Below are 72089 nucleotides of genomic sequence, written 5' to 3'. Positions count from 1 at the left end.
CCACCAAGAATCATCTAATAGCCACTATGTATGCCTATAAAAAGCATGTACTTACCTGGAAGACTGAGAACTGTCCTTCTGCATTTTGGCCATAAGCACTGTGTTACTAATTCACAATTGCCAAATGCTAAATATGTCACATCACAATTTAATAGAAGATATTTTGTGTATAGCCTGGTTGATATATGAACAAATGAAATTATTAATTATACCTTTTTCTTCTCTTTATATCCCCAACATCTTCTTTCAAACCCCAGCAAAGTAAGTTTGTTCTTAGAAGTGACAATCATTTTGAGGCTAACCTGAAAAGATCCTTATTTTAGAATATGTATCACCATAAACCAGAAGTATCTTAATAATACCTCATCATTTCTGATCCACCTTCTTTCCTTTCATTGCTTTCTGATTATTCAAATTCCACTGCATTTTATTTTAACTGGAAATACCCATATCTATGCATATATATTATACGTATTATACTAGAATGACTGGGATTGCCTATATAATTAAGCTAAGGCTTTTCCTTGGGGAAATCCAGTAAAATTATCTTTCATTACATTTCTAAAATACTATTCATTAAAATCAGAAATAAACTTTTATACTCATGGCTAACAATGCAGAAAAGAGTCTTCACCCTGAAGCTTATCTCAATTTCAGAAAAGAGGGGGGATTTTCCAGATGAGTTGCTATTTGATTTGATTTTCACCACAATTATTGTCAAGATCTTTCCCCCAGCAGCTTTTTTTTTTTTTTTCCTGATGGTTTTAAGCTTTGTTCCTTTACCCCATTTTCTGAATCAACGTGTTTTCTAAAAACACTGCTCAATTACTGCTTATTTGAAGTTTGGAACTATCTGCAATGTCATTTCTGATGAACTTGTCTATTTTTAGTCATGGATGCCAAAAGAGAGGAAAGAGGAAAAAAAACTCCCCCTTTTCCCTGGTGCTGTGTCCTTCTTTCCTGCTGCTGAATTCATTGTTTTGATTCCTTCATGTGCTGGCAAACTTTCAAGCATGCCATATGAGAATTTAAAAAATGAAGCTCTCATTTAGGAGTCACACAGTGGGGATATACACACAGAGCTTCAATTTAAACCATTATTGCATACCATCTTTTTCCTTTTATAATAATCCATTAAATGCTTTCAAGTATGGAGAAGGAATAGCAACCTGTAGATCCAAATGGAACCCAGATGACCCATAAAATACATACTGCCTCCCTGCCTGAGTTGTTAGAGCTCTCATCTCTAATGGATGGCATTGTTATTTTACCATCCAGACAACCACACACATCAATTATACATTCTCCAATGTCATGAATCACTTTTTGAAGGCAACCTGTCTTTTGGTTGTTATATATGTCACTTTATCTTAACCTCTCAACAAAATTCAGTTTGTGTGTGTGTGATAAATGATGATGTCCTTGTTTTAAATATATTAGTTGACAATTAGAAAATATTTTGAGAGAAGGTTTAATGTTTATTCTTCCGAGCACAGATTGTACAAATATTTATTCAGTAATTTTCTGACAGCAACACTCAAGAGTACAAGGTATGGCAATTTTTTTTTAGAAAAACACATTAACATTGCTTTGAATTTGTGAGTTAAAGCTCAATTTCTCATTTACACACGTATGCACACACGTATATATCTATCTTCTTCTTCAAATATGTTTTATGCTAAGATTGATAATCAAAATATGTAGTCTTTTATAAATAGCACACAATTAAAGATAAAAAAATTATGGAAGAGCCAACCCTTATTTTTAAAACCATCTCTCCAAACAATCTTGGGTGGTATTGATAGATGCATGAGGTAGATAAGGGGGATCCCCAGAGAATCTCAGACCCGCCGTACAAGTGATTACATCAGATGCTTTCGTGGAGATGAGGGAACCTGCCCAGGGTCTTGTCTGTGCGTGCCCACAGCAGACCGGGGAAGACCCACCTGCACACTGGGAAAATGGGTGGAGCCACAGGAAGTTCACGCCTTGTGCAGGGGGAGGAGCCTGGCCTCTTCAGCTTCTGTGTGGTGGTCTGTGGTATTCAATCTGTGAGTTGGGAGCCTGTTGGCAGGACTCCCTTTTGCTTTGCTGTTTTTTTGTTTGTTTGTTTTTCCTTTTCACCCAATACATTCTGCTTTCGTCACACTTCAATGTGTCTGCGTGCCTAATTTCTCCTGGTCGTGATACAAGAACCCAGATTTAGCTGAACTAAGGGGCAAAAATTCTGCATCAGTATTTTGTAGCAGAACGTTTGACCTTCATTTACAGTATGATCACCCAAACATCCCAAATTGTTTCGTTACTCTTAAAGTCAACAGGTTTTTATAATAGCCACAAAAAGTAAATTTCTAAAAACACAAAGCTATTTGAAACCCCCATAAAGATTAAGTCATAATAAGCAATTGGTTATCAATGCTATCCCTTAAAAATACTTAGAAAGGAAATTGTGCAGTAGCTCTTGTTAATGAGTCATATTATTTTCAACAAAAACCTCCCGTTGATTTGAAGCCTATTGTTTTGTTTTGTTTGGAATGTTTTTCCTCTTTGCCTTATCTTAAGAACATCCTAGTAAGTTTAAGACATTTTCTTTCCAGGCTCATAGGGAATCAAGGACATTTGCTTACTATCTTACAAAACATGAGAGTTAAACTCCTGCTATGCTGCAGGCAATATGCTAAATTTTTTACAACCATTATCTCATTTAATCTTACTAAAAATCCCAGGTATTAGCACTTCATAGGACAGATGAAAACCCAGGCTCACAAGCTCAGTACCTTTACAACTTGAGAACAACTGAACCAAAGCCTTTTTAACTTTTCCCACTAGGCTATATCAAATAACAGCTTTAATGTAGATCAGCTAACAATCAGTTAAAATAAATGACTGAAAACGTAACATGTATATACTTTGTGAACAGTCATAAAAAACACTTGTTTTATGTTACAGGAAGCTTCGGAATTAGGAAAAATCAAGAATGGTAAACATTGTCTAATGGTTGATAAAGCAGTTATGAAGTGCTTTTAAGATCTTTTTTCTTCTCTCTATGCTTGCCTCTGGAAACCTCATCTATTTTCTTTACAAAGCGTACTGTTTCTCCAAAATTCTAGTGCCACATTTCCATCAATTTGTTATATCTCTCCATTTTGATGTCCTACCAGCTCTTCTAGGCCTCCAGACGCCCAGTTTCTCTAGACTTCCTTGTTCCCACAAATGGAGTTATCATTTATTCAGTACACGTGTCTCACAGCCCTTCTCTGCTTTTCCTTCTCCTGGGCATGACAATCTACATCCATTTGTTTGCCAAACTCACCTTAGAAATGTTTTTCATAGGTAGCCTGGCTCCTCCCTCGCATCCTCACAACCACAACCCTGTATGGCTTCTCCTTTATTTCTCACTTACAACTCTGTTATTAACTCCTACTTGGTCTTCCAGCTTCTATCACATGCTATACATCTCTTCTAATTCTGATATATCATACATCCTAGGGCCAAAATAATTTTCTTAAGATGCACTCTCTTCACATTACTTCTAGAAAACCTGTGGTTTTCTATTGTCTACCAAAATATCTACTGACTTCTTATCACAGCTTTCAAGTTTCTGAAATGTGGCATTTTTCTGGTCTCATCTCCATCACTTCTTCATATAAAACCTATGCCCCACTTACATGTACCATACTTGGAATGTTCTCCCCTTTTCTTTGCCTATCAAAATTGCCCATTCTGCAAAGCCGATAAAAGTCTTCTCCTCTATAAAGCCTTTTTAGATTTTTTTCTAAGCAGTTTTAGTGTCTCCCTCTTCTGAACTCCCTTTCAAATACTGTTTTTCTTAACAGATTCACCTTTACTTGTAGCATAACCAGTCATGTACTTGTTTAAGTCATCCTGCTAAATTATCAGTGCTTTATGGAAAGGAAATACATTTTAATTACCCTCGTATCCCCTGCAGCACTTAGCACATGTCTGTTACCAAAAGAGAACTCAAGAATGTTTATAAAATTGGATCATAAAAATTGTTAAACCTGAACAGGGACTTGGAAAAAAACATATTATTTCTAAGAGGAAAAAAAAAATCAGCAAAGTATAATACGTCTTGTCATTTAAGAATTAAGGTCCATGTGAAATGATACTATTACTTATGCAAAAGGCTAAAGAACCAAATTAAATTTTTGAATTGTTAGCCTAGTTTTGGGAGTCATTAAAACTGGGAGAATTTCTTACTCTCTTAGTTATGACAAGAAGGAGGGAAACAGATTTGAATCTTGGAAAGGGCTGAGGATGTGCCACGGACTCGAGTTCCTTTGCCCTGGAAGGATTTTTCTCTTTTTCTTTATTTAATTTTTACTCATTTCTCCAAATTGTTTAAATGTTATTTCCTCCAGGGACCTTTCCCTAACCTCCTCTCTTCCCAAGGTCTAGATTAGATATCTATCCTCCGTGAACACATTAGCATCTTATATTGTTTTGAAAATTTCCCTGAAAAGATTTGAATTATGTAAGGGTAGAAGTCATTTTCTTAATCTTTATGTATTTAATTTGACCCAGGGCCTGGTACAGACTAGATGCTTATTAGTAAATATCTATAGATTGAGTTAATTGATCAATTATACTGTTTCAAGTATTTGCTATCTTGTGACTCTGGGTCAGTCACTTACCTTTTAACATCACTTTTCACATCTGCAAAATAAAGATCAAGATTGCAATGAGGCTAAGGTTGTAATGAGGGTCAGCCAGGATAATGCTTATAAAATATATGGTATTATCACTATGCATACATTTTAAACTATTATTAACATAATATAAATAATTAATTTTAAAATTAATTATGGTGCTCTGATTTCATTCCTTCCCAGAATGCTGTTGGGATACTCTCTACAAATCATTCAAGATTCAGCATTACAATCAGAAAGTAAATGGAATGTCTTTGCATATTTCTTGGTATATGCTTATTTTATAGAAATACTATTCGTATTGTCTAACTCATTTCCTCACAACTATATCATAGTTAATTAAAAGCTGATGCATAGACTTACACTTCTGCCCTAAAAGAGTAACTGTCAGAGAAATTCTGTTCTCACCATAAACGGCAACATTGGCCATCAGGAAGCATAAGACTGTGATCTTGAGAAAAAGTAAATAAAGTGAGCAATTACACCAGTTTACTGCCCGAAGGCAGTTTCCAGGCCACACAACAAGGTGAGGGGACCTGAACACAACCCAGCAGTCTCTGTGAGTTTAGGATACAGAGATCAGAGTTTATGAAGGCAGAGTCATTTAAATTGGCAGATCCAAACATGAGAGTGTCAGGAGCTGCACACAGAGACTGCTCTGGAGAGATGCGGGGAGGTCAACTGTTTGCTGAATAAGGATCTGTACACATAGGAGGAAACATCCACAAGGTTGAGAGGAGAGCCACTGGAAAGCAGGATGACAAAACATATCTAGAGTTCACACAGGGCTGGGACAGGTTCTAATTCTATCAGCCAAAAGAGAGTGAGCTCAACACTTGAGGGCATCAGGTCGAGTCTTCAGCAATGTATCGGTCATAAAGCACTGTTTGAGAGTATCAAAATACCCCAAGGAACTTTGCTAGGTATTTTACCAAAGAGAAATAAACATATACATCCACACAAAAACACATACACAAATTGTCACCGCAGCTTTACCAAATTATGTAAACAACCAACCCAATGGCCATCAGTGGGGGAATAGATGCAATAATCATGTTATGTTCATAAAATGAAATACCATTCAGCAAGTAAAAGATAAATGAACTACAGGTACACGCAACATCCGTGAATCTCAAAAGCATAATGCTAATGGTAAGGAGTTCGACCAAAAACAACATGCTACGTGATTCCATTTATATGAATTTCTAGAAAACAACTACAGGAAGGTAGAGCAGATCAATGTTTGACAGAGGTGAGGCGTGAAGAAAGAAGTTTGTCTGCAGAGGGCATGAGGAAATTTTGGGGGGATGATTAAATTTTCTACATCTGTGTTGTGGTGGTAGCCACCTAACTGCACATTTTTCAAAACTAATCAAATTATGCACCTAAATTAATAAAATTTATTGTCCATTATTCACATCCCAATAAAGCTTTGTTTAAAATAAAAACTGACTCTTGGTCTAAAAACATATTTTGTAGGCTACTGTTAATATATCTTTAGTCCTCCACAAAAATTTTTAAGCCTCACGCTTATGTCTCACTGTTTAATACGTGCTCTGCTACTATCATTAGTTTCAAAAAAAGTTAGGAAAGCAAATAGGAAAAGGGGAATTTTTTTTTTTTTTCACTTTCTGTGACAGAAAGGGGCAAAGATGAAGAGAATTGGGGATGGCTACTGAGTTATCCAAACAAAAGGGTCTGCTACGGCCTCATGCTAAATTTTAAATATAAAGCAGAATGATTACTGGTTTAATAAGAGTATCAAGTTTGCTCAGTACAACCTGTTACTCAAAGTAATTAAAGGATGCTTTTTCTAGTTAACTGTATTTTCCAGTTAACTAGAAGTCTTTTGTTTAAAGTTTTATCAAACATTTTTCTTAGATACCTAAGAGTCTTTCCGTTCCTTATTAAATACATTATAGGCAATGCATTTTAAATACGTTTACAAGTTTGCATTTCTCAGATTAATCACTTTGAATATAAAGTTTAGTTTGCAAAAGCAGGTAGAAGTGGATGTAGTGACATTTCAATGAAATGCTGGTCCAGCAAAGTCCCTTTCCCTGCAACCCTCCAAGTAAGTGCTCCATAATTAATTACATTTAGGTAATGTTGCCTAGTACGGCCGCCTTTTATAATGTCATAAAGCATATTATTGAAATTTTTGAAGTGTCCTACCAAACAGAAAAACCACAGACTACTCATAGATTTTATTCAAACTAATTTATCTGAGTAGATGTTTTTCTTGTAATTTACATCAACTTCTTCAGAACTCCAGTTCTAATGAGGCATGCTGCTGCTGTTGTGAAAAACGTTAGATGGAGCTGGGTTTGAACCCCCACTTGGTAACTTACCAATGACATAAATAAGTTGTAACCTTTTTGAATCAGCATTGCACTGTAAAAGTCTTCCTGTGAGAATTATGGCTAATGTCTATAAAGCATCTGAAACAGCCTCACGGAGAGTAGAGTTCCCAGAATTCTAATTTACCATCAGTTGATATTATCAAGCAGCTTTCTTTTCAGGTTCTCTAGAACTTGAATTTGTTTGCTTATTCACTTCATTTTTTGGAAACTCTTCCTTTTGCTTTTTAAAAAATAATTTATTTTTGCTCTAAATGGGGTTGGTAGAGTCTACTTAACTGAGGTTTCAATTTTAGTTATTTTCTAGTTAACCAAAGTCTTATTGTGCCTTGGAAAACAGCATCGCATTGCTCTATCAGTAGGGTTACTGGAGCCTAACCAAGCCACCCAATGTGTCTTAGGCTGAAATCCAACTCATAACTTGCATTTAGTTGTTTTTTATTCTTTTGTGGATAAGAAAATGTTTAGATATTATTCCCGCATCTATCATATGCACCTTTACAGATTTCAGGATGGTTGGGCTAATGGGAGGACCATAATAATGTATTATGGCTCAGCCGTTCATTATACTTTTGAAAATCCCATAACGTCCGCAATTGTGGATCTTCCTTCACATTTATAGCAGTAAGAATAATAATAACAATTGATGATAGCAAAAGTAATAAAAGTAGTCTTAATATTTTATACTGTAAAACACTGGTTGTTTAAGGTCGTCAAGGCATTTTCTAAATAAATGTTTTCATAAAGCAATACACAAGCTCTCTGAACCATTATGTAATGCCAGGGAGAGGGTCATATAACTTTCCCATAAAACTCCTTTTTTTGCATCGGGTAAAATGTTTCACAATAATTGTATTGGCTGTCCATCACAACACCTCAGGGAAGCATGCTGTTAACAGGGTCGTTTCTCCTTCACAGCTGAGAATACTGAAGCATAGACACATTAGTGGTAACTTGTCCAAATGAACGCCGTGAACTAGTGAACCAAATCACTGTGTGACAATGACACCACTCAAAGGCAGGCACCACACAGGAAATGGCACCATGAAGGTTAATTTTAGATTAAACTGGGGCAGCATGAACGTTGGGTCATCTTGGGAAGATGTGCTAAAATGCACGGAGACAAGGTTAGTCATGGTTCATAAACCTTACCTGTGAGTGTTCTCTGTTATATGTTTAGGCATTCAACTTTATTTTCACAAAACAGTTGTAGCAGGAAGACTTCCTTTTATCATCAAAGTAGAGATAGAAAGCAATGCTTTTTCTTTTTCCTGATAAGCACCAAGAGCTTCATCCATTTTGGGCTGCCAGAGTTAAGTCTACTCTGTTCATAAGGAATGATTTTCAACATTTTTTGATGAAAATCATATGAAATAATAAAGTAATATCTGCTTGTGCACACGCAAAACTGTTTCCAGTAACAGAGGTTTGAAACAGCTGGACAGACTTAGCCGAATAAGTTAACTGCCAAGAGCAATCAGAGCCTCTTTTAGTAGACCTATCGAAAAAATACCAAGATGGTAGCAGGCCCTACTAAGATACTGGCTCATAAACTCTTTTGAGCACACACTCCTTCCTCATTCACATACAAATTCTGATATACTATACAAACGAAATTTAGTATAGTATTTCAGAATGATCACAGACTTTATTTTGCCCTGCACAGACTACCTAGAGTTCCACAGATCCCAGATTAATCTCTCTCTCTCTCTTCCCACAACCCTCTCTTTAATATCATTTCTAGTTTCAAAAAGGAAAACTAGAATCCAAGAATAATAAATTATTTCACAATTCCAGGAGATTTTTATCACTTAGATTTCCACATCTCCAGACTTCTTGCAAGATCTAAGAAATTAAGTGCAACAAATATTAGATTATGGTAAGCTTTTCCAGGCTCTATATTAACTCCAAATACATTTATAGTTTAGCATGTTAAAACATCTGGTATTCATGTTAGCAGGCTAATATCAATTCATGATATTTTATTGAGGTAATAGAAAAATATACACTGGCTTATCAAAAGAAGTTAATGATGAATGCCAATGAAATCATTTCACTGTATGATGAATACTAAGTTTGTAGGGCATGCTTCTAATTTACATCATGTAATAATGCTTTTTCTTCTACTAGCATAATGTGAACATTGTGCATAATTTTAAACTGCCAGTTATTTCTGTCTCAAATTGTGTATAACGTAAAGTGTATAGTTTTAACTGAGAACACCAAGTGTTGATGAGGTTGTGAAGCAATCTGAACTCTCCTAATGTTGTTGTTGAGGTTATAAAATGGTGAACTCACTTTGAGAAATAGTTTGGCAGCTTCTTATAAAGCTAAATGTGTACTCGTCCAGCAATTCTGCTCTTAGGTGTTTATCCAAAAGAAGTTTAAAAAAATATGTCCACATGAAGATTTTTCTATGAATGTTCATAAAGTGTTATTCATAATACAAAAAATGGAAATGATTCAATAATTCATCAACTGGAGAAACAGTAAACAGATTGAGCTATATATATATATATATATATATACACACACATACACACACACACACACACAATAGGATGCTTTCTTAGAATACAAAGGAATGAATTATTGATACTTGCAAGAGCAAGGATGAATCTGAAAAACAGTATGAATGAAAGAAGTGGGACATGACAGTAGATAATGTATGTCTCTATTGATATTAAGTTCAAAAGCAGAAAAGTAATCTATGATAATAGAACGTAAAACATTGATTGCCTATGGTAGGAGGTGATTTTGTTTGGAAAGAGGTACAGAAAACTTCTTAGGATGATAAAAATCTGGATCTTGTCAGAGGTATGAATTTGATGGATATGTGTTTGTCAACATATATTGAACTATACCTTTAAGACTTCTGACTTTCACTATGTATACATTACACTCCCCTTTCCCCAAAATCTATCTTTAGCTCTGCTTCTGCATTTTCTTTATCACTGACGTTTCCTCGATAGCCTTTCTCACCTCCTCATGACCTCTGGGGCCCTTCCCTGGATTTCCATAAGCTCAGCCTCATGGCAACTCATTCTATAGCTGTTTATTGCCCAAGTACCCTTTTCCCATCTTACTACACCTAGCTACATTATAACTTACATGTTCCCTTTCTAGGATTCTGATTTTTTATCATCATAAATAAATCAATAATATAACCTTTTTCTTCTTCTTTTTAACTTGGGCTTATGGCCCTGACATCTGTAACAAATCTACCTCCAGGAAGAGCTAATCTCAACTTGGTGGTTAACACCTCACCAATTCCCTGACAAACTTTACATAGAAAGGATCATTATATAGTACAGATTAATGATGTTATTATGAAAGTAACACTAAGGTGGGTGGGTGACAATTACCCATGTCACTTTCACACAAAAGAATTTGTCATTCAGTAGACCAGGACACCTTCTTCCAGGGCAGGAGGTGGGACAACAGCCCGGATTCCACACTTCGCTGTTTCAACACCGGGGACCTCACCTGTAGCCAACTTTGGAACTTTCTAGGTGACCACAGTGAGTGTGGGGAGTTCTCATGGTGAAGGTCACACTTAATTGGTCTATGTTGATCTCTCAACTGGCATTACTTGGTTTGAGAACACAGTGATAATTTTTCTAGGATCTTGAGTTTGTCAAAATGGAAGCAATGTAAATAAAAGAAAAATTGCCAGGTGCTTTACGAATGCTAAACTTTATGGTGCCTTATAGTATTGTCTGGCAATTACTATACGGCTGTGGCGCATGACGTGGCTTCTAACGTGAGCCTTGATCTCCACAGAACAATTTCCCTGAGTCTAGAGATGTGGAGTAGCAAACTCCATCCCACACTTCATAAATTTGGGGCTACTATCACTTTAGTGTGGCTTCTTTATATTCCACTTTATTATGACTATATCTATATAAATGCAAACACTGTTTCTGTGGATATAATTTCATAAAGCAAAACTATCTTCTATCTTTAGCAGTGAAATTCAAGTGGCAAATATGACAAGCAAAGAAAAATGAATGCAGTTAACTTCAACCATCCCTGCTCATCTGAAAGCTTATGTCAGTTTCTAAATAAGCTTTTCATTTTTCTATTCAGTCTGCTGATCTTTGTTGATTTACAGCATGAATGAGCATGGCACATTGCAACTTGTATAGTGTATTTTTCCTAAATAATAAAACATTTATTGCAGACACATCAAGCTAGCTAGTGGCTCTAAATTATTGTGGCAATGAAGTGCCATGTTAACAACTCATTTACATCCTTCCGGTGACTCTCCATTACCAAGGTAAGTACTTTAATTCCATCTAGAAAGAATGACTTTGCAAGGTATATTTACTATAATTTGGGAAAAATATATTTAAATCACATTATAAATTATGAGGGTCATTTTGAAATAAATACAAAAAGTAGAGTATTTCGTTGGTATTTGTTGAATTATCTCATATAATTTTTAGTAAAGATGTGCTAAAATACCCTAAGAAAGCATTGTAATATATACCCATCTATGCTCAATGTATGCTCATTATAAATGTCTAAGCTTTATAAATTCAATTTGACATTCTCTCTTTCATCTTTGATTTCTATTCCCATTTTGGGCAAATTACAAATAGTTGTTAGTCATATTCCTCATCATCAGGACTACCACAACTCATAAATTTAGGGGGTTGATTCACCTTATTTCCCATGCAGGGCACTTGCGTATATGAGCACAGTTGTTATGTCGATGCAAGGCCCTGCCCTTGTTTTACTCTCCTCCCACTTCACCCTAGATCCTGATTCTCATTCAGCTCCTGTACCCCACTAAATACCTACTATAATGCATTTAGATATATCCTTAAACATTCACATTTCCTTTTAAAATGTGAAGTGTTTTTGTGTGTATGTGTTTTGAATTTACATAAACAGTATTTCTCTGTTTCTTACTTTTGTTCCCTCAGTGAATTTTTTAAGTAGCCATGTATCTATGATACTATCAGTTTATACTGAAGTATTGTTTTGGATTCTGAAGTATGGTTCTACCACATTTTCTAATCTATTCTATCACTAGATTGCCTCCAGCTCCTTGCTATAATGCATGATGATATAATGACCTCATACAAGTCTGCTTATGAACCTATGAGAGAATTTCTCTAGAACATATTCAGGAGTGGGTTTCCTGAGTCATACTCAGAAAGTATGCACACATACTCAGCAAGAATGAACACACGACATAAGCATGAATATACGCTAATAAACACATATGCCTACACAGTAAGGATATAAAGAGGTACACAAACCCACAAGGATGAAAACATATACAATAAGTGTGGGAAATGTACTCAGAGTGGGCAGTGAAGAACACATACTCCATAATCAAGATGTCCACATACACAGTAAGTATGAATATACATTATTACAGATATACTCATAATTAAGTTTGTAGATGTACTTAATTTCATAAGCACTGCAAATTACTTTATAAAACAACTGTAATCTCACCAGAAGTGCCTGAATGTTCCTATCTCTCAATAATTGCTACAAATTTGGTTTTACTAATAATTTCCGATCAGGCATGGTGTCTGATGCCTGTAATCCCAGTGCTTTCAGAGGTTGAGATGGGAGCAACAATTGAGGCCAGGAGTTTGAGACCAGCCTGGGCAACCCAGCGAGCCACCATCTCCACAAAAAATATTAAGAAATAAATTAGCTGGGGATGGTGGTTTACACCAGTAGTCCTAGCTACTCAGCAGACTGAGGAAGAAGGATGGCCTGAGCCCAGGAGTTTGAGGCTGCAGTGGGCTATGATGGCGCTGCTGCCCTCCAGCCAGGGTGACAGAGCAAGACTCTGTCTCTTAAAAATAATAATAATTTCTTTGTTTATCTCATGGATGTCAATTATTATTTTATTTTTATTTGATTCATCCAATTACTGATGAGTTTGAATATCTCAAGATATTTGTGATTAGTTTGGGACTTCTCTTTGCGTGTATTATAAATATAAAGCCTTCTCACCTTTCAAATTGGTTTTCTGCTCTCTTTCGTTGTTGTGATTTTTAGGAATTCCATATACTATGTACTATGTATATAGTTAATTTCATTTAGTAAAATCCGTTCTTGTATTTGTATCTTGATTTGTGCTTTGGGGGATTTTAAGACTTTCTCCACCTATATCCCAAATTACAAGACAGCTTTCTTCTTTTTCTTCCAGTAGTAGTATAATGTTCCTTTTGGATGTCTACTACATCAGAACTCCACTTTTGTATTCAGTGTTAATTAGTCATCCAGGTTTATTTGTTTGCAAAATAGTAAGCAGTTTTCAAACACTCTTTACTAGATGATACTTATATCCACTTGTGGTGCTGTATTTACCATCAATTATTTTTCCATATATAAATGAGCCTTTTTCTGAGTTCTGCTCCTTTGGTCTATTTATTTCTCCCAGAATACCATATTAATTGTACTAAATAATTTTGAGGTTTATCTAAATATCTGAAAAGTAGGATACCTCTCTTCACTTTTCTTTTTTATTGCTCTTTAATCTCTCATTTAAAGTTTAAAAGGTGTTTGCCAAGCTTTTAAAAAGATTCAACTGTAATTTTTATTGGGACTGCCTTGACTTTATAGGTGATTTTGAAGATTTATATTTTGTAATAATAAGTTGCCCTATCTGTAGATAGGAAATATCATCCCATTTAGTTAGATCTGTTTTTAAGTTCTTTAACAAAGACATTAATTATTTCCATAAATGTGTGGTTCATCCTTTGTTAGGTTATTTTCTAATTGATTACTTAGAACATAAATTCTAATTGATGTTGTAGAACAAGGGTCAGTAAAATTTTTCTGTAAAGAAACAGATAGTGAATAATTTGAGGCTGTTTGTGCCAACCCTTCTCTATTATAACTATTCACTTCTGCCATATTAGCAAGAAAGCAGCCCTAGAAAATATATAAACAAGTGAAAATGGCTGTACTACAATAAAAATTTATTTATAAAAAGAAAGGTGGGCCGGACATGGTGGCTCATGCCTGTAATGCCAGCACTTTGGGAGGCCGAGGCAGGCGTATCACCTGAGGTCACAAGTTTGAGACCAGCCTGACCAACAATGAGAAACTCCATCTCTACTAAAAATACAAAATTAGCCAGGTGTGGTGGCGCATGCCTGTAATCCCAGCTACTTGGGAGGCTGAAGCAGTAGAATTGCTTGAACCTGGGAGGTGGAGGTTGGGGTGAGCCGAGATCATGCCATTGCACTCCAGCCTGGGCAACAAGAGTGAAACTCTGTCTCAAAAAAAAAAAAAAAAAAAAAAAAGGTGACAGCTGGATTTGGTTATTAGACAGTAGTTTGTTGACCCCTTCCAAGGAGAAATGATATTAATTAGTTTTAGCTATTTTTTGCAGTACATTTGCTGAACTCTCTAATTAATTAGATAGAATAATTGGATTGTTCATCATCTCTAAATTTTTTAAATTATTGATGAACATATTATATGTAATTAATGGTAGTTTATCCCTTTTTTTTCAATTATTAAACTTTTTTTTCTTTTCCCCTACTTAACGAAATTGGCCAGGATCTTCATTATTGCTCAAAAAATAGCAGTGATGGTAAGCATCTTTGTGTTGATCTTAGCCTTGGGAAAATCTCTAGAGTTTCTTGATTAAATATGGTGTTTCATATAGGTTTAGGTCAGGGGTGTCTAATCTTTTGGCCTCTCTGGGCCACATTGGAAGAAGAAGAATTGTCTTGGGTCACACATAAAATACACTAACACTAACGATAGCTGACGAACTGAAAAAAAAAAAGGCCTCTGCATACATCTCATAATGTTTTAAGAAAGTTTATGAATTTGTGCTGGGCTGCATTCAAAGTTGTTCTGGGCTGTATACAGCCTGCAGGCCGTGGGTTAGACGAGCTTGGTTTAGGTTTTATTCACTGTTATCACTTGATAAACTTAAGGACATTCCCTTCTATTTCTGGTTTAATGACATGTTTCATCAGAAATTGGTATACTATCTAATATTAAACATTTCATTCTTGCAATAAACTTTACTACAGCATAATATATTTTTCTCTTTAAATCAGTTTTTGAAATAAAAATTGAATACAATGAAATGCATCAATTTTAAGCACACAGTGCAGTAAGTTCTGACATATGTATGTACCCATGTAACCACCATCTAAGTTAGGACGCAATCATTTCTATCTCCAACAGAATTGCATTTATCTCTTTGCAGTAATTTTATCCCTACTTTTAAACCAGGATACAAAAACATCTGCCCTGTGCTATATATTAGTTTTGCCTGTTTCGTAATTTTATATAAATTGAATCGTACAGTGTGTTCACTTTTATGGGAGCCTTCATTTACTGGAAATGCTTTTCTTGCTGAGTAGTATATTCATTTTATGGATGTAGCAAAATTTAAATTTTCAATTCTGATGAAGTCTAATTTAATATTTTTCTTTTATGGCTAGTAAGTTCTAAGAAATCTTTGTCAACCCCAAAGTCATGAAGATTTTCTGCTATTCTCTAATGGTATCCTAGTTGAAGTTGATGATTCAGTTTTACTTAATTTTGTTAAATATGGAGTAAGAATCAAGATTCATTTTTTTATACAAATATATAGTGATGACAACATTGTTCATGAAAAAACATAATTTTAATATTAAAATATTTGGGGATTTTAATAAAAAAATCACTTGAATATATTTACGTGGGTATTACTGAACTCTCTATTCTGTTCCGTTATCTGTATGTTTATCATGACACCCATATCATGATGTCTTGAATCTGTAGTTTTATAGTGAGTTTTGAGTCAGTACCAGGTACTACAAGTCCTCCAACTTTGTTCTTTTAAAAATTGCTCTGTATATTATGTCATTTTCATTTCTCTGTAAATCTTAGGATTGTGTTATCAATTTACACACCAAAAAAGCTCATTGGAATTTTGTATGGCAATGCATTGAATCTATACATTAATTTAGGAAGAACTGACAACAATATTGAGTCTTGCAATCGATCATCATGGCATAACTCTTGATTTTTTTAGGTCTTCTACAGTTTTACCCTACAATGTTTTACAGGTTTCAGTGAAGAAACCTTCAATATATTTGCTTTAAGTTGGAAACCATTGTAAAGGTTTTTAAATTTTATGTTCTATTTTTTGCAATTAAAGTATATAAAAATATAACATATAAAGAAATAAAATTTATTTTTGTATATTGGCCTTGGATTGTGCAGCTTTACTAAATTCAATTATTAGTGTGTATGTGTGCATGTATGCCTATAGTAGTAAAAGATATGAATATGTTATATGTATATATATATCACATACATACAATTGAATTTTTATTAAATTAAATAATAACAGTTTAATTATGTTTGTGGGTATATAATATATATGAATATAAAAATATATTTTACTAATTATATTTTTATACATTAAATTCTACACCTTAGAATTTAATATGAGCTTGATCATGGCATCTATATATAAAGAGAAATTTACTGCTTCTTTTCCAATTTGAGTAGCTTTAATTTTTTTCTTGTCATTTTGACTTCTTTTAAAAATTTTAATGCACTGGATATTATATCCAGAACAATGATGAATAGAGGTGATGAATGAGTGTGGACAGCATTACCTTGTTCCTAATCTCAGTAACAAAAGCTTTTAGTCTTTCACCTTTAAACATGATTTTGGCTGTAGATGTTTCAATGATGAAACCTTTTAGGTTGCATAACTGTTCTGTAGATAATTTTTGCTATGAATTTTATTGAATGCTTTATTTTGAAATAATTGTACAGTCTAGGGTTTTCTTTTGGGGAAAGTTTTAATTAAAAAATTATTTTATTTAATAAATATTGACTGCCAGGTTTTAAGCTTTGTGTCTGTTTTCATAATTGGAATATTTTGAGAAATTTGTTTATTTCATCTAAATTGTGAAAATACAAATGCTCATAGTATTCCCTTATTGTTCCTTAGTGTGTGTAAAATCTATAGTGATATTTATGATGTGATTCTTGATATTAGCAATTCATATTTTCTTTCTGTTCTTGATTAGTCTAGATAGTAATTTAACAATTTATTGCTCTTTCTAATAAACTATCTTTTGGTTTCAGTAATTTTTCTCTCTGTTTACTCATTTTCTATTTTATTAATTTTTATTAGTTATTATTTTATTTCTTCTACTTTGGGCTTAATTTGGACATTTTTTCTAAGATTCTTAATGCAAAAGCTTAGATAATAGAGTTTTGATCTTATTTTCTAATATAGTATTTAAAGCTACACATTTCCATCTAGCAATTGTTTTAGTTCTATCCTACAAATTTGACGTGTTTGTGTAATCATATGATTCAAAATACTTTCCAAATGCCCTTTTTATTTTATTTTTATCAGACAAGGTAGTTAGAAGTGATTATTTTTTAAATAATTAAGAATTTTTTGGATAATTTATTATTATTGGGTTCTAATTTACTTCTGTTTTTGTCGAAGAATATATTATATCTAATCTCAATAATTTTAAAATATTGAGAATTGTATTACCCAGCATATGCTCTATCTTGGTGTAAGCTCCATGTTCACTTGGAAGAGAAATGTTTTTTCTGCTATTATTTATTATATTGTTCAAGGTAGTGTTTAGGTGGTGTTCTATAAATGGCCAAATTAGTCAAATCGTGAAGTTTTGTCTATCTTAGCAGTGATATAACACTGTTTTGGTTACAGTAGCTTTATAGATGTCTTGAAGTCAATGGATTTAATTCTTCAACTTTGATCTTTTTAAAAATTGTGTTACCTATTCTAGGTGCTTTACATTTCCATATAAATTTTGAAAAATCTTGCCTCTTAACAAAAAATAAAAGTTTTTCTCAATTTGGGGTTGCATTGAATCTGTGAATCAATTAGCAGAAAAATGATATATTGACAATCAATATTGCATCTTTTAATCCATGAACATGATGTAGCACTCAAGGGAAGAATTCTTAACTTCTCAGCAATATTTTTTGGTTTTCAGTGTTCAGTCCTTGCACATAATTTATGAAATTTATCCCTCAGTATCTTTTAGTATATTAGTATACTAAATAGTATATTAGTATATTTTTAGTATATTTAATGCTATTTATGCAAAGAACATTTAAATGTTAATTAGTATTATATAGAATTATAATTGATTTCCTAGTTGTCTAATTTATTCTGTTGTTCTTTATTTCTTCTTAGTCGAAGGTAAATGTGATAAATTTCTGGTTTCTTAAGATGAGAACTTACAGCATTTATTTTAAACCATTTTTTCTTTTCTAGTATCAGCATTTAATGGTATAATTTTTCTCTAAGCACTATCTTTGCTCAATGATTCTCAATTAGGGGTAATTTTGCCTTTTAAGGGACGTTTGGTAATGTCTGGAGAGATTTTGGATGTCACGACAGAGGAAAAGAGTGCTACTGGCATCTAGTGGATAAGGATGAGGGATGCTGCAAAACATCCTACAACGCACAGAACAGCTTGGGCAATCTTGAATTAGTTACCTTCTGTATATTTTAATATTTTTTGTTTTTATTTCAATCAATTTAATGTATTTCTATTGTGATATATTTTTAAACCCATGAGTTATTTAAAAGTTTCTTATTTACCTTTCCCATGTTGGGTTGTTTTCTGGATATCTTTCTATTGCTAATTTCTATTTTAAATCGTTGTGGTTAGAGAATGAAGGTTTTATTATTTAAATAATTCAAAACTTATTCAGATATTTTTATGGTAGAATATCTATCTTGAAGAATGATCCATGTGTACTTTAAAGACATACGTATTTTACTGTTGTTTTGTGGAGTAGTCTATAAATGTCAATTAGGTATATTTGTTTGTGGTGCTTCTTCAAGGCTTCTTTATACTTATTACTTTTCTATATAAGTTTTTAATTGATAACTGAGAAAAGTTTTTATGTTAATTATAGTTGCAGACTTGTCTATTTCTCTTTTATGTTCTATCAGTTTTAACTTCAGGTAATTTTTAGTTCTATTATCAAATGCATACTTGGTTTTCATTATGTCCTCCTGATGAATTAATTCCTTTATCAAGCTAAAATATCTCTCTCTATTCCTGATAATATTCCTTGTTCTAAAGTCTATTTTGTGTAATATTAATATATCCATTCCAGCTTTCTTTTGATTGGGGTCCATGGTAGAGAGTTATACTATCCTTTTCATTTTATTCTATTTGCATATTTGTATTTAAAGTCAATTTGTTATAGATAGCAGATAGTTGCCTTACTGTTTAATCCAGTCTGGCAATCTTTGCCTTTCAGTTTAAATGTTTAGACCATTTATATTTAATATAGTTATCAATATGGTTGGTTTAACTCTAAGCTCTTGACATTTTTCCATCTTCAATTTATCTGTTTTTATTTATTTATTTATTTTCTCTTTTCCTGGCTTCCATATTTTTGAGACAGAGTCTCACTCTGTTACCCAGGCTAGAGTGCAGTGGTGTGATCTTGGCTCACTACAGCCTCTGCCTCCCAGGTTCAAATGATTCTCCTGCCTCAGCCTCCCAAATAGCTGGCACTACAAGTGCACACCACACCGTTAATTTTTGTATTTTTAGTAGAGACGGGGTTTCACCATGCTGGCCAGGCTGGTCTCAAACTCCTGACCTCAGCTGATTCACCCACTTTGGCCTCCCAAATTGCTGGAATTAGAGGCGTGAGCCACTGTGACTGGCCTCCTGGCTAATTTTAAATTGAGTACATTTTTATGACTCTCTTCTATCTTGACCATTGGCTTATTACCTATATTTCTTTGTTTTACATTTAGTGATTAAGGTATACAATATATATCTTTAAGTTATCAAAGTCTCCTTGACATTGTATTATACTACTTCATGATGAGTGTATAAACTTTGCAACAACATACTTCTATTTTCTCTCTCCTATTCTTTGGGCTATTATTATACATTTTACTTCTACATATTTTATAAACCCCATTTAATGCTGTTATGATTTTTAATTTAAATTATCAGTTATCTTTTTATAAAATTAAAAGTAATATCTACATATTTGAATTTACATGTACATTACATTTTTGAAGATATTTTTTCTTTTATGGAGATTCAAGTTTTTATCTGAAATTATTTTTCTTTTATCTGATGAAATTCCTTTCTATCTGATAATATAGGTTGGCTGCTAATGAATTATTTCAGCTTTTACTAAAAATATTTTTATTGTATCTCATTTTATGAAAGGTATTTTATTTGGGTATTAAATTCTAGATTTATAGGCTTCCCCCCCCTACACTTTTTGTCTTTTTATTATTTTCTTTTTCACCTTTGTCTTCTGGCTTACATAGATTCTGACAAAGAATCTAATCTAGTTGTTACCTCTGTTCTTCTGTAAGTAGTGTTCCTGTTTGCCTCTAGCTTCTTTAAAAAATGTCTTTTTACCAGTGTTTATTGCAAATTATTTTAATGTACCATAGTGTGATTTCCTTTAATTATTTTCTATATTATTTATTTATTTTATGATACTTTAAGTTCTGGGATACATGTGCAGAATGTGCAGGTTTGTTACATAGGTATACACGTGCCATGGTGGTTTGGTGCACCCATCAACCCATCATCTACATTAGTTGGTGAATCTATTATTTTATACTTTTATTCAAATTTGGAAAATTTTAACCATAATTCATTCAGATAACCTTTGACTGACCCTTCTCTTTCCCCTGTCTCCTTCTCTTCTGGGAATATAATGGCATTTATATTAGATTGCTTGATATTGTTTTAGCAATCATTAGAGCTCTTTTTTTTCAAGGATATTTTTTATCTGTGCTTAATTTTTGCAAAGTTTGTATTGGTATACTTTCAGGTTCACTATCTGTTCTCTATAGTCTAATTTGTTATTATTCTGTTGAATATATATTTTTTATATTGTATTTTTTACCTCTAGCATTTCCATTAGATCTTTTATATATACTCTATTTCTCTCCTCATTATGTTCTACTTTTACTTCATTCTTAACACAGGAAACTTAGTAAGTTGCCTTCTAATTTAATTCTTTTCCTCATTCTTGTATCTGTTTCTATTGATTGGCATTTCTCCTGTTTACGGGTCATAGTTTCACACTTCTTTGCATGCCTAATAATATTATCTGGATGATGAATATGATTGACTTTTTATGTTACCTTTTGGAATTCTTTTTTATGAATGTTCAACATTGTTCTGGCTGCATTTAATGTAGTAGAAATCAGTTTAATATTTGGAGTGCTTGCTTTTATGTTTGGGTCACTCCCAAGGAATAAATAGTGCTAGTTTAACCCCGTTACCAAAGGAACATACTCAAATCTCCATGTATTTTGGAGACTACTTCACATTGACTAATGGGAACACAAAATTTATCAGCATTGTGTGAACTCTGATGATCGTTTGCTTTCCAGTGATTGTTTCTCCACTCTTATGGAGTCACACTCCACACATATGCCCATCAAAATCAGTCCAAGACTTAAAGAAACCACCACGCAGATCTCATGAGCTCTTTCTCTGTGAAACTCCCATCTCTCAGGGATTATGGCCATGTGCTACCAGTTGTCCAGTGTCCACAATAAGTTGTTTTATATATTTTATCCAGTCTTTTTATTGTTTAAGATGCAATGTAAATCCAACTATTGTTCTTCCATCATTAAGAGAAGCAGAAGTCTCTGAGATATACCTTTTCCAATCATTTTAGCCTCTTTAAACTCTGATCTCTTTCTCCTCAATTCAAAGAAACATTTGTGATCTGCTTGGGTTTACTCTCTTTGCACCATAGTCTGGAAAGTTTCTCCATATTTTAAAAAAGGTAAGATAGATAGTAGGGCTTATTTGTTTATCTTCTCTCAGAGATCATAATGCTGCCCTGTCTGTTGCTAAATGTCTGAAAAAGAGGTGTTTCATATTGTTTTCTAGTTTTCTTAGGTATGATGACATTGTAATTTTAGCACTATTCTTGCCATCATGGCTGAATTGATGTCTGATAGCTTCTTATGTGATGCATTATTGTATTTGACTAGCTAATGTTTTATTTAGGATTTTCATATCAGATGTTTTTCTATGAAATGGAACTTTTCTCTACTTGAATTATTCTATTTTGCTTTGATGCTTTTTATTGAAAACTCTAGAAAATATTTTCAGGTGAGTTAAAACATATTTTTAAACTATACCCCATTTATGCTGATATTATTATTAGTCATTCCTTGCCTGTATGAAATATCTCATGTACCCTATAAATATATACACCTATTATGTACCCAAATTATATTTAAAATGTGAAGTTTAAAATAAAAAATATAGTAAAAAATTAAAAGACGTAGATTGGCAAAATTGATTTAAAAAACAAGACAAAACTATATTCTGCCTACAAGAAAATCATCTCACCTGTGAAGGGATGGAAAAATATATTCCACATGTATGAAGATCAAAAGCAAGAAGGAGTAGCTATATTCATATCAGAAAAAACCAACTTCAAGTAAAAAGCTGTAAAAAGAGAAAATGAAGAAAATTATATAATAATAAAGGAATAAATTCAGCAATGGAATATCACAATTGTAAATATATGTGTACCCAACACCAGAGCACCAAAGTATGCCTAGCAAATATTATACCTAAAAGAAAGGCCCTAATAAAATAATAGTTGGAGAATTCAACATCCCACACTCATCATTGGCCAGATCATCTAGTCAGAAAATCAGCAAAGAAACATTGACTTTAAACTGCAGCATAGATCAAATGGACTTGAGACAGTTACAGAACATTTTATCCAACAACCTCAAAACTTACCTCCTTTTTTTTATACTGGAGGAACCAGCCCCCAGTATTTCAACGTAGGTTCTTTCCTATTTTCCTTAAGTGTCAGCCGGCCTGAGAAATAAAGAGAAAGAATACAAAGAGATAAATTTTACATCTGGGTCTACAGGGGTGACATCACATGTTGGCAGGTTCCGTCATGCCCACCTGAGCCACAAAACCAGCAAGTTTTTATTAGGGATTTCAAAAGGGGAGGGAGTGTACAAACAGGGAGTGGGTCACAGAGATCACATGCTTCAAAAGGCTATAAAATATCACAAGGCAAATGGTAGAGCAAGATCACAAGGCCAGGGTGAAATTAGAATTACTAATGAGGTTCCGTGTCCCACTGGGCACACATTGTCATTGATAAACATCTTAAAAGGAAATAAGGTTTGAGAGCAGACAATTGGTCTGACTAGAATTCGCCAGGCTGGAATTTCCTAATCCTAGCAATCCTGAGGGCGCTGCAGGAGACCAGGGCCTATTTCATCCCTTGTCTTCAACCGCAGAAGACAGACACTCCCAGAGCGGCCATTTTAGAGACCTCCCACTGGGTATGCATTCCCTTCCCAGGGTTATTCCTTGCTGGGAAAAGAATTCAGTGATATTTCTCCTATTCACTTTCTGCAAGAAGAGAAATACGACTCTGTTCTGCCCTGCCCCGCAGGCAGTCAGACCTTATGGTTATCTCCCTTGTTCCCCGAGAATCACTGTTATCTTGTTCTTTTTCGAGGTGCCCAGATTTCATATTGTTCAAACACACATGTTTTGCAAACAATTTGTATGGATAACGCAAGCATCACAGGGTCCTGAGGCAACATACATCCTCAGCTTATGAAGATGATGGAATTAAGAGATTAAAGTAAAGGCAGGCATAGGAAATTATAAGAGTATTGATTGGGGAAGTGATAAATGTCCATGAAATCTTCACAATTTATGTTCTTCTGCTGTGGCTTCAGCTAGTCCCTCTGTTCAGGGTCCCTGACTTCCCGCAACACATTAGCACTTGAAACATGCACCAGGACTGACCATACATTAAGCCATTTAACATGAAGAGGGTAGGTAACAAGCAACAAGATTAAATCAGCAATAAAAATCTCCCAACTAAAAGAATTCCAGAGGTAGATGGTTTCACTGCTGAATTCTATCAAATCTTTAAAGAAAAGTTAATATCAATTCTTCTCAAGCCATTGAAAAAAAATTAAAGCAGAGGTAATTCTTCCTAACTCATTTGAGGCCACCATGACCCTGATATCAAAATCAGACAAGGACACAACAAGAACATAAAACTGTAGGCCAATATTCCTGATGAACATAGATGCAAAAATTATCAACAAAATACAAGCAAACAAAATCCAACAACACATCAAAAGATAATACACCATGATCAACAGGGATTTATTTCAGGAATTCCAGTATGATTCAATACACAGAATCCAATAAACATCACACATCATATTAATAGAATGAAGGACAAAAACATATGACTGTTTTAATAGATGCAGAAAAAGCATTTAGTAAAATTCAACACTCCTTTGTGATTAAAAACTCTCAATAAATTAGGTATAGAAAGAAAATATCTCAACCTTATAAAGCCCATATCTAACAAACCCATAGCTAATATCTTATTAAATGAAGAAATGTTTAACGTTTTTCTTCTAAGAACTGAAACTAGCCAGAAATACCCACTCTCACCACTCTTATTCAAAACGTAGTATTGGAAGTTCTGGCCAGAGAATTTAAGCAAGATAAAAAAATAAAGGGCATTCAAATTAAAAAGGAAAGTCAAATTGTTCCTGATTGTGCAGATGACGTTATCTTATGTATAGAAAAACCTAAATATTCTACCAAAAACTTTTGAACTGAAAAACAAATTTAGTAAATTGTTATAATATAAAATCAACATATAATAACCAGTAGCATTTCTATACATGCACAACAAACTAGCTATAAATGAAAGCACAAAGGAAATCCTATTTACAGGAGCTGCAAAAAATGAATACCTAAGAATAAATTTAAATAAGGAGGAGAAAGACCTTTGCAAGAAAAACCATAAATCCTTGATGAAAGAAATTGAAGAAGATACAAATAAATAGAGAGACATCCTATGCTCCTGAATCAGAAGAATCAGTATTGTTAAAATGACCATACTATCCAAAGCAATCTACAGATTCTATGCAGTCCCTGTCAAAACATCAATGACATTCTTCATAGAAATAGAAAAAAAAAAATCTTAAAAATTGTATGGAACCACAAAAGACTCCAAATAGCTAAAGGAATCTTGAGCAAAAAGAACAAAGCTGTAGGTATCACAGTACCAGACTTCAAAATATGCTACAAAAGTGTAGTAACAAAAACAGCATGGTAATGTCATGAAAACAGACATATAGACCAATGGAACAGATTATAAAATCCAGAAATAAATTCATATATTTACAGCCAACTAATTTTTGACAAAAGCACCAGGAACACCCACTGGAGGAAAAAGCAGTCTAATAAATGGTGCTGAGAAAACTGGCTATCTACGTGCAGAAGAATGAAACTAAATCTCCTCCTCTCACCCAATGCAAAAAACCACTCAAAATTAATTGAAGACCTAAATGTAGGGCACCAAACTATAAAACTACTATGAGAAAACATAGAGTACATTTCCCAACATGTGTCTGGGGAAAAAATATTGTGAATAAGACCTCAAATGCAACAAAAACAAAAATAAACAAATGGAATTATATCAAACTAAAAGACTTCTGTACATTAAAGGAAATAACAAGTGAAAAGTCGACCTACAGGATGGAAGAAAATATTTGCAAACTATTAATCTGACAGAGGATTAATATCCAGAATATTTAAAGAACTCAAACATCTCAACAACAAAAAACAATCTGAATATCAAATGCACAAATGATCTGAGCAGATGTTTCTCAAAAGAAGACATAGAAATGGCCACGAAATCTATTAAAAAATGCTCAACATTATGAATCAGGAAAATGCAACTCAAAACCACAATAAGGTATTATCATATCCCAGTTCAAATAGATATTAAAAAAACGTTGGCAAGGATGCAGAGGAAAGAGAATTTGTAGACATTGTTGCTGGGAATATAAACTAGTACAGCTGCTATGGAGAACAGTGTGGAGGTTCCTCAAAAAACTACAAATAGAATCACATATTTTCCAGCAACCCTACTACTGGGCATTTATCTAAAGGAAAAGAAATCAGTATATCAAAGGAACATCTGCACCTTCACGTTTATTGTAGCACTATTCACAATAGCCAAATATGAAAATAACCTAAGTGTTTAACCACGGGTAAGTGGGTAAAGTAAATGTGGTAAATGTACAGAGTGGAATACTATTCAGCCATAAAACATGATGAAATCCTGTCGGTCAATCATGGCAACATGGATGAAACAACTAGAGAACAATACCTTAAATAAAACAGGCCAGGAACAGAAAGTTAAACACTGAATATTCTCACTTATATGTGGAAGCTTTAAAAAGTCAATCTCATAGAAGTAAAAAGTAGAACAAGAGACTAGCAGCTGGAAAGGGTAGGAAGAAGGAGGGATAGGGAAAAATGTGTGAAAGGGTACAAAATTACAGCTAAATAGGAGGAATAAGTTCTTGTGTTCTAAAACACTGTCAGATGACTATAGTTAACAATAATATATAGTCTCACATAGGTAGAAGGATACCGAATGTTCTAAACACAAAGAAATGATAAATGTTCAAGACAATGGTTATGCCAATTATTCTGATCTGAGCACTATACATAATATGTATCAAAACATCATTATGCACCCAATACATATGTATAACTTTTATGTCAATTAAAAAAATAAAGACTTTTCAGATTCCAGAAATTAAAACACATTAGAATAATTGACTCTACTTATGCCCTTCTCTCCTTTTGTGACGTTAATGAGCATGTTAATTTTGTACATCTCAAAATAATACAGGTTATCATTATTGTTATTTTATGTAATCAATATTCACTTGGATTACCAACATATTCACTCTTTCAAATCACCTTTATTTTTCTTCCAGCATCCTCATGCTTTATCTGAAATGATTTCCTTCTGTATAAATAGTTCCCTTTAATGATTCCTTGGTATAGTTCTGCTTGTAGAAAAATGCCCTCTTTTTTGATTGTCTAAAATATCTTAGTTTTTTTGTTTATAAAGGATATTTTCAAACAGTAGTGGATTCTAGATTAGTACTTGTTTTTGTTCATCACTTTTAATGCCATTCGAATGTCTTCCTGCTTCTTTTCCTAAAAATCACATGTCAACTGCATGATTTATCTAGTAAAAGCAATAGTCTTTTTCTCTGGCTGCAATTCAAGATTTTCTCTTTGTTTTGGCTTCCAGCAGTTTTACCTTGTTGTGCCCTGGTATGGTTTACTTTGTGTTTTATGGTATTGAAGGTGGGGAACCAGGGGTTACATCTCTCTATCACTTTTCAAATATTCCTGGCCATATCTCCTCACAGGTTGTTTTTGTTGCATTATTTGTCTAATCTGTTGAATCTTTCTGTGAGATCTTATTTTGAGTTACTGTGTTTTTCAGTCTTAGATTTTTCCATTTACTTTTCTTTCATAGTTTCGCATTTTCTTTATATATTTATGTAGAGCAAAAGTGAGAGAAAGGGTGAGAGAAGAGAGAGAGCAACATTTCCAGTTTTTCTCAGTGGAGGTTTGTCCTCAGTAAGTTTTTTCTGCTGTTACTGGAATCACAATCATTAACTTTCAAATAAAAGAAAAAATCTTCAACCTCATTTTTAATAAAAAGTACAAATTATAAGTACAATATAATACCACTGTTCATATATCGAATAGAGAAATATCAAAGTTTAGTAATACTTGGTGTAGGGGATTGTATAGGGAAACAAGTAATCTCAAACATTCTTTGTGGTAATAAAAATTGATCATTGTAGAGTAGACTTTGATTATATCTATCAAGATTTAAATGTACATACCCCATGACCCAGCAATTCTCCTGTGTAGAAATGTGTCTTCATCTACACTTGTACCTGTGGGTAACAATGTCTATGGTTATAGTATTTATACTAAAAATGACTTGAAATAATCTAAATTCTCCACATGAGGGACTGGTCAAATGATTTTTTAACTAGCAAAAAATAATAATAATTTAAGTGTCATTTATTATGCACTTGTTAAATTGTACAACAAATTTAATACAAAAATGAAATAGTTCTAATTAAAAATAAATATCAATAGTATAAAAAGTGATAACCAAGTGTATTTTATGTAACTTTTAATAAGCTGAATCTCTTCTTCTATGTACTGATTTTGAACTAAGTCTGAGGTATACAGTAAAGTTTAAAAAACAAGACACAGAAGAGAATGTATAGTAAAAATATAATACATTCTATTTTCACACTTCCATAGGCAGAAAAGATACATAAAAAAAATGCTTTTTAACATAGAACAAAATCATTCTATTCCTGTACCAACCTTCACCAGTCTAAATTCTATCTGGCTTCAGTTTTCAAATTCTTCACAAAATATTCTTTGATCTTTCATTCAAAGGTAATCTCACATTCCTCTGAACCTCGAAGCACTTGTTTGTGCTAAAAATATTAATCCATTCTACATTTAAAGGAGGAATGCACGTGGTTGACTAAAACTACTATTAAGTCACAAACTCCTTGATAACAAAGACTTTTTTTTAAATTTTACAAATCTTTAAATCCCTATAGCAACATACTCTGACATTACATATTAGGATAACAAATAATATCAGTTGCATTGAATAGCATTCTTATTAAGTGAATGAAATGAATAAACGAATGATATTTTACTGCATGTGACAGATTTTCTACCTTACAGGCTATGAGAAACAAGCTGAACAGAGAGCATTAAATGAGTTCCAAGCTTATGAACATCATTTATAATAATTGATTGCACCTAAGATTTGAAGAATTCATTGAAGCTTGGGTCTTTATGATAAGAATATTTAGTATAAATTGCAGTTGCTTCATAATATGGAAAGAGCTTCATATCAAGGTTCCCCAAGTCCCTTGTTAATAAAATTAAATACAGGTTTAGATTTTTCTAAAAAACAGTGTAGTATCCTAAATTTAATTCTACTGCTTAATGGAGACTACTTCATCTGATTCTTTGAGGCAGTACAAAGAGGGGAGACAGACAATTTAGGGACATCATTTCCTCAAATTTACAGTCATTCACCCTGAAAACACAATTAGGTGGACTAAGCTACAGAAAAACAGTTCTTTCTTATTAAAATTTAGCTGATAAAATGCATCCTGTGGAAGTCCTGAGTCTTGTCTCTATTTTGAGCCTCTAGGACAGATTCTGAATAAGAGATAAGAGACAGAACTTCAGAATGATCTATCTCACCAGCTAAATTAAAATAAGACAGAGCAGTTTTTCTTTAGTTCAGTGCAGCTAATTTTTTTTTTAGGGTGAATGGCTGAAAAAATAGGACAATCGTTTATAATGCTTTTTAGATTTGAGGCTCCTTCTCACTAAGAAAATGATTAGGCACACACGAAGAGTTCACAAACCAAGTTTTGCATACTTTTCTTCAGAAGAAGTGCAAGTCTATCCTACTGGGCTTGCTTACCTGTGAAGAGGACAAATGTTAGTGTGGATCAGAGTCATTGTCAGGACACTAGGAGGTGGTTCACACTTGTACAGACTAAAACTTTTGTGTGCCAAGAGAGAAGTTTAAGAACTTCTTAAACTCACAAGAAGCTGTGTGTCTACAGTGAGCTTGTCCAACACATGGCCCACAGGCTGCATGCGGCCCAGGATAGCTTTGAAAGTGGGCCCACACAAATTATTAAACTTTCTTAAAACATTGTGAGTTTTTTTTTTCATCAGCCATTGTTAGTATTCTTGTATTTTATGTATAGCCCAAGACAATTCTTTCAATGTGACCCAGGGAAGCCAAAAGATTGAATACCCCTGGTCTAGAGAGTATCTTTTGAGTCTGCTCCTTGTCTGTCTCATGGACCACATGATTTTCTAGTCTGTCTCTATGAAAACCCCTGGAGGATAAACCTGTAAAGAAGACCAGGAGTTGCTCCTGTTTTTGAGGTATTCTTTGTTTTAGGAAAAGTAATGGACCAAAGTGGAGTCCAAGAGAAAGAAATATCACCTTCCTCTGAAACTGACTTCAATCTATCCAATCTGGCCAGAATTTCCAGAAAATCACATTGTTGTTGGATTCATGACTTACTAAGAATAGCAGTTTTGCCTTGCATGATTCACTATTTTTATGCTGTTCATACAGTAACAAGTTACTTAATAGTATGACCAAACACATGTTTAAGGCATTACTTGACACAGGGACACCAAAACAGTAGGCATAATTAGAAATAATACCATGTCCACTTCACAGGACTTCTGCAGGGTTTAAATGAGATAATGCACTGAGAGTAGGATCGGATAAATAACAAAAGCTTCATAAATATTAGCCATTCTTTTTATTCTTTGATGTTTTGTTGTATTTTCATAAGTAGAGTGTAAACTCTTTGCTAGAAAGAAAGATTCAAAAGGCACATCACAGAGACAGTGCTCTGGGAAATAATAAAGGCCCGGTGCCAAGAGGAAGTCAAATTCAGGAGACATTTGGAAGAGATCAAGAAGGATAGTTACCGTATTGAGGAACTGTTCCACTCCTGAGAAGTAGCAAGAAGCGAGATCCAAAGAGGAGGGCAAAAGACAATTGGGATATAAAGAGAATGTGGCATGACCAGGAGAGCTGAGGATAAGAGGAGGATGATAGTTACAAGAGCTGAAGGTTTCTGGTTATTTTGCAGGAAAAAAGGTTAGAATTTCACATAGGCAAGGTGGAAGAACCTTAGCGAAATGTCTCAGAAATGAGAAAAGGTGTTGGGTGTAATGGGTCAGGGCAGAGCATATTTCTAATAGCTGGGTTTAGAAAAAGTAAGAAAAACTATAATAATTGAAACTGAAGTGACCTGAACATCAGGTGGCATTAGAATAAAAAAATCCCCACAAGCCAGAGGGAAAGATGGCGTATGTTGGGTAAAAATTTAAAAAACAGAGGGACTGAAGAGAGTATAAGAAATAACAAGAAGGTAATAAATAAACAATAATTTTAAAAAGTAACATATCTGTCATAAATTTCACATTCACAGAGAACCAGTCTTGCTGCCTAAAATTAATATCTCTTAGGAAATTCAAAAATAAATATAACTTCAAAAGGCAAAGGAAAACACAGAGGGAGCAGCTACCTTCTCCCAGCCTTAATAAGAAAATGAAAACACAAGTAAGAACACAATGGCATTACAATGGTCTTTATTATAAAGTGTCAGTCCTGAGGTCTGCCACTTAAACAGAACAAACAAAACTAAAAAAATTATTCTCTTTACTGCCACTGGGTGAATTATGCACCAAAGAAATTAACAAAAGCAAATGAAACAAATGAAAGCAACTGACAATGTAAGGTTTGCTTACCTGTTGCCTCAGGGTGGTGAGTAATGTAATGATGTCAATTAAGGAAGAATTCTTTATTCTCATTCAAGACTCCTGCCCATAAAATGATTAGACTTTTCCTCAATGCTATCTTTTCAGTGATTACTTGAAGTCATCATGGCATGACAGTTGCCATTAGTCTTTATTTTAAATTCTGCCTGCCACTTACCATCCCAGAACAAAGCAAAACAAAACAAAACAACAGGGTCCTTTTACCCGTCAAATATTGCAACATAATCAGATCCCTGGAAACAGAGGGATTTTCCTTCTTTTTCATGTTTCCTCACTTTGCTCTTCCCTACCATAAGGCCACATTAGCCTTTTCTATTTGACCCCCAGTGCTTCATGAAGTGACACCAAAATATGTATAGTGGCCAAGATTAGTAATATTTCAGTAAAATAGAGGTCATTTACAATCATAGCTATTTATTTTTCACTTAGTGTCAGGTTTCTCATAGTATTCCTTGTTCACACCCCTTGAAGTTCAACCAAAAAAAAAAACGAAGTGAAAAGTACATGCTATATAACTCACTGGAATAAATGTAATATTCTAGAACCTGAGACATACTAACTGGCAAGCATTATCCCCCAGTCAAATAGTGGGCAGTAACGAAAGAGAAGAGTAAGAATATAATGATGGCTCTCAGAATTCTGGAATGGATAATTGGAAGAATGATAGTGCCATCTGTCCAAAAATAAAATTTAAAAGTTTATTCATTCATTGTAAAATATTTATTGGGAAACTATTCCTTGCTAATCCATAGGCTAGAAACTGAGTATATGGTCAATAGATCAGAAAGTTCTCTGCCTTCATGAAGTTTACATTTTAGTTGGGGAAATCGTCACATAAGTAAATAAATGATTAATGCTTTTAAATACTATAAAGAAATGTATTAAAAATAGCTAATAAACTGAGTAGAGGAGGCACTTTCACTCAGGGTGGTCAACAAAGGACTCTTTCAGGAACTATCTTCTGAGCTGAGGTTTGATGAGTGACAATGAGTTGCTTAAGAGACAGCTGTAGTATTCTCTAGGAAGAAGGAATAGGAACTACAAAAAAGGCCCCACAGCAGGACAGAGCTTGGTGTTTGCTTCTGGGATTGATTCCAAAAATAGTAAGTTTAAGAACGTGGAGGGTAATATATGTTTGGCTGTGGAAGCCTTTAATTTAAGATTCCTGGCTGGGCACGGTGACTTACGCTTGTAATCCCAGCACTTTGGGAGGCCGAGGCGGATGGATCACCTGAGGTTGGGAGTTCAAGACCAGCCTGACCAACATGGAGAAACCCCATCTCTACTAAAAATATGAAATTAGCTGGGCATGGTGGCATATGCCTGTAAACCCTGCTACTCGGGAGACTGAGGCAGGAGAATCACTTGAACCTGGGAGGCAGAGGTTGTGGTGAGCCAATATCGTGCTCTTGCACTCCAGCCTGGGCAACTAGTGAAACTCTATCTCAAAAAAAAAAAAAAAGAGAGATTCCCATAAGGTATCCAGGGGGATATATCCAGTTTACAATGCTAGACAAGAGCCTGAAGTCCCTAAGAACAGAGTTAGTGATAAGGACCTTGACTCATCACACCATAGGTGGAAGTTTTAAACATAACAGTTATTGAGATTGTCCTGGATAATTTAAAAAGTAAAAAGTACAGTTGTCCTAGGAACAAATCCTCAGGGTCACAAATATTTTTAGGATTTGTGGAGGGAAGTAAGTCCAAAAAAGGATACTAAGAAGAAGGAAGATTAAGAACTAAGAAGTAAGAGAGAGAACTGACAAAGCCAGGAATATTTACTGGAGTTGTTTTGCTGTTATTCAATCAAAATCTTACACCAAAACAAATTTAGTTTTATGCTCAGGAGTCGTTAGGTTGGTTGCACAGCAGTTGATCCAGGTAGACTGCACCTGCTGTACTAAGCTGAACTCAGCCTTCCTGCTGGTTTCAGGTCTGCTCCTCATGTCTTCACTCTGGGCTTTGGGCTGTAGGGTCAGCAGCTACTTCTAAAATGCTTTTTACATTGTGGATCACAGGAACTCAAGGGTGTAAGTAACAGCACATATTGCCTTGTAAGACCTTAGCTTGAAACTGGCACATATCCATTGCCAACATTTCACTGGGCAAAGCAAGTCAGATGTCCCAACAGATGCTTGACCGAAGTTGGGTTCAAGGCCCAACATAAGAAGGTCAGAAACATTCCTAGGATTTAGGGGGTTAGAGGCCTAAGATTTAGAGGGTTATGGAAAGACAAAAGGACAGTAAAGTTTCTCTTGGCTAAGTATGAGTTTGGCACTATGGGGTGTTAACTGCTCTTCTCTTTGGATCAATCAGCCTTGCACTCTACTAATGGCTGTGGGAGACAGGATTAGGCATATACAGAAATATGAAACATAGGGAGCTTTTTCTTCCTAAAAGTGGAAACTTGAGAGCTGATGGGACTGCTGGCAAAGGTCTCTTTGCTGCCAAAAAGCAGCTGCCTGAACTTGTGATTCAGTGCCACTGCAATGGGTGGGTATTTCTCTGGCCTCCCTGAGCTTTGCTACCTTCCGCACCCTTCTGCAGGCAATTCTTTTCTCACTTTCTCTCTTTTCCCTTTTCTATCTTTTGTGTTACTCAGGGAAACTGTCTGCACTTTCATCTTTCCCAGAGACCACATGGTGAAACATACTCTAGAGAGCTCGACCTTGTAGCCATATGGTGGTACTTTCTCTTGGTGTCCACCTTCCAAGGAATAGGAATTTGGGGGCTCACGTCGGCTAGCCCTAAAAATTATCTCAAGCAGTTAAAAGCCTTTGCAAGTTCAAAATTAGCTGCCCTAGGTGCCTTCTGGGAAAAGAAATGGCAAATGACAAATACTGTAGCTTAGTAGCTAAGGCTTATTGGCTTCACCTGAGAGGTTACTTTCGTCAAAGCTTATTCTTATTTTTATTTTTTGAGATGGAGTTTCACTCTTGTTGCCCAGGCTGGAGTGCAATGGCACAATCTTGGCTCGCTGCAACCTCCACCTCCCAGGTTCAAATGATTCTCCTGCCTAAGCCTCCAGAGTAGCTGAGATTACAGGCCCCCACCACTATGCCTAATTTTTGTATTTTTTAGTACAGATGGGGTTTCACCAATTTGGCCAGGCTGTTCTCAAACTCCTGACCCCAGGTGATCCACCCGCCTCGGCCTCCCAAAATGCTGTGATTACAGGCATAAGCCACCATGCCTGGTCATGGCAAAGTTTAGAACCAGAAATATGGACCATTTGGCATGGCTAAAGTCAGGTAATAGAAATTTAAAAGGAGTTTACAAATTTTTTAAAGAGCACTACAGTTAAAAGTCAGCTTAATTAAAAGCCAGTATTCATGCTCTAACAGCTGGGATTCCCTGAGAAAAACAGACGACATGCCACAGACCCCATTTTGGGAAAAACTTCTGTTTTCTGCATGGAACTCAAAAAACTAAAAGTGGATAAATCCCTCTCAAAATCTAAGGCTCTGTTCTGTTTTGTGTTGCATTATCTTACAATTTTTACTTTTGGGAGTATCAGAAATTATTTTGCATTATGAGAGAACTTTGGTGTGTAAAAATTAACTAGGTAGGAAATATACTTTTAGCAATGGCTGTTGGCAGTTATGGGGGGATACTTGGCTCTTTTCACATTTGGCTCAGAGAAGCATGCTCTTTGCCACTGGAAGGTATGGAGATATCACAACCCTCCACTGAGGATAAAACTCCGATCAAAAATGAGCTAATCACAGAATAGGCTGATTGGCTTTGGGTTGCTTTGCAATGAAATGGATGGTAAAAATCATTGTACTCTCTTGTTCCATAGTGTTTCTCTTTTTTGGGGGATCCAGGATCTGGTATAAAAATGAGACTCTTAATTTGAGGGGATTTGTTTTGCCTTCCAGATGTACCTACTTATTAGGCCCTAAAACCTGTATGCTTTAAAGAGAAACACTGACAAATGAAAAATCTTACAACTACTGGATCTTCTGCTGTCTATTTATATGTGTTGTTTTTGTAATGTTTATACATAAAAGAGCTCTAATTAATTGGCTTAAAAGAAATAAAAGCTTAAATCAAATATTTTGTCAGAAAAGTGAAAAGTGTAATGCCTTTTAGTTCATATGACTTAAGTAATCTTTGGGAAGTAAAAAAAATTTTACATGCAAGGTGTGTAAAGAAAGTGAAATGTGTTTTTGGTAAAAGACTATAAGAAGGGATGGGAATGTGGATTTTTTTTGATTAGCTCAGGGGGTTAAAGGATGATTTAAGTTAGATAGGATGAAGCTGAATGTTTGGACAAGTTATGGAGGGTTTGTGAAAAGTTAATCTTATAAAAAAAATTTCTATGTGTAAACATATTGACTAAATTAAAGGGGTATTATTCAGTTTTTTGTTTTTGTTTTTCTGTAAATTGAACATTGGAATGAAAGCACAAGTTTTTTCTAGAGCACTGATTTGCTCTTTAACAAAAATTCATAAAGGGTTATAAAATTTTTATGAGAATCTTACCTTATGGTCAGACATTAAAATTGAATAGATTTGCCTATAAGATTTTATTAACAATTGGGGTTGACAGTAATAGTACACTATTATAAAAGGTAAAATTTGTCTTCTCTCTTGAACAAGATTTTCATGTAATATTTTTTAAAATGAAAGATTTTTTGTTTGCCTTTTGAATCAACTATAGGGAAAAAAGGGAAAGACAAAAGACAGATGGTTTGGAAAGCTAAAAGTCTGCCCTCTTAATGAGTAAAGGTTTTTGCCTTTTAAAAAATGTTTGAGTTATCATTTTGGCTAAATGAATAAATTATGGTGACTTGGGATTTAATTTTATAATATCAAGTGTTTTAAACCTTTGATATTTGACAAACTTTCCAAAATTAAATTATAAATTACATCTTTTTCTGACTTAATTAATCTTTTAGATATTAGGTCCCTTAAAGTTCAAAAATCACATTTGGCTTATTTTGTATAAAAATCATACAGGAAACACTGTAAAACAGGAAATGGTGTTCAACTTTCCTTGGACTGTATTTGTATAAATGTGTTATTGGTATGTGTTGCAAAATTATGGGAAACTCCTATAATTCTGATATGGCTTTGCATAGGTTATTTATACTTATAATTGTTATGTAAAATTGTTGTATGCCGCAGAAATAACCAAAATTCTACTCAATTGTGTTTTTAACAGAGGCTTCCTTAATTTGTCATCCATGGACAATTGTTGTCTTGTTTTGATCCTCATGAGAAGGTGGTTTTCTAATCAACTATAGAACTCTAATAGGTGCTCTTAAATGCAGGTTTCTGATAACTTTGGAGACTGTCACATTAGAATAGAGGAAAAACTTTCAGGACTCTCATAGAGAGCTGGAATTTTCATGAATATCAAGCAGAACAGAGGTTAACTTCATGGACTGAACTAATAGAAGACTGAAGTAATCTTTTTGACTTCTTTGCTTAAAAAGTTGCTAATCTTTTGTTTTATTTTTCAGAGTCAAAAAAACTTTTGAGCTATTGACAGCTTTTAACAATTGAGTAAAGTATACTCTTGTGAACAAAATTTGGAGCATATTTACTTATTTCTCTGTTCCTGATTTCTCCAGAATTTGGAAACTATTAATGAGTATTCTTAACTTATGGCACTATAGTTATTTGCATAAGTGTAATAAGAATCTGTTTTCTTTTGTAACAAGATACAATTGGAGACAATGGTTATTTTACCAAGGTTTGACTGGAATGGTATGCTTTCCTCTAATAAATCCAACTTGACTTATACAGCCAATTAAATCCCCTTGGGAAAACTGGCCTCATACCTTGTCTACACAGTCCCTGTACAGGGTTCCTGAGCTGTGGTAAGTAAAAAGTATCACTTTCTCACAGGCCCAGGAACCCCATGTTATCTTGGGACCTCAACAGGAAAAAAGTTTACTCAACTCATAGGTATTTGATGGAAAAACCCATGGCTGGGCTTGGCTTTAAAAAAAAATTATCTGAGATTCCTTTTATGAAACAAAAGTTCCACCAAAGCCAATTAAAAAGCCTATGTGGAGCCAGGCACTGTGGCTCATACCTGCAATCCCAGCAGTTTGGGAGGCTGAGGTGGGTGGATCACCTGAGGTCAGGAATTCGAGACCAGCCTGGCCAACATGGTGAAACCTCATCTCTACTAAAAATACAAAAAATTAGCCAGGCATGGTGGCAGATGCCTGTAATCCCACCTACTCAGGAGGCTGAGGCAGGAGAATCACTTGAATCCAGGAGGCAGATGTTGTAGTGAGCTGAGATCACGCCGTTGCACTCCAGCCTGGGCAACAAGAACGAAACTCTATCTCAAAAATACATAAATAAATAAATAAATAAATAAATAAATAAATAAATAAAGCCTATGTGAAAAATAATTATTCTTGCTGCACTTTATACAAATAATCATGCCAAATATAATAAAGCAAATTGGTCCTACCATGATTTGTCTTTACTAAAAATGAAAGACTGGAGAGAGAAAAAAATTATGTTTCAAAAATTATAGTACACCTGTTATTAGATTCTAATCTCAAAAGTTGTTTTTAAGATTCTTTCTGAAATTTAGATTAACCCTGCTTATTCTTGTGAACCAACCAGTGATCTCTGGCTGCTGTTCAGAAGAAAAAAGAGGGATGCATACTGTAAAAATCTGGATCAATAGTCTAATTCTGAACACATATTGGAATCAGCTAGTGACCCCATATCAGCTTGGTTCCAACAATTTCCCAGTTCATGAAAAGCCTTCTTATTTAGTTTACCTGGGATAATTTTGCCTAATTTGCTTTACTGTTACGGAATATATTGCTGTTGCACTCTTTGTATAGAAATGCAGTATTAGCTTATTGAATGTTTTCTTAAATTGAACACTTATTGATCTTCCAGATATCATCTGTTGGAACTCAAGAGTTACGAGTGGCCCTCAACATACTGACACTCTCTGACTGAGCTCCTCTCTACTCCAAATACAAGAGACCTTAATAGTTAGGTGGGAATATCATCATCCCTATTCAGCCTGAAGAAGTTACAGAAGATTGATCTTTGTCCCTCTATAAGCTTTAGGATTAAGGGTTCCTTGTAAAAGGGAGGAGGGATATACATATCAGAGATGTTTGAACCAGAGTGACTCCATTTTGAAAAGGGGCTGGGTAAAGTAAGGCTGAGATCACTGGGCTGCATTCCCAGGAGGCTAGGCTTTCTAAGTCACAGGGTAAGACAGGAGGTCAGCACAAGGTACAGGTCACAAGGACTTTGCTGGTAGAAGGATGCTGTAAAGAAGCTGGCCAGGACCCAACACAACCAAGATAGCGATGAAAGTAACCTCTGCTCATCCTCACTGCTCAATATGTGCTAATAATATTGCATTACCATGCTAAAATACACTCCCATCCAGCACCATGGAAGTTTACAAATGCCATGGCAATGTCAGGAATTTACTGTGTATGGGCTAAAATGGGAAGAACTCTCAGTTCTGGGAATTTCCCAGAACATTTGTTTATTTACTTCTCTAATAAACTTACTTTCACTTTATGGATTCACCTAGAATTCTTTCCTGCGGGAGAGCCAAGAACCCTCTGTTGGGGTCTGAATGGGGACCCCTTTCCAGTAACAACATGATAGAGTGCTCAGATATATCATTGTAATTCAAGGAAAGTGGAAAGAATTAGCAGCAATGTTGTAATCTACCACATCAAGGAAATAGTTTCAAGGAGGGAAAGATCATCAGGTCTAGTTATTTCAGAGGTGTTTCATCATATAAGGCCTGAACAGACTTCATCTTATTGGTCTAAAGAAAGATGTATTGCTGGAGAAGGAAATAAAAATATTTTAACCCAAAATATACTTCTTTGACATATTTTGAATGGCTACCACAGAGCTGGTGAAACAGAAGTGTCCTTGCAAAGCTGTCCTTTGTGGAGAAAATTTGCATCTGTTGAGAATCTCCATTAGTGCAACCATGCCTTCCCTTTCTGTGCCTTTCTGGGATCCAGAAGAGATTGAGAGACTGACATCTTTAAAAGTCTAAAAAGAAATATTTACCTTCTAGTCTTTCTGAGGATCGGAAACAACCTGCTTCATATCAGTGATTTTTTTGGTGAAACTTCAGGGGGTCAAGAGCTTATGGCCTCCACACTGGTATTACTGGTGGGAGCATATCTTGGAGAATGGCAGGGACAGAAACTAAGGAATAAATAGCAGGTGAAAATGGTAATAAAATACTCTTATAAGCCTGTATATTAAAAGAAGAGGAAACAAAATTAAATAAGAGTATTTTGTTAGATTGTGTGTATGTTGCTTTTTAGAATATGAGAAATTAGAGCATGCTTTTTCATCATCATTATGATGAAACTTTTACTGAAGGTTTACTATGTGATATACACAGTTTTAAGAGCTTTACATGCATTGTTTTACTTAATCCTACAATAAACCAGTGAGATACTACTATCTTACCCATTTCACAGATGAGGTAACTGTATAGCAGACATGCCTGACAGCAATAACTCAAATGTACCCTGAAAAAGACTCTAAGGTCTAAGAAGAATGTGTATTCAGAGTTCTGAGCTAAGAAATCCAGGAGTGTCAACCCAGAAATTCATTCCTTGTCTATGAAGGACATCTGACCTGGCCCATTCTTTGGAACACAGGCTGTACAGGAGATCAAGATCCTTTGTTTTGGGCTAAAGGTAGGTTGCTAGGTGGAGGGTGCTAAGTAAAAATGAGATATAAACTGTATACTTTTTACAAATGGTAATGGTTTTCCTGTCCAACCCGCAATCCTAGACTACCTTGTATGTAAGTCTCCAATAAACCCTAAGAAATAGGAATTTGGTAGGATGTATTTCACAAGATACAAATCACAAAGACCCCACTGGTAAAACAGGATGTAGTAAAGAAGCTGGTCAAAACTCGCCAAACCAAGATGGCAAGAAAAGCAACCTCTGGTTATCCTCACTGCTCATTATATGCTAATTATAACATATTAGCATGCTAAAAGACACTCCCACTAGTGCCATGAGAGTTTACAAATGCAGTGGTAATGTCCAGAAGTTACCCTGTATAGTCTGAAAGGAGGAGGAATCCTCAGTTCTGGGAGCTCCCACCTCTTTCCAAGAAATCTCATGAATAATCCACCCTTTGTTTACCATACAATGAAGAAATAACTATAAATATAGTCACTCAAGCAGCCCATGCTGCTACTCTGCCTATGAGATAGCCACCCTTTGATTTCTTTACTTTTTAATAAACTTGCTTTCATCTTACACTGTCAGCTCACATTTGAATTCTTTTCTGCGCAAAGCTGAGAACCTATTTGGCCTCCTGGGCTGAGCCCCTATTTTGGAGTTCAATCTGCAGCACCTATGTCTTGTTCACTGGCTCTTAGTCTCTTCTTTGGCTTCTTAGGCATGGTGCCATTCGTGAGTCAACAGAGGTCCGGAACGGTAGTAACCGGGACTCAGAGATTAAGTATATGGCCCAAGATGAGAAAGCTGATAAATGGTTCTAAAGCCTTGCTAATCAAATAGCAGCCTTGGTGTCTGCAGGAAGTTTGTTAGAAAGTTAGAATATCAGGTCCTACCTCAAATCTACTGAAACAGGATTAACATCTGCACCCAGGTAATATTTATTCATTAAATTTCCTGGTAATTGTTATTCATTAAAATATGAGAAACACTCTTTTAGAAGATACTTGTTGCTTTTGTTTATCTACCATCTATTACCACATCATCTAATAACTGTGTCTCATTTTTCTTTAAATTTTTCTTTAATTATCTTTTTCATAACAATCCCTCCACAATACATTTAAGAAATCACCAAATACAAGCAGTCCTCACTGTTTGTGGATCCCATTATTTGTAAATCTGCCAACTCAGTAAAATTTACTTATACCCCCAAAATCAATGCTCACTGCACTTTTGTGGATATTTGTGGACGTGTGGAGTGACAAAAGATTTGAGTTTCCTCATATTCGTCTGCAGAAAAGTCCAACAAGTCAATGGTCCATCTTGTTTCAGCTCTCCTACCATTAATGTGTCCTATTTATAGTCTATTTAGTGCCCTATTTTCATATCTTTACACTTTTGGTTAGCAATTTTGCTGTTTAAAATGGCCTCCAAGGCTGGGAGCAGTGGCTCATGCCTGTAATCCCAGCACTTTGGGAGGCCGAGGCAGGTGGATCACCTGAGGTCAGGAGTTTGAGACCAGCCTGGCCAACATGGTGAAACCCCGTACCTGCTAAAGATACAAAAAAATTAGCCAGGCATGGTGGCGGGTGCCTGTAATCTCAGCTACTTGGGAGGCTGAGGCAGGAGAATTGCTGGAACCCAGGAGGCAGAGGTTGCAGTGAGCCAAGATCATGCCATTCATGCCATTGCACTCTAGCCTGGGCTGACAGAGAGACTCCATCTCAAAAAAAAAATAAAAACATAACTTCCAAATGTAGTGCTAAAATGCTGCATAGTGTTCCTGAAGAAAGAAAGGCTATGATTTGACTTACAGAGAAAATATGTGTGTTAGATAAGCTTAATTCAGGCTTGAGTTATAGTGCTCATGACCATTAGTTCAATGTTAATTAATCAACAATACAGTCCATCCAGAAAGAGAAAGAGGATATCTGCTGATCTATATGTAATGCTCCTTCAGGAAGTGATAAAGTAACATCTATCATAAATAATGAAAACTATAGAAACCAGCTAAACTTGTATATTTGTGAGATGGCCCCCAATTTAACAAAAGAGTGGTGGGCAGCATTGCTGTGAGGCTAGAAGCCAAAGAAATTTATGTCCACATCATTCAGAGTCAGAAAAATGTTAAATCCTTCTTCACCAGTCTTTAGTTATAAAGAAATACTATACATAATTAATTATTTCTAAGAATATTATCTTAAATATGGTATCTTCACAGAAATATACATTAGATGAGGTTATATACTGATCAGTTGATAGAAATTTTGTGACTAGAGGCTTTCAGGAGCCTAAATTTGTATTTCCTTTAGGAACAATGTTTCAGTATTTGCTAATTCAGTGTTTGCAACAATTTTATAGAACAAAACTACTGCAGAAAGTTGAATTGACTTTACTTACTATGAGCCAGCATTGTTCCTGGTGCTAGAAATACAAAATAAATAAAACAGATAATCCCTTCCTCTTGTGGGTCTTATTTTTTAGTGAGGGAGCTATATATTTATATGTAAAAGACAGATGAATCAATACATAAGCACTGTACAAAAAGGTAAATCAGGGTGAGAGGACAGAGAGTGGCAGGGGCTGCTACGTATGATGGAAGGGCTAGATAAGACTTCTCTAAGGATGGAGCATGTGAGAAGAGAACTAAATAAAGTGAAGGGCAAGTCATGTGAAGACCTAGCATTTCAGAAGCCGAGAAAAAGTACAAATGCCTGGAGGCAAAACATGAATGAATCTTATTCATCTCTGGTTGTCCAAACACATGGTATGAGACTGGTACCCAGTAGACATTTAATCAATATCTTGATTGACTTTCTTATTCTTTTTGAGTACCATAGTGTAGTTATCAACAGGAATGCTAAGGAAAGGGAACAGGAGAGAGGATTATTTATTTTGTTCTACTAAGGAATGTCATAAAACCATAGACCTAAAAGTTTGTAAGATTCAAGAAATCATCTAGTATATCAGATGAATATGATATAATTTCAGCAATTGTAGAGATAACCCCAAAAAGATTTGTCTAAGGTTGAAAGCCAGTAATTATAAGAGATGAGACTCGTAGCATAGAATATGTTTATAATTTAGGCAAGTATTTAAATTTAATCTAGAAAGAGATCCCATCAGGGCATATATATCTTGTAGAATGGGTTCTGTATTATACCTCAATAATTCTACTCTAAAAGATTGTCAATTTATTGTTTTTTCCTGCCTAGTATAAGCAAGATTTCTTGCTCTAAAAGAATATGTTACTCAATGAGGCATATTATCAATTATTTACTTTTCTTTTGTTCTTTCATTTGTTTATTCATTGAGTTAATAAGAAGTTATTGTGTTCCTACTGTGGACCATGCAGTGTGTTAGTAATTAGGCTACAGAGACAATAAGTCTGGACAAATTGAATGAAAGGCTAAGCCCTGGAGCTACTCAGGGACTAGAAGCAAAACAATATTTTATTTGTACTTGAAATTTTACCTTATCTAGTAATGGCTGGGGCGAGAACATGATGATGAGTGAAATAGAAGCATCAAGATAATTGGAATCAGGCAGACCTGGATTACAACACAACTTCTCAGTAGCCTGCCAACTTGGGAAAATAAATTCTGAGATTCGGTTTAATCCTATCAAAATATAATTTCAGAAAAGTTAAAAACATAACCTATATACAAATAAAAGGAGCATGTTTTAAAGATTTACATCAATAATGAGGAAAACTCCAGGTAATAAAACTGATTCAAAGGAGAACTCGAGAAACAGAGAGTTATATGTCCTATCAGGCAAAGCATGCAGAAGTAAATTTGCTAAATTGGAGACAAAACAATTTAATATCATACAGAGCAACAAAACCTTACATTTTTGAGTTATTTAGTTATTGGCAGAAATAATTATCATTTCTACTGAACAATAATCTACAAGTTAACATGTATTTTAACAGAATTTGCTCCCTAATCAAAGGAATATTTCCTAAAAACCAAATAATTCTTGGTCTTATTGAACAATGGTGCAGTATGATTTTGAAAGCATACGTAGTCATTCATTGTTTTATTTTTAAGTTTTGAATGATTTTTCTAACACCAAAATCCTAGAAATATTGTGCAAATTAGAAGCAACCCAATGCCTGGCATATAACAGATGCTCAACAAATGACAGTTAAGTGTCTACTAGGTTTTCTCCATCTTCCCCTATATAACTTATTCAAACTGTAATGAAGCCCCAAAAGGAAAGTATGAAAACAGCAGCATACTGTTTTGTGGATGATCCACAAAATGGCCTGTAGGCATACTCCTCCACATCTCAATGGTTGACAAGAAGCAGCATGGGACACCAGCATGACACCCTGAACAGTAAGAGGCTACTCTACCATGTGGTTTGAGACAAGTTGCTCCTAACAGAAAATAGCATCGAAAACTAACCAAGCATTATTGATTTAGTGATGCCTGTTAATGTCGTTCTATTTTTTGGCCATATTCCTGCATTTCCAATTACTCTCCAGGTACTGCATAAGCAGCTCCGTTGGAAGGCTCCATAAGTACACCACAGCATCTTCAATTGGTTTTAATATGTAAACGTGGCACTATTTAAATATTTCTCCTTATTACAAAAAAATTACTTAGCTCACAAAATTATCTGAACAGTAAGGTACAAATAAGGAAACATTATTGTTTGCTGGTTGAGGAGATAAGCAGTTAAACATCTAGAGGTGAAGTGGAGGACAATTAACATCCCAGCCCACTCAATTATCATACAATGCCCACTTCTCAGGGAATTAAAGCTTTTACAATCTGCTACTATGAACAAATGAGTATTTTAGCTCTCAAAGGGTAATGTAATAGTCTTGAAAATAATCTTTTTATGAGATTGTGGCTTTATCAGTTATAGTTGAGAGCCAGGATAAACACGGACTATGTATTGAATTATAATGACCGCTGGAGGGTGCTTGCATTTGAGTTTCCAATATTATTAATTTTGCAGTTCTACTCTTCTTGTCTAATATGCTTTGTAAAATAAGTCCTGGCAAAGAGACTCCAGCTCAATTTTAATGCTTTCTTCCTTAGTGAATTTTAGCAGCAAATAAATTAAGTTGTAAAAACTGCCCAAAAGGAAATATTTTCTGAAGGACTTGTGGCACGATGTTTTCCAATGTAAGTGGATGCCTAGGACAGCACGGTCTCTCTGACTCTTAACCATGCTGAAAACACTTAAGGACAGCTTAGGCAGAGCTTTAAAGAGAAAGAAAAACAAAAGAGAACACTTTGTCTGTGTGTGTGCCCTCAGTCTCATGAAATGTAGAGAAGCATTTTGTTTGTTTGTAGTGTTTAACGAAAATCTTCTTCCTGGGACATTTTGACCTAGTTCTTTGAATCTTTATCAACTGAGTTGTTGATTTCCTCTGCAGCTGCCAAGGTTCAGAGGGTTTTTTTTCTTCATTTGACCAGCAGACAAAAGCAAAACCAAATACGTGATGGCTTTAGAGAAAGCTAACTACAAAAGAAAGCCTTAGAGAGCCCCAAATAGTGGACCATATGTGAAATCAAATGGGCCAGCCATTAGCATCAGCTCTGAACATATTGCACCAACTGGGAATGAAAATAAAACATTCAACTACCAACTGTTATAATCTGTAAATAGTCAAACTAATTCCTGTGGGCTCCCAAAATACATGCAAAGGGTGCTCATCAGGACCCCATTGTCCCATTCACAGGTAAAGTGGCTTATTTGTTTCTTGACAAACATGTAGAGTAGAAAGACTGAACACAAAAAAAAAAAAAAAAAAAAAAAAATTCCATGTGGTTTAAAAGACTCAAGGGATTTAGGAAACTGTATCCAAAGATTACAAACTGAGGATAATGAAAGGGTAGTGAATTTTGATGCAACTTTTCAACACAGATATCTCAAGTCTAAAATTCCCTACAGTCAAAAACTGGCAATGAACCCTAGGAAATTTATAGAACATACCAAAGCTCCAGAGAATTTAGTTTGCAGCTGGCAAGGGTTTACCTAACTTCTAGTTGCCTCTCATTTAATAATGTATGTAAGGAACAGATGGATAGAGTGTTCCTAGGTGGACTAGGCTCTCTCTAGTATCAGTAGCAATGAAAACCTGGACTTTGAATATCTAATTGCAGAAGAAAATAAAGTTCTGAGAAAAAATTAGACATCATACATGCAGTATATAGCTTTGCTTTAATGTAAGTATTTAATCTTAAAGCAAGTGTTGCATCCAACAAAATTTAGCAAGACTAATCAAATGTTTAAAAAGCATATATACACACATGTTTTTACTTAAAGCAAACGCACTATATTTAGATCTATTAAAATTGCATGTATGTAGTAGAGATTAGTACTGATTACACTAATAGTTATCTTTTAATGATAAGATAAAGTTGCTCAGAAGGCAAGAAAAATCCTTTGTACCAACTAAGTACCAACTACTTCAGTACTGAACACAAAACACAAAGAGTTGGCTTTGCCACTTTTTTGCTGTATGACCTTGGGCAAGTCTCTAAATGGCTTAGAGTCTCATTTTTCTCATCTGTAAATAAAGATGATAACACCCACCCTGCATACTCGGAGGGTTTCTGTGGGAGAGACAACAGATGTCATTTAAATTGTTAAGTGCAAATGTAATGTGCACTCATTATGCTAGGCATCACCCTGGCAATATGGACATAGCTCTCTTCCTAAGGACTTCTCAGACTAGTTGAAAAACTGACACATAAATGTATAATTGCAATACCCTGTTGTAAATGAAAGGATAAATACACTCACAGTGTTTAACAGGAGCAGAGCCTGGGAAAATGGAGCATTAAAGGAAATTTTCTTGAAGGAGATGACATCTGAGTAGGATCTTAATGATAAAGCATATTAGACACGTTAGGGATGTGCTACTAAAACAAATTTTGTAATTGCTCTGGGAAATAATATGTAAATACACACAACATAATGAACATAGATGTAATACTGTGATATAAATAATATAAAATATAAGCTTATGTTTATACAATAAATAGAATACATAATTTTAGTATTAAGTTAATATAAATACATAAAAACAATATAAAGCCAACTTCAGAAGAAATTTTGTTAGAGTGTTATATTGTACAGCTTACCATACTTAGGTATAAATATGACTTATATTTGAGAAATAATAAGGTTTCATGTCTGTTATAGCTGATTAAGCTATCAGATCTGATCTTTTCCAACTGAGATAAAAACTTTAAGTTCTAGACAAAGTACAAAATACAACAATAATCTGAAGGCAGTGGCAATTGAACAAAAATTACCAGCACCTGGAGGGCAGTCAAAATATGAGGAATGGAACAGTACAAGATGAGTGATACATTTTTGTGACTTTAAGCTGAGGACAGGCTGAAGATAGTACTACATGGGTGGTTAACACCCCAATAGAAAATTCTGTTTTTCTGACCTACAAAATCAGATGTGAGAGATAAACAGACTGCTAGAAAGTTAAGTGATAAATACCAGAAAAGAGAGAGTTGAAGAAGGAGGGCCCTATATTAGATACACACATGTGCATGAGCACACACACACACACATGCACATGCACTAGCCTAGTCCGTTGTTGTTGACCCCTGGGGAAAAAAGGCACGCATGAATTGTATAAAAAACAGTCCAGTTAAACATAAAACTCAAAACACAGTTTTGAGCTGAAACCCAAAATATAAAAGTTTTCAAGTTGAATCCAAACGCTAATTGTCTGATAAAACAAAGACATTAATACTTTACAGAGAAAAAATAACAAAATCTGACGTATTCACAGAAAAAAGAAAATGTTCAGAATACTATCCAAGATTACTCAACCTATGAATAATTAGAAAAGTGTTCCCCATTTTCCAGAAAAAGACAACCAACCAAAATCAACCTCAAATTTACCTTAGTGTTAGAGTTAACCAGTAAATTGTATACAGCAGCTATGGTACAAAAGTAATTGCAATTTTTGCCATCAAAAGTAATGGGAAAATCGGCAATTACTTTTGGACCAACCTAATATTATAACTATGGTCATTTAAATAAATAAAAACATTATTGCAATACTAAGAAAAGTACTCTCAACCAAGAATGGATAATTTATTAAAACACCAAATCTAACTTCTAAACTGAAAATTACAATACCTGAGGTTAAAATTTTTCAGTTGGCTATGCTTAATTAAGAATGAAAAACTAGAGAAAAGAGTTGAAGACTGAAAATAGATCAATAGTAATAATTCAATATGAAGAAGAGAGAAAAAATGCAGAACCCTAAAGACCTGTGTGTAAGTTAAGTATCAAAAGAGGAGGTGACACAGATGGGATAAGGACATATTGCTGAAAGACATAACTTTACAGATTTGAGAAACTCAGCAAACATCAAAAAGGATAAATATGTATAAATCCACAGGCACAAAACATTTAAACTGCTGAAAACCAAAGAAACAGAAAATTATTGAAAGCAGCAAAAGTAAAATGACATATTATATATAATGAGCTGTGATTTAAAATCCACTGACTTCTTAACAGAAACTATGGAAGACAGAAGATGGTGGTGAAACATTTTAAAGTGCTGAAAACAAAACAAAACAAAAACCTCACCACCCAGGATTCTATACTCAGTGAATATATTCTTCAATAACGAATATGAAATTAACTTCATATTTAAAAAATAAAATTCAGGAGAATCTGTTTTCAACAGATCTGAACTAAAACAAATGGTAAAGAAGTTCCTGAGACTAAAAGGAAATGATATCCAATAAAAATACAAGTCTTCAGGAAGAAAAAAAAAGCAACACAAAGAATATCTGAGTAGATAAAATGGACTATTTTTTCACTTTGTATAAAATGTATATGACAGTTTCTAACACATATTATTGCATTGTATGTACTGTGAGGGATTATAATTTATCTAGATATCACATATATGGCAATTATGGCATAAAGAATGGAAGAACAATAAATGGATCTGTAAGATGCAAGATTCCTATATTTTACATGATGTGGTATAATATTTACTCTAAATAGACTGTGAGACTTTAAGGATATATATAATGCAAAGAGGTAGAGTTAAAAGAAATCAAATAGATATATGAAGGTAGAAGTCTAAAACAATATTCAAATAATCCATAAGAAGGCAGGAAGGAAGAACAGAGGAACCAAAACCAGAAGGGACAAAAATAAATAAATAATAAAATAGTAGAACAACTTACATCCATATCGGTAATCACAAAACATATTAATAAAATACATGTTTCAATTAAAATGCAGAGATTGTCAGAATGAGTAAGACTATAAAACCCAACTAAATACTGCCTGACAAAGATGCACTTAAAATATAAATACACAGAAATGGGGAAAGGAAATGGTTAAAAAATTATATACCATGTAAATAGTAATTGTAAAATAGCTGGAACAGCTGGACATTAATATCAGATAAAATAGACTTAAAGATGAAAAATATTAACAGAGATCATAGTCACTTCAAAATGATGAAAAGGTCAATTCATCAGGAAGACATATATCATAAATCAAAATATATAAATAAAAATTGACAAAATTGAAGAGAAAAATAGGCAATGTCAATATCATAATTGGAGTTTGAATACCACTCTCTTGACAACTGAACTACACAAATATTTAATAAACACACAAATGATCTGAAAAACATCACCAACCTCAAAGGCTTTATTGATATTTATAGAATATCATAATCTACAACTGGAGAATGCAAATTATTTTGAATTATAGATGGTGTGTGTAATTATGTAATGTTGATTATGGTGTCTTTTGGAGAAAATACGTGTATTAGGTAAACTTCATTCAGCAATGACTGAGACAGTGTTGTTGGCAATGAGTTCAAAATTAATGAATCATATATATTGAATAATATGTCTTTAACCAGAAACACACACATAAAACAATATAATCAAGATTATATCTTGACTGATTGATAAAAGTTTGGGGACCAGAGGCTCACAGGAAGCTAACCCTTTATTTCCAGGAGCAATAGCCAGTATCCTCAAATTCAGTATTTGCGATGACTTTGTAGATCATAACTACCATAAATAAAAAGAATCAACTGTATATGAGTAAACAATCAGCACATAAAATCTGTTCAACAATATTGGTCATCAGAAAAATACACATTAAAACTATGATGAGAAATCACTATAGATCCAACCAAAATGGCTAGAATTAAAAAGACCAACAACAAAAAATAATGGTGAAGTTTTAGTGTAAGTAGAATTTATACATTGTTAGTGAGAATATAAAAGATGCAAACAAATCTGGCAGTTGTTATAAAAATCATCATATGCCTATACAATGACCCTGGTATTTATCAAAGAGATACAAAATTTTTCATAGCAGCTTTGTTCATAATAGCCCAAATCTGGAAATAGTTCAGATGTCTACCATTAGGAGAATAGATAATGAAACTGATAGATGTATAGAATGAAATGATACTGAGCAATTTAAATGAAAAAAGTCATGTACACACAATTCACAATATGAATCTCAAAAATATTATAGTAATTGAAGAATATTTATACAGAAAATACAACTGTATGGTTTTATTTACATGATTTTTTTTTTTGTTTTTTTGAGACGGAGTCTCACTCTGTTTCCCAGGCTGGAGTGCAGTGACATGATCTCGGCTCACTGAAATCTCTGCTTCCCAGGTTCAAGCATTCTCCTGCCTCAGCCTCCCAAGTAGCTGGGACTACAGGCACATACCATTACATGAAATTCTAAAACAAGTAAAAATAATCTATGGTGGTGGGACTGGGTTTGAATTTGCAGATTGACCAGAAGATGACATTATGGATTGTTCTAGGATTATGGTAATGTTCTTGAGAGGTATTTGGCTTATACAAATATATTTATTTGTCAAAACTCATGATTTTACATTGCTAAAAACACACTATTATCTACTTCATTGTATGTAGATTTTATACCAAAAGAAAAATTGCAGATGTTGAATTGTAATTAATCATAATGCATGTTAAATTATTTAGGAAGACATGTACTGATGTCTGTAATTTACTGAGAAATGTGTCAAAAATAAAATTGATTTATAGGTGGATAGATGTATATTTAAGTGAATAGATATGTGATAAGGAAGTGTAATAAATGTTAATTATAGAATCTAGGTGGTAGGTATACAGATAGGCACTGTAATATGTTTTCAAGTTTTTTTGTGTGCTTGGATTTTTCATAATAAAATGCTGAAAACAAGTAAGAAGAATGACTTATTAACATGCCAAAATTCATACCTATACAGGAGTATTTGTTTCTGAAAAAATGATCATGAGACTCTATGTACTTAATCCAATTTTGTGTCATTTACTTAAAAAAGAAAAAAATTGTCTGTGACTCCTCTTTTAGTGTTGCCTTCAGGAAATAGTATGTAAATCACAGAAGAAAATCAGTGTTCTTATCTTTTAGTCACATCTAGTATTCTAATTCCATATGCTATTATTGAAAAGAATGATCTTACTTTTTTCTATAGACTTGGCAGCAGCTAACTTCTGAGTATTACCAAAAGAAAATCTACTCTCAAAAGATAAAGTAGTTTTGCCACTGAGAATGTTTCTAAAATCTTTAAGTTTGGAAAGCAGGCTCCAAAAGAAAGTTCCAAAAATTTTCTAAACAATGCAGCATCATTAAAATTCCTGTATAACATTACAGTACAACTACTTTAAAAAGGATGACCCTAATTCTTTTCTTCTTCCGTCCATCTGTCCTCTATTTTCTCTCTCCTTTTCTTGAATCAATAAATATTTGAGCACTAGTTTAGGTGCCCAAATGAGAAAAATTAAATATTATTCTAGGCATCGAAGAAATCAGTTGAGTGGAAGAATCACACACTTGGAAAAAGAAAAATTACAGTGCAACATATTGTGAGCAAAATGTTATATTTGCATATGTAAATTCTGCTGTTTACTTAAAACCTATCCTGGTACTTTGCATTCATATCTGGTAAATACATGTTGTCCTCTCACATTTAATATCTTTAACTTTCTTTATATTTTGGTCCTAATTCACCATTATTTCTTAAGCCATTACCTTCCAGTCATAATTATATAGATAGTTAAGACTTGACTTAATCCTCTCCTCATTCTTTTCCCTCCAAATTCATAGAAATTTATTTTCAATTGCTTCATTACTGTCACTGCAATCACTACAAGTTCATGCCACAGGTAATAATATTTCTTTTTTACTTCTCTCTACTTTACATCTCATATTTAACTAGTGAATAAGTCTAAATGATTATTTCTTGACAATGTAACTTATAATTTTCATTACAAAGTTTCAAAAATATATACTACTAATTGATACCCATGGAGATTCTATAACAAATCAATCACAAAAATAACCAAACCTCCATGCATTTAATAATTTAAAAATATTCTGCTAAACAATATTCTGCTCAATGGGGAGATTTTTAAAAGAAAATTATAAAAGGAAGCAATATTGAGAGAAAAACTTACGGCAGCCCAAACTCTACCAATGGCAAGAGGTAGTTAAGTGAGTAAGGGTACTTGAAGCTATTTCTGTATTAAAAGAAAAGAAGAATATATGCAATTGTGCCTAAATTTCAGCAGTGATTAATTCTGGGTGGTGAAGGCATGGGTTATTGCTATTTTCTTTTTTGGGTCGTTCTGTATTTTTTAAATTACAAAAAGTGAAAGATCAAGAGAGAAAGGAATGAAGAAAGAAAGGGAGGAAAGGAGAAAGAAAAGAAAAGAAAAGAGGAAGAAAGGAAGGAAAACAAGAGGAAGGAAAGGATCATCCTGATGATAGTTTGAATAACACCTTAGAAAAGGTAGGATAATTGAGACAAGACAGAAGGCTAGTACAACAATAAAGGGGAGAATAGATTAAGAAAAAGAAAGAGAAAGAGAGAAGAGGAAAAGGAAGAAGAGGAGGAGTTCATGAGGGAGAAAAGAAAAGAAGGGAAAGATTGAGAAATAAAGATCTAAAAACCTGTGTTAACGCAGTGGAAATGAGGATGGGGAGAAATTATCAAATAGGTAGACTTAAAAGAATTCCATGACTGTTTGGATGGCAGTGTAAAGAGAATAAAGAAATTTTTAACTTAGCTGTTGTTCCATGTGTAGTTGTCATTAATTAGGCATCTCAGGAAGACTAAAAGAGTTGCCATTTATGAAGAAGATAGAATAACAGCAAGGTCAGTGTTCAACTTGCTGAGTTTGAAGTACCTGTGAGATGGCCAGGTGGAGTTGTCTAGGAAGCCTTTGGAGGTAAAGATCTGAAGGTAATGAACAACTAAATTGTCATTATGAATGTGGAAATTATCAAAGGAGGTAGTAGCTAAAGAATTAACTCTGAATAAGATTTTCCAGAAAGTGTGTTTAGAGAAGTGCTTCCTAAATTCAATGTGATAAATACCTTTGGAGTAATATTAATATGGTTTTGTTCTGTTTCCCCACACAAATGTCATCTTGAATTGAAATCTCCATATGTCAAGGGAGGGACCCAGTGGGAGGTGACTGGATCATGGGGTCAGTTTCCCCCATACTGTTCTCATGATAGTAAGGGAGTTCTTACAAGATCAGATGCATTTAAAAGTGGCAGTTTCCCCTGAGCTTGCTCTCTCTCTCCTGCCGCTTTATGAAGATGGGCCTTGCTTCCTCTTCACCTTCCACCATGATTGTAAGTTTCCTAAGTCCTCCCCAGCCATGCAGAACTGTGAGTTAGTTAAACCTCCTTTCTTTATAAATTACCCAGTCTCAGGTAGTATCTTTACAGCAGTGCGAAAACAGACTAATACAGAGAATTGGTACCAGGACAGAGCACTGCTATAAAGATAAACTAAAATTGTACAGGAAATGACTTTGGAACTGGGTAACAGGCAGAGGCTGGAGCAGTTTGGACGGCTCAGAAGGCAGAAAATGTGGAAAAGTTTGGAATTTCCTAGAGAATTGTTGAATAGTTTTGACCAAAATGCTGGCTTATGGTAATATGGACAATGAAGTCCAGGCTGAACGGGTCTTGGATAAAGATGAGAAACTTACTGAGAACTGGAGTAAACATCACTCTTGCTATGATTTTGCAAAGAGACTGGAGACATTTTGCTCTTGCCCTAGAAATCTAAGGAATTTTGAATTTGAGATGATGATTTAGGGTATCTGGCAGAAAAAATTTCTAAGCAGCAAAGCATTGAAGATGTGACCTGGGTTCTCTTAAAAGCATTCAGTTTTGGCTGGACATGGTGGCTCACACCTGTAATCCCAGCACTTTGGGAGGCCAAGGTGAGCATATCACATGAGGTCAGGAGTTTGAGACCAATCTGGCCAACATTGTGAAACCCCGTCTCTACTAAAAATACAAAAATTAGCTGGGCATGGTGGTGCATGCCTGTAATCCCAGCTACTCGGGAGGCTGAGGCTTGTCACTTGAACCCGGGAGTTGGAGGTTGCAGTGAGCCAAGATTGCACCACTGCACTCCAGCCTGGGTGACCAAAAAAAAAAAAAAAATAGCATTCAGTTTTATGCATTCACAAAGAGAGAGTTTGGAATTGGAACTTCCGTTTAAAAGGAAAGCAGAGTATAAAAGTCCGGAAAATTTTTATTGCAGCCTCAGAATGCAATAGAAAATAAAAAAACATTTTCTGGGGAAGAATTCAAGCCAGCTGCAGAAATGTGCACAAGTAATGAGGAACTGAATGTTAATTACAATGACAATAGGAAAAATGTCTCCAAGGCATTTCAGAGATTTCCAAGGCAGCCCTTCTCATCACATTCCCAGAGATCTATGAGGAAAAAATGATTTCACAGGCCAGGCCCAGGGCCCAGCTGCTCTGTGCAGCCTTGGGACTTTGTGCCCTGGGTCCCAGCTGCTCCAGCTCCAGCCATTGCTATAAGGGCCAAGGTAGAGCTCAGGCCATTGCTTCAGAGGGTGTAAGCCCCAAGCCTTGGCGGCTTCCACATGGTGTTGAGCCTGTGGGTGTGCAGAAGAGAAGAGTTGAGCTTTGGGAGCTTCCATCTAGATTTCAGAGGATGTATGGAAACGTCTGGATGTCCAGGCGGAAGTGTGCTGCAAGAGCAGACCCCCTCATGGAGAACCTCTACTAGGGCAACACAGAGGGGAAATGTGGGCTTGGAGCCCACCCACAGTCACCACTAAGTCACTGCCTAGTGGAACTGTGAGAAGAGGGCCACTGTCCTCCAGACGCCAAAATGGTAGATCCACCAACAGCTTGCACCATGTTCCTGGAAAAGCTGCAGGGATTCAACACCAGACCGTGAAAGCAGCTGCAGGCGCTGTACCCTGCAGAGCCACAAGGACAGAGCTATGCAACACCCTGGGAGTCCACTCCTTGCATCACTGTGCCCGGGATATGAGACATGAAGTCAAACGGGATCATTTTGGAGCTTTAAGATTTAACAAGTGCCCTACTAGGTTTTGGACTTGGATAGGGCCTGTGGCCCCTTTTGCTTTGGCCAATTTCTTCCATTTGTAATGGGAACATTTACCCAATGCCTGTACCCCCATTATCTATTGGGAGTACTGACTTCCTTTTGACTTTACAGGCTCATAGGCGAAAGGGACTCAGCTGGTCTCAGATGAGACTCTGGACTTGGAGTTTTGAGTTAATGCTGGAATGAGTGAAGACTTTGGGGGACTGTTGGGAAGGCATCATTGGTTTTGGAATGTGAAAGGAACATGAGATTTGGAAGGGGCCAGAGGGTGAATACTATGGTTTGTCTGTGTCCCCACACAAATCTCATTTGGAATTGTAATCCCTGTGTGTCAAGGGAGGGACCTGGAGGGAGGTGATTGGATCATGGGGGCGGTTTCTCCATGCTATTCTCTTGATAGTGAGGGAATTCTCATGAGATCTGATGTTTTAAAAGTGGCAGTTTCCCCTGAACACTCTCTCTCCCCAACTCTGCTGCCTTGTGAAGACATGACTTGCTTCCTCTTCACCTTCCACCATGATTGTAAGTTTCCTGAGTCCTCTCCAGCCACGTGGAACTGTTGGTAAGTTAAACCTCCTTTTTAAAAAGAAATTACTCAGTCTTTCTAGTATCTTTATAGCACTGTGAAAACAGACTAATACAGAGAATATGAAAGCAACTACAGTCATGGAAAACAAAATGATATAGTGTGATACAGTATGACTCTGGGGTCCATCTTGGAATCCAGGTAAAATGCTCTTGATGTAGAGTAAGAAGAAAACACTGGCAAGGGCAGAATCCCTAAGGAAGACCAACAGTAATCAATAGGCTGAAAAATTAGAATGATCCTCCTAGATTATAAATTCCATCCATTTAGTCCATATGTATTCTGTAATATAGAGTTCACCAACACCTAAGATATCAAGTTGACACTGCAGCCTAGTTTTAAGGACCATCAGTTTGGCGAAGTCTTCTTGTTCACCCCAGCATCCTGTCATACTCATCTTTCCTGTTTCTCCACTTCTTAGAAGTCAGTTTGCCAATCCCCTCACATATGATTTTGAGAGTTTCTGTTGCCTGTATTTCTGTTTGAGAGTCCAACATTTTTTGCTCTTGTAAGTCTAAAGCAGTCTTCAAAATCTTCCTGTTCCATGGGGCATTTCCTGATTAGCCCTCACCTTTCAGTGATCATGCATTAAATCTTTGCAAATTGATGGACAGATCTGTCACCACTTTCTTTCATGTTCCCTATTAGTACCTAGTAAAGAGCAATTCTCAGTGCACATCAGACACTTAACATGTCTATTTAAATAGACAATTAACGTGTCTACTTAAGTATAGTTTAAAATATATTTAACAAACAAAGGGGTCATAGAATAAAAGAAGCACTTGATAAAAATTGTATCCTGGGTCTTTCTAATATGAGGAGATAAAAATAAGTCAACATACAAAGGTGTTTTTTTTTTTTCCAATTGTCTTAGCAAAAGCCCTTTTCTCCTTTAATCTATGCCCTGAAGCTATGGTACTGCACTATCAAAGATCTCATTTATTTCAGGTTTAAGAAAGCCAACTGACCTAGATACTAAGTCCTTCTAAAGGAGCTATATCAGAACTCCTTGACACAAAAGATACTTTCATTTTACATTTCGTAAGAAAAGCAAATTACCATAGCAGTTCACCTGAAAGAGTGCATAACGAATAAAATGGTCAAAATTCAGCATAAGTAACACATGCATTTTTTGCTTCCACAGTGCCACTTTTGAAACTGGCTTATTTCTTTTTTTTTATTATTATTATTATACTTTAAGTTTTAGGGTACATGTGCACAATGTGCAGGTTTGTTACATATGTATCCATGTGCCATGTTGGTGTGCTGCACCCATTAACTCATCATTTAGCATTAGGTATATCTCCTAATGCTGTGTCTCCCCACTCCCCTCAACCCACAACAGTCCCTGGAGTGTGACGTTCCCCTTCCTGTGTCCATGTGTTCTCATTGTTCAATTCCCACCTATGAGTGAGAACATGCGGTGTTTGGTTTTTTTGTCCTTGCGATAGTTTACTGAGAATGATGGTTTCCAGTTTCATCCATGTCCCTACAAAGGACATGAACTCATCATTTTTTATGGCTGCATAGTATTCCATGGTGTATATGTGCCACATTTTATTAATCCAGTCTATCGTTGTTGGACATTTGGGTTGGTTCCAACTCTTTGCTATTGTGAATAGTGCCGCAATAAACATACGTGTGCATGTGTCTTTATAGCAGCATGATTTATAGTCTTTTGGGTATATACCCAGTAATGGGATGGCTGGGTCAAATGGTATTTCTAGTTCTAGATCCCTGAGGAATTGCCACACTGACTTCCATAATGGTTGAACTAGTTTACAGTCCCACCAACAATGTAAAAGTGTTCCTATTTCTCCACATCCTCTCCAGCACCTGTTGTTTCCTGACTTTTTAATGATCGCCATTCTAACTGGTGTGAGATGGTATCTCATTGTGGTTTATGATTTGCATTTCTCTGATGGCCAGTGATGATGAGCATTTTTTCATGTGTTTTTTGGCTGCATAAATGTCTTCTTTTGAGAAGTGTCTGTTCATGTCCTTTGCCCACTTGTTGATGGGGTTGTTTGTTTTTTTCTTGTAGATTTGTTTGAGTTCATTGTAGATTCTGGATATTAGCCCTTTGTCAGATGAGTAGGTTGTGAAAATTTTCTCCCATTCTGTAGGTTGCCTGTTCACTCTGATGGTAGTTTCTTTTGCTGTGCAGAAGCTCTTTAGTTTAATTAGATCCCATTTGTCAATTTTGGCTTTTGTTGCCATTGCTTTTGATGTTTTAGACATGAAGTCCTTGCCCATGCCTATGTCCTGAATGGTATTGCCTAGGTTTTCTTCTAGGGTTTTTATGGTTTTAGGTCTAACATTTAAGTCTTTAATCCATCTTGAATTAATTTTTGTATAAGGTGTAAGGAAGGGATCCAGTTTCAGCTTTCTACATATGGCTAGCCAATTTTCCCAGCACCATCTATTAAAGAAGGAATCCTTTCCCCATTGCTTGTTTTTGTCAGGTTTCTCAAAGATCAGATAGTTGTAGATATGTGGCATTATTTCTGAGGGCTCTGTTCTGTTCCATTGATCTATGTCTCTGTTTTGGTACCAGTGCCATGCTGTTTTGGTTACTATAGCCTTGTAGTATAGTTTGAAGTCAGGTAGCGTGATGCCTCCAGCTTTGTTCTTTTGGCTTAGGATTGACTTGGTGATGTGGGCTCTTTTTTGGTTCCATATGAACTTTAAAGTAGTTTTTTCCAATTCTGTGAAGAAAGTCATTGGTAGCTTGATAGGGATGGCATTGAATCTATAAATTACCTTGGGCAGTATGGCCATTTTCACGATACTGATTCTTCCAACCCATGAGCATGGAATGTTCTTCCATTTGTTTGTATCCTCTTTTATTTCATTGAGCAGTGCTTTGTAGTTCTCCTTGAAGAGGTCCTTCATGTCCCTTGTAAGTTGGATGCCTAGGTATTTTATTCTCTTTGAAGCAATTGTGAATGGGAGTTCACTCATGATTTGGCTCTCTGTTTGTCTGTTATTGGTGTACAAGAATGCTTGTGATTTTTGTACATTGATTTTGTATCCTGAGACTTTGCTGAAGTTGCTTACCAGCTTGAGGAGATTTTGGGCTGAGACAATGGGGTTTTCTAGATATACAATCACATCATCTGCAAACAGGGACAGTTTGACTTCCTCTTTTCCTAATTGAATACCCTTTATTTCCTTCTCCTGCCTGATTGCCCTGGCCAGAACTTCCAACACTATGTTGAATAGGAGTGGTGACAGAGGACATCCCTGTCTTGTGGAAACTAGCTTTATTTTAAATGGTTACTTTAGAAAAGAACCCAATGTATGCAACAAAAATGCATTGCACGTAGCATTTTGGAATTCATCTCCTGTAGTCTATCTATGGTCATGATAAAACAGAGCCCATATTCACAGAAATATAGAAAATTATCTGAACTAATAGAGGGGCATAGAGGTGGAGATAGCTCCAAAAAATAAATCTCTTTATCTTTAGAATATGTATACTTATATATGACTACACTTTTACTATAGGTGTGGAAGAGCTACCTATTGAGTTTACACTTAACCAGATGCCTGTAGTTTTAATGTTCATGAAGGACTTCCAATTAAGCAGAGTAGGTGTTTATGTCAACAGGAAATGAAAAGCAAGACTTGCCAAGGGAAGTTGAGAACTTACACATTTCCCGTTGCAGACTGGCAATTTCTCATCCAAATCAATGGGATATATGCATGTTTTGGGGGATGCTTAAGGAAATCACCATGACCAATGAGTACATGTCACTCAAGCAGAATTAAATGTCTAGTTTTTCAGCATTTTCAGCTAGTTTTGAAACCAAGTGAAAGGAAATTAACTGCAATTGAGACTTTTCTTTGCCTTCTTCCAGTCTCTCCATAAATCTGCTACAGTTACTAAGCCACGTTTTTAAATTCCAGTGTTCTTCCTGGTGCCTTATTATTATTGTTTCAGTTTTGTATTTCTGATTTTGATGACCTCTACCCCCTCTTCCCCCTACCAAATATCACATACAATAAGGGAAAGCAGAGTTTTTTGTTGAGTTTTTCTGTGCCCTACTTCTGCAGCTGGCACCTCAACCCCTGCTGCACTAAATCAACACTTCTGGAAGTAGCAGCTTCAGAGTGACTGACGAGAGCCATTGCTTGCCCAAGTGTCAATTTAGTGCAGCAGGGGATGGAGTAGCAGCTGCAGCAAAAGAAAGACCTTATTTCATACTTAGAAAACAATTGCAAAAAAATGCCAGAGGAAGGGGAAACTGGCCATAGAATAGAAAGGATGAGCGAGAGGGAGAGAAAGAGAGAGAGAGAGAAAGAAAGGGAGGGAAAGGGAAGCAGAAAAGATGGGGAAGCAGAGGAGAGAAAGAAAAAAATCAATCAGTGAGAGTCAGAAGGAGAGAAATTGAAGGAAATAGCAAGGAAGAATGAATAAAAGGTAACTTGTCCTAGGGTAATAATATTTTGTTTCTTTAATTTTAGAAATATCTTTCACATAATAAGCACATTTGGTATATAACATTGTATTAAAATTATATCAATTCTTCCCCTTTTTCTTTTTAAAATATTCTGTAAACATTTCCAGTCATATTCACACACAGGGACATACTTGGAACAGACATTTCACATAGACAGTGGACTCTTAGTAGTGGCTGCTGATGTTTCTAGATATAAAGGCAGATATTTCCAAAAATCCATTCAAAAAAGATTAAAAGTTGTTATGTGTTCACACACACACACACACACGCACACCTAAGTATAGACATATACATTCATCCATGTGTTACTTCTAATCTGGCTCCTCCAGTTTCTCTATTGTGTCGTAGTTGTAGCCAACTTATAACTCTTCAAAGAAACAATGAAAGTTAGAAAATACTTTCTGAAGTTTCTCTAGTCATCTTAAACAATTAGTCAAAGACAACTCAAGTCAGTCCAAAACAATACTTACAACTACTTAAATGAATCAATCATACAGTATTTTAACCAACTTGGTTTGCACATGTGACTGCAGATAATTCCAGTTTGATTCTTACTGAAGAGGGAATTACTTCAATCAATGTTCTTCAAGTGTATTCCACAAAGAAACTATTTTAGTGTCAAACAACTTAGAGCAATTCTGTGTGCTCTGTAATCTGTATGTTGGTGGCCAGAACACAAAGGAAAAATATCTGCAAACATTTTCATTTAAAAAGGCAGTAATTGTTGATGAGGTCAAATATATAATCTAAATATGTAAAACTAGAATACGTAAATGGTGGGAGCAGGTACAGGTGGAGAGCACCAATGAACTAAAAGACAGGATTTTACTATTGAGTGATAATTGGAGAAGTATAAACTAAAACATGTTTTAAAAATGTAAATGTAAAGATAAATATTTAAAATAAGACAGATCACTAAAATAAAAACAAGGTGCACATTTTGCAGTAGATTGGAAAACCAGAAAATGGCAATGAGGCATTTTTTAGAAAGCATTAAACTAAGCATCAAAAATAGAACTAAATAAATTAGTAAAGTCAATATATGTAATTGGGTTGAAAAAGTATATCAAAAGGAAATTCTCCCTTGCTAAGGCAAAACCAGAATCCCACTCTGTCTTGTAAAAGTGACTCATAAAACAGGACTGTAAGAAGCAAATATGGGAAAGCAGGTATCAAGCAAACTCAAGTCAGTGAAAGAAAACAAAATGAAGGATGAAATGAGAAGATGGAGAACAAAAATAGTGCTAAGATTACAATTATAAATCAAATATCTAAGAGTTGAAGGCAAAACTGCATTAAACAGAACCAAGAGGGTCAGTTATATGTCAAAATCCATCACCATATTATATTCAAGGCACAATCTGAAACTTTTTAATGTGTTGGCAAAATTGAAGGCCAAAAAATGTGGGCCACTGAACCACACTACACTAGTGAACTGTAATTATACAACTAAGGTTACTTTTATTTCACCGTGTAGAAACATATACATAATCACATAACAATGCTCTTTGGCACAGTGTCATTTTGAATAGAACCATGTTTTCTTACATGCTCATGGAACAACCTTTTTTTTTTTAAATCTATTCCAGCAAATCACAAATCATCTTTCATTCACAGCAAAGTGTACCCACAGTCTACCATTCTGTAAAATCTACTCAGCTCAATTCTCTAGCATGAATAAGAACTGATAACATATATTGAATGCTTACTGTGCGCCAGGCACTATTCAAAGAATTTTGCATGTGTGAACTCATTGAATTCTCGCTAGAATGCACTTATTTTACCTGATAGATATGATGAAAACATAACACAACAAATAAATTGTCCAAGACATATACCTGGTTAGTGATGAAGCAGCATTTGAATCTGGATGATCTTGAATCTGTGATCCTTATCAGTATGCTATCTCACCTTTTGACACTTATTTATGTTTCTGTGACAGTATAGATATTTAGCTGTAGCAAAAGTAAATTTTACACATTGACAAAAAGATGGCAGAATGCCTGCAAAATTTTGTGGTGAACCCAGAGATGATATTTCTTAACATTTGGGGAAGGGATAATTTTTCAGAAATATTCTGGATTTTAGCTGTAATTATTCTTTTTCATCTTTTTTTAAATAAAAATATATGATGGAGATTGTCTCATATTAGTACAAACAGAAATATTTATTGGCTGGGCACAGTGACTCATGCCTGTAATCCCAGCACTTTGGGAGGCTGATGTGGGTGGATCATTTGAGGTCAGCAGTTCGAGACCAGCCTGACCAACACTGTGAAACCCTGTCTCTACTAAAATACAAAAATTAGCCAGACCTGGTGGCACACACCTGTGGTCCCAGCTACTTGGGAGGCTGAGGCCCATAAATTACTTGAACCCAGGAGGCAGGGGTTGCAATGCACTGAGATCACGCCACTGCACTCCAGCCTGGGCAACAGAGCGAGACTCTGTCTAAAATAAATAAATTAATTAAAAAAATTTTATAGTTATGTATCTATCATTGAATTCTGCTACTATAAATATATAGGTTATATGCAGTACTTTGCCCCAAATAATAGGGTAATGTATAATCTTTCGCATAAATAATATTGCAATAATTCAAGTACCCCTCCTTGTATAAAATCTACAGTTAGATGATGCAATAGAAAAAGAAACACCCAGTGGCAAGGAAAAGTTTACAGTATCTAAAATAATTCAATCAACAGTATTTAAAAACAAGCTATGGAATTGCTGGATAAAAGGGTATGAGTATGTGCATTTCAAATTTTGATAAGTATTTCCGATATGCTCTTCATACAGCTTGAAAGAATTTTCACTCCCTCCTACATTTAAAGTTTCCCTATTTTCCCACTATAGCCAACATAAACTTTGGATATTCACTCATCTAAGTGATAAAATTTATCTCTTAATTTTCGCTTGCATTTTTCTTATTGTGAGTAAGTTGGAGCGTTTTGGAGTTTAAGACCGGCTTTCCTGATCCATGAGGAAGTTGTAAAAATTACTTGCCCAAATTTTGTTGCCTTCTTCAACTTATTCTCATTTATTTCCAGGTGCTGTTTATGTATCGAAGTAATTATTTCTTTTTCTGAGATGAGTTGCATTTGCTTTTATTTTTATACTGCCTATTTATCTTTTGACTTAGTTTTTCATGATTTTTGCAATCTAGAAATTTTATCTAACTGAATTCATCAATCTTTACTTATATGGCTTCAGATTGTGGTATAGTTCTTAGAAGCTCTTTCCCCACTCTGAGATTTTAAAAAATTCTACCATAGTTGTTTCTAGGAATTTAGGTTTTTAAATTTTTTAACATTTAAATATTTGATCTATCTAAAATTTGTAAATTAGAATGCAACTTTATTTTTTTCTCCAACTGGTTACTCAGTTGGTCCAACACTATTCTTTGAATGATTCATCTTTCTTTTGTTGATTTAACATGTTACCATTGTCAAATAAAGTAGTTCAGTGTGATTTGAATTTTCAATACTTTTCCTTGGAAGTTTTTGAGAATGTTTTGATTAATAAATCCACATAGTTCCTTCTCATTATTTTTTATTTCTCTGGATTTAAAGAATTTTTAATTTTTATCCATAGCTTTATAGTAGCATGTCTAATTTTTAAAAATTTTGCTGAGATCATGCTAAATTTATAAAACAGCTTAAATAAAAGTAATATCATTATGAATGAATTTTCCTTTCTGAAAACCAAATATTTTGTTATTTTGTGTCATTTATTGCAGTTTTATTGTTTCTTCATATAACTTGTACATTTCTGGTTAAATGTATACATAGATACTTTATATTTTTCAATTATTATTAACAGAATCATTATTTTCATATATCTTCTAATGCATTGTTGTTTGTGGATATGGGGGCTATTCATTTCTGCTTATGCATTTTGTACTGAAATATTTACCAAAGTTTGTGTTGAATCTTTCAATTTTCTAAGTAAATACAAAGAGTTGCCATTTCCTTCTCCTTTATGATATATATATATGTATATACAATCTATTTCTCTTGTACTTAACAATTTTAAAAAGATTTCCCTAATTTAATTGTTTTCTCATCTAGAAAGTTAAAATCATATTTGAGATACGGTAGAATAATAAATATAATATAGGCAATACTATCTTTCAAGACAAATTTGTAGCCTAAAAGATTTTCATTTTTAAGCAAGAAAGTAAGTACAAAAATAATCTTCTAGTTTCCCATTCAATGGAAAATTCTGGAAAGTAGAGACTTTTTCCATGTTGTTTTATGTAGTAAGCCAATAATAGACAATTGAAAATTATCTGTTTAAGGTAGTCAAAACTTGAATGTCTTCTAAAGAAGTCTTAAAATGGCTTAAAAAGAAACAAACAGAACTCCCTAATTGCTGTAAGTGACATTATCAAGACAACTCACAAAATGGAAGAAAATATTTGCAAAAAATATATCTGATGAGAAACTATACAGACACTTAAAACTCAGTGAAAATAAAAGCATGAACAACCCAACTGAAAATTAAGCAAAGGAATTAAATAAACATTTCTCAGAAGATAAATAAATGACCAGTAAAAAATGAAAAGATCCTCAACAACATTAGCCATTAGAGAAATGCAAATCAAACCGCATGACTTGGCACTTCATACCCACTAGGACAGCTAAAATAAAAAAGACGGCAATAACAAGTGTTGCTGAAGATGTGAAGAAATTGCAATCCTCATACATTGTTGGTGGAAATGTAAAATAGTGCAGTTGCTTTGAAAAACAGTTGGCAGTTCCATTCCTAGGAAAAATGAAAACAAACACCCACACAAAGTCTTACACATGAATGTTCATACCAGCACTATTCATAATAGCCAAAAATTGGAAGCAACATAAATGTTTATCAACTGACGAATGGATAAATAAAATGTGGTATATCCATACAATTGAATATCATTCAACCATAAAAAAGAATGAAACACTGATAGATGAACTTTGAAAACATTATGCTAAGTGAAATAAATCAGTTAAAAAATAGCACTTATTGTGGTATTCTATTCATACGAAATTTTCAGAATGAACAAATCTACAGATACAGAAGTAGATTAGTGGTTGCTGAGGGTTAGATATGGCAGTTAGGAAGCGGGGAGGGAAGCAGGAGGTGACTGCTAATGGGTACTGGTTTTCTTTTCAGCGTGATAAAAATGTTCTAAGCTTAGCTGGTGGTGATGGTTACACAACCCCATGAATTTGCTAAAACCATTAAATTGCACATTTTAAGTGGGTAGATTTTATGGAAAGTTAATTATGTCCCAGTAAAGATTTTTTTTAAAGAAAAACTTTTAAGTAGTTTTCAAATATTGACGGTATCAGCCTATATTCATGAAACTTCTATTAAGTTCCAAGATAGATGTTCAATTCATGCTTGCTGGAGATGTAAAGTTGTTTCTTCTTTATCTTCAAAAGGCACAATGAATTCAAATTATAGACCAATTAAAAGTTAACTTATTTATTCAACAACAGTTTAGTGAACATTCCTTATGTGCCAAACACTGAGTGTAGAGAAAACAAAGAAATGTGATGACACGGTGCTTCCCAAAAGATTTGGTAGTAAAGGGAGGACGTGAACATAATAAAAGTTAGGACGTGGTAAAGGCCATATTAAAAATTAGTCTAGTCGGGCACAGTGGCTCATGACCGTAATCTCAGCACTTTGGGAGGCCGAGGCGGGCAGATCACGAGTTCAAGAGATTGAAACCATCCTGGCTAACATGGTGAAACCCCGTCTCTACTAAAAATACAAAAAAATTAGCCAGGCGTGGTGATGGGCACCTGTAGTCCCAGCTACTCGGGAGGCTGAGGCAGGAGAATGGCGTGAAGCCGGGAGGTAGAGCTTGCAGTGAGCCGAGATTGCGTCATTGCACTCCAGCCTGGGCAATAGAGCGAGACTCTGTCTAAAAAAAAAAAAAAAATTAGTCTAATGGGAGTTAAAGATCAGCTTGGACAGAGAGTGGTCAGGGAAGCTCTAGGGGAAGATGTTGATACTAAGCAGAAACGTAAAATATGGCTAGGGTTTAAATGTATGGAAATGGTGGAGGTGACATATACAGGATAAGTTGATAACTTCTACTGCTTTACTTACTTACATTTTGCAACATTAAAGATAAGTAGATTGGTCCACAAACAATACGATGTGATAAGCCTTCTCATTACATGGGATAAATGTGCATTTTTCAAAGCTGTAGCAAAATTCTCCTATCTCCTGCTCTAATTCTAGTAAATTTAAACTGCAATACTTTTTGTATGGATTGTAACTTAGAAAAGAGATGATCCAGATACTAGATGAAAGGAAATCAGTAAACAGGTAAAGTGAAATCTAAGATTCAAAAGAAGAAAATAGAATTTTTGAGAGGACAATATTCATAGTAGATACTGTCTTAATATAATATTTCTGCTCAGTAGCTCTTTTCAACAGAATAACCAGTTCTCTGATCTCAGGAAAGGCTAGAATTGGTTTGGTGATATTTATTCTTAAGGTTTGCTTGACAATCTAGTATAATAAATTGTTTTTTGAACATTGCTTGTCAGACATTGCTTTACTTCTAATCTCTCAAAGACTTAAATAATGGTCACATTTCACGCAGATGAAACCTCTGAGGCTTTTTGGCACAGTTCAAAAGATTATTCTATTGACAAGTCCAACATTCAAAAGTAATGCTATCTATACTGCCTTTTTCCAAGGAAGTCACAGCATTGCCTCTCATTTACCCAGTGGGGCAGAAATGGTGAAATAGTCAGTATGTCCATCTTAGAAGCGCATTCAAACTAATTGACTTCCTTCACATCATGCCATTTGTCACAGACCCATTCTTAGAATTCAGTCTTCTAACTTAAATTTCAGTGGGTTTTCTATTAGACACTGCTGACTGTGGTTTGCACAGTTATATATAGAAAAATCATACGGAAAAAATTCTCAGAGCATTGAACTATTTATCCCTGCCCATTGTCATATCTAAGTATTTGAACCCCACCTGCCTTCCCTGCTGCCCTTCCTCTTCTCATCTGGGTTCAAGATTTCCCTTTTGAAACTTAAATTCACTATTCTCTATTCTGGAAATGAAACTTTGATTATTCGTGTTCTCTTTTTCTATGAATTAAGGGAACCAATATCTTCCAAAAAGAGCTGTGCTTACATCAAAGGGAAGCTGAATCCCTTTCTTTGACTGTGGACTTTATCATCACATACGAGTTTCCGTCTGTAAGAGAAAGGCACTATCATCCTATATTCTCTAACTTTTAAAGAAAAGCAAACAAACAAAAAATCTGAAGTATCAAAGGTAATTGCCTTGGAAAAAGGACCATAGACTTATTAGACACTAACCTGGAATCCCACAATTATAATATGCACCACAATGATGACTTCAGAATAAGAGGACATCTTGATCCCACTCAACCAGTAAGTGCCTGAAAAATTAAAATACCCTTAGTGAGACATGATCCTAGAATGAAGACCTAGAAAAGCCTGCAACTGTTTTATTCTTTACGTTTTCTTGTGATTAATATTATTTGTACTTTATAATATATATATACAGATTATATAGTATTTTCTTACTTTTTTTGACACTGTGAAAATCATTCAATTTTAAGAGGTTATTTTGTATAGCCCATTTAGTACCATGATAGTAGATATATTTTATTTTCTGCCATCATAATTATATGTTCTCTTGTTATTGCTTGTTTTTTTAATGATTACTTGTTATTTTGTTTGTTCTTGATCTTTGAACTCAAGTACATATTTTTTGTTAAATAAATTGTTTTTAATTTATTTTTAACTCTAGTAGAATGCTATTTATAATTTTAGATTATACACCTTGATCTTTACTTTTTTTTTTTTTTTTGAGACAAGGTCTCATTCTGTCACCAGGCTGGAGTGCAGTGGTACAATCTTGGCTCACTGCAACCTCCAACTCAGGTGATCCTCCAACCTCAGCCTCCCAAGTAAGTAGTGGGGACTACAGGTGCATGCCACCCACACCTGGTTAATTTCGGTATTTTAGTAGATACAGGGTTTTGCCATGTTGGGGCTGGCCTCGAACTCCTGTGCTCAAGTGATCAGCCCAACTCTGCCTTGCAAAGTGTTGAGATTACAGGTGTGAGTCACAGTGTCTGAAGATCTTTACTTCTTAACAGGACGCTAGTTACAGACTACCCTTTAAATATGAGAAAATAAGCATATATATTGACATTACTCACCTCCTCACCACACTCTAATTGGCTCCTTCACTTCTATTTACATATCTTCAGGTTTTTAAAATCAAGTATTGTTGTTATTTAATGTAATTTTGCATTTAAGTAATTCACCAGTCGTTTTACTTCATCACTTACCCACTCTTGATTTTTTAAATTTAAAATCATTGCTGAGTTATTTAGAATTACATTTTTAAGTAGAATTTTTAGAGGTGTCACATGAGTAAAGCACTTCTTGAGTCTCTGTATCCTCAGAATGCCTTCAGGTTACCTTCACACTGGAATGCAGTCTGCACACTGGTGGGGATGGGTGTCTTAGGTCAGTTTCTCCTCCAAACTCTGTGGACAGTTTCAGAGCTTTGTGCCATCTAACACTGCTGGGGAGCTCCAGGGTGGGCTGATTCCTTTTTGTGTCTGACTCTTATGTTTTCTTTATTTTTCCTCAATTATCATAAAATTAAACACCTGTCTGCATGATTCCTCTTGAAACACAGAAAATCTTAAATATCTTAAAATCGAAAGATTCAGCTATCCCTTTAGATTCAAAAAAATCTTCAATAATTTGTGATTTCTTTTATACATTTACCATAAGCAATTCATCTGTATTTTAGATCTCTTTTCCATCTAAATGTATGATATCTGTCAATACTTTATTTCACAGTCTTTTATTCTACATTCTTTGTATACTCAAGCCCTTTTCCATAATGCTTTTTGATTTTTCTGTAGTGGCTTCAGAGAAAGGCAAGGTAATAAGAAAGGCGCTATAGCAGAACAGTTGTGGGAGTCATTAGATTTATTTACAAATATGCCAGTTTTCCTGTTTCTTTCACGCATGATGTGAGGTTGTGTTTCTCCACCTCCACTTCTCAAAAGTAAGTATGGTTTGCTTTGGCCAATGAAATGGAAGCCTATGCTCTATGTGTTCCTTCTGGACAGAATCTTTTCATTGCCAGTGCAGGACACTGAGTGTTGCCTAAACCTGCTGTGGGTGATAATGGAAACACAAATCAAGATGAAGTTTTCCTCAGTTTTCATCCCTGATTGACTCCGACAACTTGGGTCTCCCTACTGACTTGCTTTTGGACAACTAGAGTGAGAGGGAGAGATTTTGTTTTTGAATCCACTGAGTTTTTAGGGCTGTTCATCAGCATAACATAACTTTGCAAACTTTACTGATGTATTAGTTAAATGTATGGATTCTGAAACTCTGCTGCCTGGATTCAAATCCCAGCTTTAAGACTTACTAGTTTAGTGACCTTTGGCAAGTTACTTAACCAGGTTATTCATTAGTAAAATTGAGATATAAACGTAGCTAACTCATAAGGTTATCATAATAATTAAATCCATTAATATACAAATTACTTAAACATTGCCTGGCACATAGTGTTATTTGGATCTTTGTGATTAATCTCCCTTTTTCTGTTTTTTTCTTATTTTTTCTCAGTTCTAACTTCTTTTCTATTACATTCCATTGACACATTGTCTCTTTGTATTTTGAAAATTCATATTAAGTGTGGGAAGGAACCCCGTACAATTTTCTTTTGCTTCATGGTATGTCATTTCCTAAAATGTACTTTTCCTATTAGTTTTCCACGTGTTTTTTTCTCCATCAATTCAATTAGGAATTTTGTATAAGTTTTTGTTACTTTTTGTTTATTATTTTTTAAATTTTTTTATTTTTTGGTAGTTTCTTTTTTTTAATTATTATTATAGTTTAAGTTTTAGGGTACATGTGCACAATGTGCAGGTTTGTTACATATGTATCCATGTGCCATGTTGGTGTGCTGCACCCATTAACTCATCATTTAGCATTAGGTATATCTCCTAATGCTGTCCCTCCCCGCTCCCCTCAACCCACAACAGTCCCTGGAGTGTGATGTTCCCCTTCCTGTGTCCATGTGTTCTCATTGTTCAATTTCCACCTATGAGGGAGAACATGCGGTGTTTGGCTTTTTGTCCTTGCAATAGTTTACTGAGAATGATGGTTTCCAGTTTCATCCATGTCCCCACAAAGGACATGAACTCATCATTTTTTATGGTTGCACAGTATTCCATGGTGTATATGTGCCACATTTTCTTAATCCAGTCTATCATTTTTGGACATTTGGGTTGGTTCCAAGTCTTTGCTATTGTGAATAGTGCCGCAGTAAACATATGTGTGCATGTGTCTTTATAGCAGCATGATTTATAGTCCTTTTGGGTATATACCCAGTAATGGGATGGCTGGGTCAAATGGTATTTCTAGTTCTAGATCCCTGAGGAATCGCCACACTGACTTCCACAATGGTTGAACTAGTTTACAGTCCCACCAGCAGTGTAAAAGTGTTCCTGTTTCTCCACATCCTCTCCAGCACCTGTTGTTTCCTGACTTTTTAATGATGGCCATTCTAACTGGTGTGAGATGGTATCTCATTGTGGTTTTGATTTGCATTTCTCTGATGGCCAGTGATGATGAGCATTTTTTTTTTTTTTTTTTTTTTTGAGGCGGAGTCTCGCTCTGCCGCCCAGGCTGGAGTGCAGTGGCGCAATCTCGGCTCACTGCAAGCTCCGCCTCCCGGGTTCACGCCATTCTCCTGCCTCAGCCTCTCCGAGTAGCTGGGACTACAGGCACCCGCCACCATGCCCGGCTAATTTTTTTATATTTTTAGTAGAGACAGGGTTTCACCGTGGTCTCGATCTCCTGACCTCGTGATCTGCCCGCCTCGGCCTCCCAAAGTGCTGGGATTACAAGCGTGAGCCACCGCGCCCGGCCTGATGAGCATTTTTTCATGTGTTTTTTGGCTGCATAAATGTCTTCTTTTGAGAAGTGTCTGTTCATGTCCTTTGCCCACTTGTTGATGGGGTTGTTTGTTTTTTTCTTGCAAATTTGTTTGAGTTCATTGTAGATTCTGGATATTAGCCCTTTTTCAGATGAGTCGGTTGTGAAAATTTTCTCCCATTTTGTAGGTTGCCTGTTGACTCTGATGGTAGTTCCTTTTGCTGTGCAGAAGCTCTTTAGTTCAATTAGATCCCATGTGTCAATTTTGGCTTTTGTTGCCATTGCTTTTGATGTTTTAGACATGAAGTTCTTGCCCATGCCTATGTCCTGAATGGTATTGCCTAGGTTTTCTTCTAGGGTTTTTATGGTTTTAGGTCTAACATGTAAGTCTTTAATCCATCTTGAATTAACTTTTGTATAAGGTGTAAGAAAGGGATCCAGTTTCAGCTTTCTACCTATGGCTAGCCAGTTTTCCCAGCACCATTTATTACATAGGGAATCCTTTCCCCATTGCTTGTTTTTGTCAGATTAGTCAAAGATCAGATAGTTGTAGATATGTGGCATTATTTCTGAGGGCTCTGTTCTGTTCCATTGATCTACGTCTGTTTTGGTACCAGTACCATGCTGTTTTGGTTACTGTAGCCTT

Source organism: Symphalangus syndactylus, chromosome 12, assembly GCF_028878055.3.
Source record: "Symphalangus syndactylus isolate Jambi chromosome 12, NHGRI_mSymSyn1-v2.1_pri, whole genome shotgun sequence".
NCBI classification, from domain to species: domain Eukaryota; kingdom Metazoa; phylum Chordata; class Mammalia; order Primates; family Hylobatidae; genus Symphalangus; species Symphalangus syndactylus.
This window is presented reverse-complemented; position numbering follows the sequence as displayed.